Source organism: Chlamydotis macqueenii, chromosome 22 (genome assembly GCF_036417535.1).
Source record: "Chlamydotis macqueenii isolate bChlMac1 chromosome 22, bChlMac1.mat, whole genome shotgun sequence".
Taxonomy (NCBI): domain Eukaryota; kingdom Metazoa; phylum Chordata; class Aves; order Otidiformes; family Otididae; genus Chlamydotis; species Chlamydotis macqueenii.
In genome coordinates, this window is record NC_141577.1 from 376,940 (window position 1) to 447,382 (window position 70,443).

Below are 70,443 nucleotides of genomic sequence, written 5' to 3' on the forward strand. Positions count from 1 at the left end.
ACTGGAAGCTAGCTAGTTTAATTTCATCGATGGACACTTTCTGGTCTAGCTGGTTACAGTGGTTGTTCTTAAGCACTGGATGGCATTAGTAGGGTTGGTATAAAAATACTTCAGAGAAATGCTGCCCTTTTTCCCCACCCCTTCCCTACCTATGAGACCCATGAAGCCAACACAGCAACAGTACAGCAAGGAGCAGTCTGTTTTGCTTAATCCATCATCAGCAAAACTGTCAGCTCAGCTCCAACAGCAAAATCTTTATTACTGGTTATGATGCAAAAGGCAGAAACCACACAGTCTGATTTTTCCAGATACGAGGCCGAGTCTGCAGCAGCGGCAGTTGGAGAAGAAATAATATTGACTTTTCACTGAGCCAATTTGATCTGGAAATTGTTGAGAGCAAATAAATACGGAATCCCACTGTGGCATTTCTGCAGTCACTTTCCAACTGCAACCACTTTTTCTTTTTTTTTTTTTGGAACATCAGTGATTAGTATTTGGCACATGTAAAAAAAGTAGCTATTCCCTGAAGTCACGCACGACTGACCAATTACAGAACTAATACATTTTTCAGAGGTCAGATTAAGAGATGAATAATCCCAGGTCCTTTTAAATTTCCCAATTATTGTGTGTTACTTGATTTTGGTGCAGTTTTCCTCAAAAGGTCAGAGTGCCCACAGTACCCAGCTGCCCACAACAACACACAGCAGTATATCCTAGGCAGTTCTCCAGGTGACCAATGACCTTTTGCAGTAAGCAGTCTGCAATACAGGTGCTCTCTTTTTTTCCTTCTCAGAAAAACAACTGCTTATTGACTCTGTATTTGTCTTTAAAGAGGTAAATCAAACCTAGGAAGTCTGCCACTCTGCTAAGCTGAATACCTGCATGCACACACCAGCTCAGCTCATTGCAGTACTTCTTTTAACAAACTTCTACGTGCCATTTCAACTTCATCCACCTCTTTCTCTTTCCACACTAGTAGGAAACATAGCATTCAGAGCACACCAGTGACTGAGGCAGATACAGCCCCAGCCAGACTCCTTAATCTGCAGACAGCTCCGGTGCAGTAAAGTAGGAGACACCACAGCAGTACGTTTCACACTCTGGACACCATTATTTTTAAAGCAAAAGAAGTCTAGTAGGACTGCATTAGTTAACACTTTCCACACATAACAGCCAAGAAATTACTGACACACCCTCTTATTTGGCTGAAGCATCAAGCAGCTTAGAGGCTGGGTGGGAAAGAGCAGCCGCCTGCTCAGAGTCCTGCTCAGATTGAAGGGTCCTACGAGAAAATAGAAAATTCCAAGTCTCCAGGTTGGGCATAAGCCCCAGTCTTTGATCATACACCAGTTCTTTCTCCTGGCTTTCATCTAGGCTCTGGCAGACAGATGGAGGGGGGGGGGGGGCAGAAACATCAACAAATCCTATCAATATCCATTCTCCCTGTTACATAGGTGCTGACCCGTACAAATGGCCTGAGGTGGGGAAAAAAAACTACCCCAAAAATTTAAGTACCAGGACAGTTTGGAACACATTTGAGCAAATTACAGGGCTTAAAGCTCTGGAAGAAGGAGAGAAAAGCAACTTGCTGCTACTGTACACAACACCTTAAAACAGCCAACAGACCGACCACCTGCCCCAGTGGGCGTCTTTCACATCACATGAAGAGTATTTGCTAACCAAAATGCTGTATCACAACTTGACTTATTTCTTCCTTGCCTTTTTTTTTTACCTACCTGTTTCTTTTTACACAGCATTTGTCTTCTAATCTCTCTTGGTTTGTTTTCTTCATGCCTTTTTGATTCACAAAAAAAAAGGACACACCTTATCTCTTCCACAAGCTGCAGCACCATCCCTTGTTTTGCACATTCAGTCTCCTATCTCAGCATCATATTTGCTTCCCTCTCTCTTTCTGAATAAACAGAAGTGCAGGCACTTTTAATGAATAAGGGCTCCGTTTGAAGAGTAATTAGCTGTCAGCATAAAACTAGTATTTATGGATTCTCATCCTTGAAAAAAAATCTAAGTCTGCTACCCAGCACTGATTATGGCTGTTATAAACAGATGGGGCTGAATTCATGCAACTTGCAATAATCCTACATTTAAAAAATAATTAACTACAAATAAAGGACTGAATGCCGCTAGCTTTCATAAACTTGATTTCAAATTTGATTTGTTTGTACAGAGTGGAAGCTAAGTTATCCATGGCTGTCCTGCTATCCTAGCATACCTTGAAAGCGGGAGTCTGCAGCATGTTCAAGCACACGCTCCGCAACTCCAGGCACATGAGAGGACTGGGTACTGGAATGTTCTGAATACCCTGCAGCTGAGATGCAGAAAGAAAGGTTGGCTCAACCACACCTGGGATCATTAAGAAACCCAGCACCCCTGGGTCTGTTGTGTCTGGTTGCCTGGCAGAGAAGCTGGAATTTTACCAGCTTTTAATGACTGACATCAAGATATCAGGAGGGGAACTTTAAAAAAGTGTTTTTAAAACACAGGTTACAGCAGATGAAAGCCCTCGGTGTGTTACTCTGACTTCCTTCTCTGTTCAACTTGGAGCAGCATCTTTGCTGAATGCCTACACCTCTGTGAGAAAACAAACCCAGGAAATTCATACTCTCCTTAATTAAGTCTGTGAATTTTACTTATTGGTACCTCTTACTAGACCAAAATTCGCTCCAAGTTGGTTATCCATCATAGCAAAAGACACGACAAACACAATTGAATACTACAAAGAATCTGTAGCTCTTGGTTAACTAGGTCATAGATTGCTCTGTGAGGCTGGTGAGGCGGCCCGGCTTTTATGCACAAACTGCGGGCACCAGGCCAAACTCTCCCCTCCGTTACACCCCTGTAACCGCGTCAATGAGCGTACCCAGGCTCAGCAGGGTCTGAGCGAGGGCAGCCTTCAGGTCACTGTTAGTGGGCAACAAGTCCTGAGCCAACTCCACCCAGAGTAAGAAACAAAACGATTTACAGGGAACAGCCAGCCTCACGCCTTCTCCTCCACTTCTGCGAGGGCACATCCCGGCCATCCCTCCATCCCCACAGACCAGCACCAAGTTTCATAATCTACCAGCTTTTGTGTAAAGCGGTGAGGTTTATGCTGATACCCCAGGAGGGAGCCTTTTGCACAACCACAGACATCTCCTGCCAAGCAAGTTTTTTTTGCCTAATAACCAAGCTGAAATTTCTCTTTGCCTAATTTCAGCTCTTTAATTTCCAGTCACACCCTATCAGGCTGCCCTAACATTTCCTCTCTGGTGAGAGGAGGTGTGTGCCAATGCTGACAGGCATGTGCGCCTGCTGACAATTCGCACACGCAAGGCCATGCTGCAGAACAACCCCCACGGAAAGAGAGACGCTCCCCAAATTCCCATCACCTTCCTTGGGAAAAGGAGGGAGAAAGGGGCACAAGGGGCCTGTGCGAGAAATGAGGGCAAGGCTGGGAAAGTGAGGAGTGTGCGAGGAGAGCGAGGGTGAGGAGGAAAAGATGAGGCAGTGAGAGCAGAGGGCTGGCTGAGGGGGCGGACATGGCCCTGTGGGGAGCCGAGGGGGGATGACACAGCCCGGAGGGGAGGGGAGGGGTGAGGGGATGACATGGCCCTGAGGGCTGGTTGAGTGAGATACACGGTCCTGAGGGGAGCTGAGGGGCTGACATGGTCGGGAGGGCAAGGGCAGCACGGGGTCTCCTCACCTCTTTAATCTTCATCCGGCGGGCGCGGGTCTCGGGGTCCTCGCCGGGCCGCCCGCCTCGCACCGGGTGGCGAAGGCTCCGGCGGAACCGCTCGTAGTCGAAACGAAACGGAGCTCGCGTCTCCCGCGCGGGCGGGGGAGCCCCGGTGGCGGGCTCGGTTCGCCGCTCGCCGCCCCGCAGCTGCTGCCGGGAGCCCGGCGCGGTGCGGGCCGGAGGACCGGCCATACGGGCGGCGGTGCGCAGCTTCTCCCGGAGGCGACGGGGTGCGGCGGGGCTGGCGTGCCGGGGCTCGGCGGCGGCGGGCGGGCTGCGCGGCAGGTCGGTGTCGCCGGTGGACGAGGAAGAGGCGGAGGAGGCGGAGGAGGAAGAAGAGGAGGAGGAGGCGGAGGCGGTGGCCCGGCGGGGCAGGAAGAGGCGCTTGAAGCGGGAGGAATCGGGCAGGAGGAAAAGGGCCCCGAAGCAGAGAGTGAGAAGCCCCGAGAGGAAGAGCAGGAACAGGAACTTCTGCGGCAGCCGCAGCCCCAGCGCCGCCGGCCAGCCCGGCATGCCCGGCAGCTTCCGCAGCAGCAACATGGGGCACCGGATCGCGGCTCCGGCTTCTGCGGCGAAAAGCTCAGGGGTGCCCCCCGCCCCTCCACCTTCCCGCAGCACCGGCGCCTTCCGCGGGGACCGCCGGTCGGGGACACGTGGACGGAGAGGCTAGCAGGGCGCGGAGCGGCAATTCAGAGTCCCCTCCTCCGGCATGGAGGAGGCGGCGGCGAGCGCATCCCGCCGGAGTGACACGGCCGGGCTTCTCCCCGCCGGAGCGGCTGCTGTCGGGCTGGCTCAGAGAGCGGTGCCGAGGAAGAGCGATCCTTTCTCTCTAGGCGGTGGGCTCATGCTGCAGCATTTCTGCGAAGAGCAGAGGAGGGGGGGGAAGATAACAGCGCGATCATTAAACACCAAGAAGGATTAACCCGGCGCTATATGTCTATATAAATACATATAGACCCTTTATCCCGGAGGGTCTGCCGCCTCCCCAGCCGCTCCCCCCACACTGGGTCGTTTTCCTTCTCTCAGGACTCGCCATCAGCTCCGCAGCTCCCAGCCCTCACCGTGCCCTACGGCTGCTGGGGCCAAGAGGAGGATCCGCGCCCCGAGCAGGAGCGAGGAAAAGCCCGGGGGGGGGCAGGGTGCCCAGGGAGCAGGGTGCAGGCTGCTCCTCTCCTCACCAGGAGCCGCCTTCGCCCGCAGAGGGACGGAGACCACGGGGCTGCAAGGAAGCCATGCGGAAAGCTCGGCTCGGGCTAAGTTTCTCGAGGAAAAAAAAAACCAAACCAAAACACCTACAGATTTTGCTTTTGCTAAAGACATCCTGGCAAGCTGCCCCTTTCTCCCAAATCTTGCTGTTACTCATTCCCCCTTCCCCATCAGTCCTCTCGTTGGAAGAGGCAGAGCTCAACTTTCAGACCACCAAAGCACGCAGGACCTGTCCCGAACACCCACCTGCGAGCCCCAGATCACCCCTGCTCCTAGCGGCAGCACCGCCGCTGCCCCCCCGAGCCCGCGGGGCGGGCGCTTTCCCTACCCCCAGCCCTGTTTACTCACCCCCTCTGACACATCCAAGCCACCCTGGGCCCCACAATGAGGAGAGAGAGGGGGAAAAAAAAAAAAAACAAAACAAAACTCTTCTCAGCCCTGCCCGCGCATCTCAAAAGCGGGAACCCCTCGCTGCTGTCAGCGCTCACAAGCGGCCGGTAAATGAGGGGGAGGAGGCGGCTGGCTGCCTGCCGCGCTCTGCAGCTGGCAGCTCCTCTCCCCTGCCCACCCAACCATCCAGGAAGGAAACACTCAACTGCACCCAGCTACTCAGAGTCCTCCACTCCCCACCTCCTGCCCGCCCCGCCTTCCTGCCCGCCGCCGCTGCTCACTGCGACAGCGCCGGCAGCCCCCACCCGCCCCTCCGCCCGCCAACGGTCACTCGGGGGGGGGTGGGGGGGGGAAGAGGCGGGAGCGCCGCCAGCCAATCAGCAGACCAGATCCTGCCCGCCGTGACGCTCGCCTCCCTTCCTCAGGGCTGCGCACCGCCCTCGCTCGCTATTGGCTAACTGGTGGAGCTTGCCCTTGCCCCGTTGGCTCTTCCAAACGTCAGGAAAGCCGGAAGACCTGCCCGCTTGTTTACCACACTTGCCCAGCTCGAGCTGGAGGAGCGGCTCGCCCCGCCCCTTTCCTCCAGCCAGCCTTCCATTGGCTGAGCGGATTGCCCCATCCCCGCTGCGATTGGCGGAGGGGGCAGCTACTTTAAATAGGGGCTGAGGGGGCAGGCTGGGCTCAGGGCGGTGTAGGGGCTCGGGCGCGTTGGTTATGTGCTGATTTCGCCTTCGCCTCACCAGTTGTGAGGGCTCCCGAGGGGCGGATTTACCCAACAGTGCCCGAGGTTTGGCGTGTGCCACGGGGTCGAAGCCCCCAGGAGCCGGCTTGTCCCAAGGGCCTGGCAGCTCGTCCCTGAGCAGGAGCAAGGCCTGCAGAGAGGGGCCCAGGACTGGTTTGGGAACCACCTTTCTGCACCCAAAATGGTCCTTCCTGGGTTTTGTGGGCCCAAAATCAACTGCCATGAGGCACGTGTGAATCCCGAATACTTAAATCCTCATCGCACACTTTAAACTTCAACATGTTGTACAAGCGCTAACCAAGTTTGACAGCCACCCTAGCTCTAAGGTAGTGCTGGATTGGGGTGAAGATGGAGAACTGAAATGTTTCTGCTTGTAAATGTAATCAGAAAAAAAAAAAAAACCCACACCAAAATCTTCTGCAGAATTAGCAACAAAAGAGAAAAAAAGGCCACCACCTAAAACCAAAGGCATCTGAAACAGCTCATAAACAGGGCTGGATGAGTGGAGGAGGGCACCAGAGATGGTTTTTGAGTGCTGTGAGCGTGAGATAGAGGAGCTGCAGCAGGAAGAGGCTTACAGGAAAGGGTAAACTGCAGCTATTGATGTGACTAAACTTGGAAGAGCTAAAAGAGAACATTTTGTAGGCTGGAAAGGAGCTGGAGCTACAAGGAAAGAAATAATCTGCTGTTTCCATCTTCCTGCGCTCAGCGTGCTCCTTCTTTGTAAATAACCAACAGCACAGGAAAGAAATACCTGATCTGATTGCTGCATCTAGCAGGAACACATTGCAGGGCCCCACATTTTGAACTATTCAGTTTTGCTGTCATTTTCCTATGAAAAGCACTATAAGCAATAAAAAGCAGGCAGCAGAGCAGCTGTAGGAGCAGGACTGGGGGGAGCTGTTATCAGCCTGGCTATGCCCAAGGCTAGTGATCATCCTACCTTACCCTTCCCTACACCTCCACAACGGCTGCAGGTTTTTGTCTAGTCAAAATAAAGCTGAAAAGTAAGCCTTGTGCCTTTAGCTCTCTGGTGGCTGCTCAGTGGACCTTGAACGTAACCACCCTTGGAGACAAATTTGCATCTTGATTACTTGGTTTTGAAATCTGTCCTTTGAACCGTCCCCTGCGGTTTGCAGGCAGGACCAGTTTAGCCTGCGCAAGAGAGAGGTATGGGCACCATATCCCTGCCACCACGTACAGTTTCCTGCGGAGCAGCTGCTCGAGGAGCACGGAGTGCTCTGCACAGCTGCTCTCCCTTCCCTGCCCTGTAGCTGCATCACAAGGGAGAGGGGAGTAGATCTGCCTGCTCTGTTTTGGCAGGTTGCACCGGAGCCTTGCTGGGCACAGCAGATGCTCCACAGGCTCCTTGGAGCCCAAGGGAGCTCCTTGCAAAGGATTTAGTTTTGTTTCTTTGCATGCCTTCGCAGAGCAGCTCAGGAGAAGGAGGGGAAACCTGGAAGCCAGCTGTCAGCACCATTATTTGGAGCATCAATGTGTTGGGAGGGCTTTTACTGCTGCCTTGCCTTGTGCATTTATCAGTGGTCTCCCAGGGACCAGCATCAGTAAGAAACCATCGCTCCACAAGCTTCCATCATCTGTTCTCCCAACACCTAACACCCTGCCTCAGCCTCGCACTAAAGGGAAAAAAAATCTTTCACCCTCTCGCATCTCCTCTTCCCTGGGGAGAATTCGAGCAACAGGCTGTATTTTGTCTCAGCCTTATTAAAAAAAAAAAAAAAAAACACAAACTAAAAACAAATAACAAAACCAAACAAAACCAAAAACCTCCACTATCATGGTGGTGGTCCCTTGATCTTCTTATAGATGGCCCCAGGACCAAAAAGGTTATGTAGCTCTGCTTTCTAAGAGGATTTGGGGGCATCAAGGAGAATAATAAAATTGACTGCTGAGAACAAACCAAAGGGTTAAAAAAATGGACAGTTCTGAACAAACCAAAAGGCTATGCCTAGCTCTTCATTTTATACAGCAGTGATAGAAAAGTTGAAGGCTTATCTTTTAATTAAGTTAAATTAAGAAATCTTTTTGTTTTGCTTTGTATTTAGCATAACATTGTCTTGAAGGTAAAAGCTTAAAAATTAAAGGTTTTCTAAAATAGGTTAAAATAAGATCTCATTCTTCTCAGACAAGACAAAGCCTTGTCTTCAAGGTAAATGTTTAATTACATTTTTGAAACAATTTAGTCTGTGTAATAATAAGACAGAGAGCCCAGTCTCTGCGTATGACTGCAGTTCCAGACATAAGCCAAATAATTTGAGAAATTGGTGTTGAAGGAGTTAGAAGGCAGAGTGTAATTACAGGAAAGATGGGGGTCCTGCTGCATGACGGTCCTTGTTTTTAGCAGGGCTGGAAGAAATAATTTTGAGAAAATTACTTTTTTTTATGGCCATAAGAAAAATAGAATTTAATATCTACCTTTCTGTGAGGAAGAAAACTAAAGAGTGATAGATAATACTGGAGGCAAAAGAGTTTGGCAAGATAATTACGCTCAAGCCTCCAACCTATCTTTTAAAGTAGGTTTGATTTTTTTTTCCCCCTCTCACTGTAGAAAATGCTCCCATTCTGGCTGCAGGAGTGGCCAGGATGTCTCTCCTGTGCTGGAATAGCACTCCAGTTCCCAGCCAGAAAGCCCTCTGCAACACTCAGAACCACTCAAACCTATGATTTTTAGTTATCACAGCAATGAAAGGCTAGAGCAGGCAGATGGAAGAGTCCTGTATTGTTATTTTTCGTCACTACCTCCCCGGGTCGGGAGTGGGTAATTTGCGCGCCTGCTGCCTTCCTTGGATGTGGTAGCCGTTTCTCAGGCTCCCTCTCCGGAATCGAACCCTGATTCCCCGTCACCCGTGGTCACCATGGTAGGCACAGACAGTACCATCGAAAGTTGATAGGGCAGACATTCGAATGAACAGAAGAAATCTGTCTGGTATTGATTATTTTGAGGGTTTGGAAATACAAGCAGAGGACACTCTGCATTGCTGGCAGACAATTTCTGAGTTAACATAGTTTTGAAAAACAAACAAACAAACAAACAAACCCACTAAAAGCAAGGCCCAGCCTTGAAGTGGGCATTTAAATGCATTCTTAAAACAGGGCAGCCTCAGCACGTAAACCAGACACCTAAGCTTCGTTGATAACTACTACAAAGTATAGATAGTGACAACAAAACCCGGTGAAATTGCCAGCTTTCAAAAGGGAGGGCTCCTTTACCTCTAAAAGAACAAGCACGGCAGTTGACAGAACAAGGTGCCATCTTTCGGCGCACAGTTAGATTTCTGACACTTCACCATGGCATGGAGACTAATTTGTCGCTCAGCTTTCTGAAGCCTGATCTTAGGAGCTGCCGGGTCCCTGGCTGGGAACGGAGGGCTTGCACTGCGCAGGACGGCTACTGGCTCTTCCCATCCCAGGCCCTTCCTCACGCATGACCCAGCGGGGAACGTTTTGGGGAGGACAAAGCTTCAGAGGCATCTTCCCTCTCCGTGCAGTCCCAAGGCTGCTTTTCCTCAGCTGCATGCAGCAAGGTCTGATGTCTACTAAAGGCTGAGATGTGTGTAGGCTGTCAGGCCCGCTGCAGCTACCGTCACTTCATCTGGTTGTGATCAGATAAGGCGAAATCCATACATTTAAACTGGCTGATACAATATGCGAACAACAGCCCTAAACTTTCTCCAACCAGGGCTCATCCACACGCAGTGAGAATGACTGAAACAATCCCCACGACCTGTAATGACTCAGGACAGAAGAAATCTGTCTGGTATTGATTATTTTGAGGGTTTGGAAATACAAGCAGAGGACACAAGGCTCCTGAGAAGCCTAGATAATTAGGAACTTCGTTATCTGCGATGTGGAAGTGGATTGCAGTGTCCCAGTGCAGGCAGTAGCTTGCTTTTAACCTGGAAGAGTGTGCTGTTGCCTTGCGTTACTTAAGGAACAAAGAGCGAAAAGCACGATTGCTGTTAGTGTGTGCTGATGGATTACTGGGATTGGTAGGAGGTATTCTAATAAAACACTAAATTGTAATAATAATGTAACCATGGCAATGTCACCTAGACAGAGTGGATATACAGCCCAGATGACTTCACCCAACAGTCAGCTCACTGCAGCCACAGCCTGGAGTACCAACCTGTGTATGACATGAGAAAATTCACGTATAAAGCCGATGACAAAGGTGTAGAAAGACATATTTAAGGCACAGCTCCTTGGAGCAGCCTTCCGCCTCCTCCAAGTGATCCCATCAGCATCTCTTGACCATCTTGTGCTGCCAAGGAGCAGGTTTGCAGGCTGTGAGTAACCAGAATAGATAAGCTAGTTGTGGATTTTGCCTGATTAATTAATTTAGTTTGTGCTGTGCAGGTATACAATATTCATGTGATAATTTTTGCATGATAAACCTGCAAACTGAGGGTCTGTTAAGCCCCCTCATCTCTCTACCAGTCAAGAGTGAATGGCTGATGCAGAGAAGGCAGCTACCTCACCCTGCTATGAAGCTATTGAAATGCTAGTAGCAGCTACAGCCAAATTCAAAACACAGAAAATAGAATATTTAGCCTCCAAACCTCTGAATCGAGACGCATCATCATGCGCTGATCTGCAGGTTTGACTGCTTTTCTTTTAGCTCCACATTCATACATACAAGATACTAATTATCTGAATTAAGACTCACATTCAGGGATGCATGGAAGCCTCGCTGAGAATTCAAATGGCGGTTCTCTGCTAGCAGGAGAAGGACATTTGCACAATGTAAAACCCACCACCACCTCAGCCAGACTTCCCAGTTTTCTAAGAAAAAGGGAAAAAGCCGTTCGCATCAGAGATCACAATCTGTTCTCTGTCTCTTAAACCAGAATTGAGTAGGAATGAGCTTTCACCAGAGGAGGAATCTTGCTTAATTGTGGTAAAGGTCTATGTCTCAACAATGTTACCTCTTCTGTGCCAGGGAAAACAGAAAACAAGATGAAAAATAGTGCAAAAGCAGAAATGTGGCATAAGGTGCACGGAAGAAAGAGCAGAAACAGTTCTAGTTTGTTATTTTCTTGTAACACCAGGTGACTAATACAGCAGGCTGCTCAAGCTTTTTCTCGTTAAAATCGGCATCATCAGAATGACTGTATTCCGTTTTCCCTTCCTTAAGCGAGATAAGAGCTGCAAGAATGCAATGAATTTGCTGTTGTGAATGTAGAACGACATCCTATTTTAGATGGCTTCACAAAATAGATCCCAAGTGGAAAACGTCTAAGAGTAATTTTCAGAAAAAAAGGGTTGATTTGTCAGAAAATGCAGTTCAGGCTAACCAGAACCTTAGACAAATCGGTGATGAACTTGGTGAGTAGCTTTGTCTAAGAAAAGTGAAACAAAAACAGGTCTTGACAAACAGAAGCATTAAGAAAACCTAACAATCTTAAACCTAACTTAAATATTTGGTTTTTGTAAAAAAAAAAAAAAAAAAAAAAGTATCTGGAATCAATCCAAAAAGCAATTTATATAAGAGGTGGTGGTCCCAGCAGCATCCTGGCGAATGAATTATCCTCTGTCTCTAGCTGAAACAGTTTTTTATCTCAGGATGTTTGGTGCAGGAAGGCCAGCCCTGCTTTTCAGGTAAAATCTGGCTATTCAAATTTTCCTAATAAGTCTGCGGTCGTCTGAACTATTTGAAAAGAAACTGGGAGGTTGGGAGGGCTTTCACTGCTGCCCTGCCTCATGCATTTACCAGTGGTCCCCCAGGGACCAACACCAGTAAGAGACCATTGCTCCATGGGCTTCCATCATCCCTTCTCCCAACACCTAACACCCCATCTTCCATGGGTGGGGACCAAGCACAGCTCAAAACCATGCCAAGGGACCCTCTTTAACAAAACTCAGGAATTTTCCAGCCACAGAAGGAGCCCACCAGAATGATGCCTTTGGAAATCGCCAGGCTTCTGGGTAGTCACTGAAGTCTGGTTTAGTCATTAAAGGAAAAGAATCTCCCAAAATATGAATTCCCATTTATTTGACAACCGTCTGCGTAGTCCATTGTCAATCCCGAATCCAGAGACATCCTTCTGTGTCTGCAGCAGTCTCTGCTTTCCCCAGATGTGATAATTCCTGCTCTCCTTGAAGTGTTGGGCTAGGTTTGCTCTGAGAACATTGAAACAAATGCTTTTTCACAAAAATCTTCTTTCATCATATAAATAGATCCTGCTGCTTTTTAGTAGTGGATTTCAAGGCAAGCCAGGAAATAATGACCAATATCTTCAAATGCTGGGAAGATTATTCATTGTGTGGGAGCACAGGAGGAGAAGCCTTTCTGTTCATCCTATTCATTGTCCACAGACTAGAAGGAAAAAAAAAAAAAATTTATATATATTTTTTTTTTTTTCTTTTGGTTCTGCTCTATGTTTTGGCCAAAGGTGAAACAGTCATACATTCAGTTACCTACCTCAGAACTCTTATGGTTTATGTCAGCCCCACGAGCACCGGTCTGCTTCGGACCCGCTGCCTGAACTGTCACTTCTGTTAATAATTATGCTGTGGTGTTAGCGATTTCAGCAGGGCTTTGGCAGTTTTCAGCTCTGGTGCTGAGTCTGAAGAGGGTCATGCCCAAAGGGGATAGTTTCAGATGAGCATTAGCATGTGAATTCTTCTGGGCTAATAGATAAGTGCTCAGTAATTTAGGACAGTGATCTCCAACATGTGGTTAGCAGACTCTTGGGGTTAATACACTGCTCTGTAGCAATCTATTAAAAAATTATGAAAAAAACCCAAGCTCATACAAACCATATGGAAATATACACAGAGGACATTTGTTTTGAGGACACCATAAATCAAAGACTAAAACTCACCAGTTTATGGAGGTTGCAAAGAAACTTATTCTGTGATTATCAAAATAGCTGTTACAGGACAAGTAGTCTTGTTTTTTTTTCCAGCAACAGATAACAGTGCAAGAAGCCTTTGGGTCCAATTATTAACTAGAGTTTTTAGACTTAATGGCAAGTGATAACTCCATGAGCCATGGAGGTCCTCTGGCTGTTTGTCTACAGATAGGATAAGTTACTGTCCAGCATCGCTGTCTTTAGATTGGATTTTCTCTGACACTGTGTAGGGAATCCTTGAGAAACTCATTGGATCAAACCTTCAACCCCTCTCAATCATTTTCCTGCCCTACTGAAGTGATGTAGAGAGACCCTGAATCTGCTGCAGAGACACTCCCCTGTGCATGGTGAGCGAGAAGCCTGCGCCATTACAGCACAAGCACCTTCCTAAGGCAAACAGATCCATCTTACAGCGGGAAAAATATTTTCCTAATTCCCTTGGTGCCAAGCTCATTTCCCTCAAACTTTAACGCTTTTGAACTAGGCCATTATGAGCCAGGCCAAGAGAAATAAAGACACCTTAGAGCATTTGAATGGGCTAATGTAAATATTTCCATTACAGGGAAAAAGCAATGCTTCCAAGGAGTTAAGAGTCATTTAAACTGTGTGCGGCAATGAAAATTCCAGCTTATAGCACTGTATATTGGCCATCCTCAGGTGACCGCTAAGGCTCTGTTAAAACAATTTGTCAACTGTGCAGTAACTTACGCTGGAGGGTGAAGTAGGTCAGTAGATGCCCTTCAGGCATTATATTGAGATTAATACACAGGTTCCAGAGTATTTTGTTGGCACTACTCAGATGATACCAGCCTCTTTCTGTAGTGATCTGAAGCTGCCAGGTTGTTGATTGAGATAAATGCAATGGTTTGCATGGATCCTGGTGCCTGATGGGTGAAGTCCCTCCCCAGGGAATTTCAAGGTAAGCAGAATTTAAACCTCTTTCAAAGAGGTCAATAGTACACAGGAAAAAAAGAAAATAAAATATAAGGTTAATGGGGCAGATGTTCCAGCAGCTAAATATATTTCTATTCCCTGTAGAGAACAGTAAAAGTTGTCGAAGCACTTTGCTGTGCATTGCTCTGCCAAATTACAGAATTACCCTTTTCCCTATCCAGACATTAACCAATACAGGGAAATAGAGACACTGTGGAGCTCACATTTCCAGAGTGGAAGTTCCTGTGTCAGATCATTAGTATCCAGACAAGAAATATGAGTTAAGATTTCAAATGATCAGGGGAAGTCATAAGCGAAAGCCGTAAAAGAACAAGAATCTGCACTTTGCAGACATGCTAGTGTGGCAGTCCTAGTTTGCAGGTGTTGTTTTTTTTTTCCTCTGAAAGGCAGGATCGTAACTTTTTTTTTTTTAAATCAGCTTTTCCCCTGAGTGCGAATGTCTTCCTGTATGTCCAAATCCACCTCAGATGGTTGCCTTCTTTCTGCTGTGCACTGCACCAGGCTTCCTGGTAAACACTGAAGTACGGAGAGGCCTCAGCATAGCCCAGAATAACTTTGAAGTCACCTTCAGGGTGAATTTAATCTGTCCCAACCTGAGAAACAGGTCACTCCTAGTATCGCTCAGATGACTCACTGTCTACGCTGTATTTATACGGGACCCTGGGGAGGTCTACGCCAAACTGTTGACATTTTGCCATTATAATTCTGGGGAGCAGAGATATCCCACCTAACTTGTGATGTACGCATGCAGAACACATCCTGTGACACAGACGCAGCTTGGAGATGCCTCATTGCCCTGGCATTAGAACGGCAATTGTACTCCTCTGACAGAGGAGCTCGATTTTCCAGTATCAGCCACTTCCTGACTACAGGGCTTCACTGGTGCAAATGTGCCAGCAAAGGCTGTGCCGTAGGAAGGACCCTGCTGTGTACTGGTGGGAGAGACCGGGGTTTGATCCTCCAGTTTGCTACTGGCTTCAGAAATGTCCTCCTCAGCTGCCTGTCAATTTTTCCTGAGTCAGTACCAAATAAAACAATTTTCTGTGTGGAAGCCCTATGAAGCAGGAAAATGCTTTTCCTTACCTGCTGTCTCCGGGTGGTCCCAGCCCAGACTGGTCGTCCCATCATTCTTCATCTAAGAGATCCCGTGGGATGACAGATCTCCTGCTTGGACCCATAGTTCCAGTTACATTTCAGGGGACGTTTGTCTTTCCTTTTCCTACCTTAAGCTTGTACATAGGGCAATGCCTAATCCACACAAAGGAACAAGAAAAAAAATATCTTCCTTCAGTCCTTGTCCAGGCTCAACAGATCCTCTTCAAGGACCCTAACAAACCTTGTGCAGCTTGGTGCTTTCTCCCTCTCCCAGTACACGTCTGTGTGAGCCAGCGTGCAGCTGGCAGGAGTGCCCAGAAGAGGGGAAGGAAAGCAGTTATATTTCTGTGCCTATAGCTGTTGTATGTTAGCAAGCATTTTTAAATACAGGTCTCTTATGGGCTGCACCAGCCATGCACGCTGCATACAAATTAAAAAAAAAAAAAAACCAAAACTCTGACCAGGTGGCCAGGCTGTAAAATAGAAAATAAAAACTGGAGAAAATAACAAATACAGGGTTATAAAAATACCTGCTAGGTGTCAGAAGTGTGAGGTAGGGGAGAAATCAAGTAGATATGGGGGAAGGGAGAGGTGAGGAAATTAATGTTTCAGGGCAGTGTCCTCCCGTCCCTGCTTCAGAAAGGAAACAAACCCCAAAGACTTCTTAGTCAAGACATGAAGCGCATGAGCTGTGGGGACATCGTGTCCTCATGCTGCTGATGTTCTCCCAGGTTTTGTGGCCAGAGACACTCGGGACAGGCTGAGCTTCCTTGGAGCACAAGCCCACGGACTGGAAATGGCCTATGAGATATGGAGTTAATCAGCACAGCCAGTGCTGAGGCCACATACTTTCAGGTACCTTTGTAGGATTTTGCTGGTGCTGTAGGAGGTTGCAATTGCAAGTCCATCACTCAGAAGAGGCTCATTCAATGCTGTTTAACTAAAGCTGGCAGAAGCAGTGTAAGGGGAGAAGCATTGACAACACGAGGGCAGGACCACACCTGCACTCCCTTCAAGTAGAATGAGAAGATCAGCTTGCCACCATCAAACCCAATCTGCTCATCACGGACTGGAGAGGAGGTGACAAGAGGGATCATATTGTCAGCTGAGGATGCAGAGGTGGCATGGGGACATACAAAGGACCTCCGGGACTGAAGAGTCTGCTCCCTGCTCTCAGAGTAGTCACATCACAAACTCTCCTTCCTTATCACAGAGACCAGCTGCTCCGCAGGCATCCCATCAATTGCAGCTTGTTGCAAAATGCATGGGTGGGTGCCTTCCAAAGCTCTGCGGTGCTCTGGGCTAGCGCACAGCCGATCTCACATGGCCACTGCAGTTGCAGGCATCAGGCATCAGCATCCAGAGCTCCCCACGGGCTTTCGGTTAGCCAGATGAAACCCAAACGTCTCATCTCCTGAGTTTTGCTCTGAGGAAGCAATACTTTTAAACTTGCTTGCAGCTGTCTCTCTCATCTGCTGCTGCTGTGTCAGGTAGGAAATAAAGAAATGTAATTTTGAGCTCAGCAGTATTGCACCTCCTTATGCAATCTGGTTAACGAGATGAGGGAACACTTGTAACAGAAGAGATCTGCTCTAGCCTGTGCTGGCTCCGTCTTACCCTGGTCTCGAGAGACCGTGGTCTTGTTTTGAGGACATAAAAAGCAGAACTGGAAAGGCACATAGCATCAAGGGCAGGGGGAGGCACCTATGAATTACAGCCAACATGCTAGCCAGGTTTCTCCTGTCATAGTTGTGAAATGACTTGTGTGCTCATACCTGTCTGAAGTCCTTAAATAACTTCACCAGAAGCTTCTTCCATTCTCCCATCACATTCCACAGACTTGAGTCAGGTCAGCTCAATATCAAAATGGGAAATCACAAAGGAGCAAGTCATCTCCATTCTGACAATCTTGACTTGTACAACACCGGCCATCCACTGGATCACAATGTTTTAACCAACAAGAAAAACCAAGGTCCACCCTCCTGTCACCCTTAAAAGCAAAGGTCCTTCCCTCCCAGCACCGACCATTTTCAGATACAGACAACCCCTTTTTGCTAGTTAGCTCCAAGATGCTGCCCAGTCCCATCACATTACTGGCAAAACACTGATGGATGCATCAAAGCCTCAGACACAGCACTGAGGATCCACTCTGGCCCGTTTTGAGAAGCAAATCCCAGGCAGCACAGCACAGCCCCATCTCCCTGCCCACAGACTGGGTGACAAATACTCCCAAACACCTCGGGCCGTGGCTTCTGGGATTTATTTAATGACTCTGGGAGGTGAGAAGGTGGGTTCAGGGAAGCTGTGCGTCAAAAAGCTTCACCTGGGGATCAGGGAAACCTTACTGCGAGCGCTGACACCCTGCAGCTGGGAGAGAGGTGAGGCTGCAGAGTGACAGCTTTTACTTGCTGCCTGCCATCAAAGGTCAGGGCCCAGAGTTTCCCTACGATCTGGTGTGCTCAACATAAAGTAAATATTTCTGACTGCAGCTGGACCTGTGGCTTTCATAAAGCCATGCGAAAGCCAGCTGGGTTGTCTTCTGGCTCATGCATCAACCACAAAATTATAGGTTCCTCTTATAGACTCTTTATTAAAAGGTGATTTCTCAGGAGCCACAAGAAAGGTGATTTTCAAATGTGAGCCGGATCCACAGGTCTGACAAATGTTTTTTTGCATCACTCTCAGTCCTCTTTAACCACCCACCTTCGCTCACTCTGACTTTTTTTAGTCGCCTATGAAACCAAGTTGATCTGAAAGTCAGTGACAGCTGATACACCTGGCTCCTGCGATGGCGTTTGCTGGCATCACCCGATGACAACCGCATTCAACACCTGCAAGCCCTCTTCTCGGACCCCCCTCTTTTTCCACCGATGCAGAGCTTCCCCCGCTCTTCCTTACAAATAAATAAAACCAGCCAAAGGACTCCAACACATTTTCTTGGTTTTTAACATTCTCACTATTGGGCTGGCCTCGATGAACCACAACCACTTCTCTGCACATCAGCTCTTACTCTGCAAAGGTTAAGTGATAAATAATATTTTATATTTTTAAAGGCTGCCTTGTTCCACTGTAATTTGCATGTTCTGCTCTGCAAATATATCCTCCTTGAATTGCAGCCACCACTGGGGGAAAATGCAGGGAATGATGACCCAGGAAGGTACCACAGGGCAGTGGGAAACAAAGGACATAAAAAGCAAATCTCAGCTATTGCTGAACATGATAAGATCCCAGATACACACAGGCTTCGTTTAAGATCTTGTTACTCTGTACAAGTGCACTTATTAAGCCTTTGTTCTTAACTTGAGCTCTCCAAGAGAGCCTGCAAACATGGTTTACTACCATAATTTCAGTTATAACATAATAATACATGGGCTTAGAGAAAGGCTATCAGCTGCTGCATTTTTGTATATAAAATCTTTCTGGCTGAGCAATTTCGACCTACTATTGATCCAGATGACGCATATGATTCCTATAATTAAGATCGGAGGGAAAAAAAAGTCTGTTTTTTCCAGCATGTTTATTTCTGACATTTGACAGTGCTGTGTGTATCTGTAGGGCTTTTTTCATGATAAGGTGAAGGAATTTTTCAAGAGTGGAAAAGTGTAACTGGTTCAAACCAAAAGTCACCATGGAGGCTCAGATGTAGGGACAGAGGCTGAAAAATATCTGGGCATTTTCCTACCAGTCACCTTTTAAATGTCGAGCAGCTGATGAAGTTGTTTTCTGGGGATGACAACCAGGAATTCTGAAAGAATAAAATATAAATAAGACTGACTCCAGCTTGTAATCTAACAAGCAAGTTCCCGATGCTGCAGGCTGAGCCGTCTTCCCCTTCCCCTTCCCTCTCATTCAAGACAGAATTCACATCAGCTGAACCTGCTGGAAATTCTCCAGTTTCACACGGGATAACCAGGAGGCACCGACTCAGATGAGAAAGATGCCTGTGAAGCAAGGATTGCAAGAGCAAGCCTGAAACCCTCCTTCTCTGGGTAATGAAGCATGCTGGCAGTTATTAGGTTTAGATCTTTCTGTAGGCAGGATATTGATGGAGAAAGTGCTGTGTATACAGTTGTTTATTTGCAAAAAAGGGTAAAAAAAAAATTCTATTAAAATCCTGCACCTCTGGGACTGTCTTTGAAAGGCATGTGATGTGACTTTAGGAGAGAAGTGATCAGCCTGCAATAATTTAGATGTTCCTGTTGCTACGGATACTTCCTTTTTTTTTTTTAAGTAAGTGAAGCATACCATTATAATTTAAATTTCCAGTAACAAAAAAAGGTAGCATATTACAAGTAATAAAAAATGCCAGAGACATAACTGTTTTATTCCTTACTGTCAGTTTTACGTGTGCTGTGACAGTATACAGAAGTGATAAAATTGCCATGTCTGAGGAGATCTAGTACTTTTACACATTTTATTACATTAATTAGACCTGGGGCTCATACATACAAGTGTGTGATACAGGCAAGAGCCAAGTGACAGGCCTGGTGCTGGGATGTCACCTTAAAATTCCACCAAGCAGGGGAAGGGAGCGGAGCTGTAGCTAAAACAAGACCTGACAAGCAGCAGGTTTGGGGGCTGTTACAGCAAGATTCAGGTCAGGAGAAGGAAAAAACAAAGGTATAAGCCAAATAACTGCCTGCAAAGTATCATCATCAAGGCTTTTAAGCAAAAACTTTGCCTGGAGTGGGGTTACCATCCATGGGATTATTAACAGCCCAGACAGAAACTGCCACTGTGGTTTGCAGAGAGAGCACTGGGGAAACTCCGCCCTGAGACTGTTTTCCTCTTCCACAGAGGCCAGAGGTTTTGCTGAGGAAGAAATCACTGATGGCAATGGCTGGAAAGGTGAAAAAAAAAAAAACAACAACCCTTGGAGGCAGAGAGTGAGTGATCTGGACCCAGGTTAGCAGACTGGCTGGTTTGAAAGGAGGGAAAGAAGAATCCCCTGAGCATCACCCCGTCTGCCTGGAAAGACGATGGCTCGATGATGCCCTGGGCACGTGTTTGCTTCTGCTTGCCCGAAACAGAAACTGTGATGGCAAAAGTTCGGGGCAGACAAGGTGCCTGGGGAATAAACTGAAAGACAAGGAAGGCAGCATGGTTTTTTGGCATCTAAATTCTGCTTTTCTCGCATCATGGTTCAAAAGAACTGTATCAGGGAAGAGAAAGGAGCAGAATTACCCTCGCACCGTAGCCTGAAGCAGATGGCTGTTTTATTTCAGCCGTGACTGGTAACCTTGTTCCTACCCCATTACCTCGGCCAGGACAGGAGTCTTGGCCTGAGTCTGTGGGCTTTAAAGCCAAGCTTTTAAAAAAATCTCTATTTTTTTCCCCCCTCGCTTATCTTTTCCAAGCTGCAAGTAGCAACTGGGTGAGTGATAAATCACAGGAGTCAGCAAGGATTTTAGAGCCAAAACTTGATAGGGTTGATGTTTCACAACCTGCCTTTCCTGATATTTTCTTTTGCAGGGAGAGAAGCAACCCCATGGCCCTGACGCGGGAACAGTGCCGTTGGCGATGATCATGCCTGGCTCCTGGAAGGAAAAGTAAAGTAGAAAGCTGGAAGGTGGCACGGTCCCTGCCTGCGAGCGCAGCCAGCATCGCTTCTCCTGGCGCTCCCGTGCTGGGTTTGCTGGCGCGACCCAGCTCCTGCGACTCCCAACAGCTTCCAAAGAGCTCCTCAGATCCCACTGCAGGGAATAAGGAGTGAGCACTCAACTGCAAAGTCACGTCTCTGCTCACAGCTGAGGCTGACAGCTTTCCGGCAGGTTAACGCCCCGGGAGAGGCTCGGCACTGCCAAAGGTGAGCGGTGCCAGCCAGGTGCTGGGCAGGATGGAGAGCACTGGGCTCTGGCTCCCTGCGCCCGGCTGCAGGCCAGCAGCGGCTGACGGCAACGCGTGGCCCCGATAGCAGGGTGCTAATCTGCTTCCTGGGCAGAGCAGGGGGTCCCTTCGGCTCTGCCGGCCCGGGGAGCCGCTGTGCTGGGAGGTGCTCCGGGGCCAGGAGGGAGAAGCGATCGCTGCTGACAAAGCTCAGAGCCCAGCGGAGAAGGGACTAAATGCACGTCCAGCCTGAGAGGCCTGTGACAGTAAATTAACCAGCATTTGGTCGCTAATTACCTCCTACCTGCTTATTCACTGCATAACTGCCTCCGATCTTCCTGCGCCTCCTCCCTCTGCTTTCCAGCTCCAGCTCTCTGGCCCCATTTCCACTCCCATCTCTGAAGACTTCCTCTTCCTGCAGCTTTTAATGACTTGACATCCCTTCTTTTTGTGAAGCCAATATTTCTTCTCTGAGCCAAGAACCAGCTGGAGATGTTTGCTTTTAGCAGGGAAGAAAAATAACAACCAACCCTCATCAACCCACGACGCTCTCTCCCATTATCCTTCCCCTGGGCATTAGAGGAGAGGTGCTAAATAAATGAAGTAATGCAATATTAAGACTCCCTCTGTCATAAGCGGTATCCCGCTCACTCCTGACAAATTGCTCACAGTCAGATGCTGGCTCGCTGCTAAAAGGACTTTTCGAGCCGAGGGCTGGCAGCAGAGGCCCCACTCGCTCGTGTCTTGTTTGCGCTGGGTAATTTCATTGGCTTCTGGCCCCGTGGCCGCTGATGTGGGCTCCCAGGTCCCCTCCGTGCTGCAGATGGGGAAAGGCTCTGGGTCGTCCCAAACCCACGTTGCATCTTGCTTGGTTCTGGGTGTCCAAAGGGGCTTGTGCTGCCTCCGCAGAGGAGCTGCTCCAAAACTTACTTTATTTTTTGCCACAGAGCAGGGGCACAACACGGGTACCTTCCACCCCAAGTCACCACCGACGTGATGAATCGAGGTGCCAGGTTTCAGGGAGAGGTGGACCAGTCAGTCAGCAGGGTTTCCTCTGAACAGGGGGGTGTAAAAAAAGTTAACTTTTTGACAAGTTTATGGATTTTTTGGCACTGAAATTGCTGCTTTTTCAGGAGGAGATATTTTCATGCACAGAAGGAATTTGGCAGAATAACCCCACAGCCCTCGTTGTTCGTGCAGATGGAGGGTGGCCGCGTTGGCATGTGGCTCCGCAGCTCCCTGCGATGGAAACTTTGACAAAAGCCATTTGCTACCGCTGCATCGCTGCTCCAGCCTCCCACTGCAATATTGTCTCCTGCCAATAAGTACTGCAAACCCTGGAAGAAGTTCAAAAGCAGAGGCAGACACACGCTTGCAAAATACCCTTTCAGTGCTGTTTGCTGACCCGTGGCAAGCTCCTCTTGAGCAAGCCCCTGCCCTGGGTCCCAGCAAGGCTGGCGATGAGGCTTTCCGCAAACATTGCCTTTGCCCAGCATTTTTTCTGGTTCAGTTTCTCTCGGCTTTGACAGGGATGAATCTCATCAGGGTCTGGCAGTTTGCTGTTGCCATTGCAAGCGGCCGTCACGCAATGCTAACATGTAAGAGCAGAGGAGAGCAGCGCTCAGCCAACACCTCCCTCCATCCCCAGCCAAAATGCATTTCTCCTTCTCCATGAGGATATTTATTTCTTCTTGCTTCAGAGCACAGAAAGCTGCGCAGAGCAGCCCATAGCTCCCGGCACCTGGGGCTGGCTCTAAAAAACATAATATAGCATTCAGGTGTTCAGATGAAATGTTGCTCTCTTTATTTGTACTTTAAAAAAGAATGATCTGGGTAACGACAGCCCTACAGCTCTCGCTGTGGCTTTGCATGAATTTACAAACTCTCCTGGTGCTCCAAGGAGAGAAGTTCAGAGCTGCGCTGAGCGCCGTGGTCCTTACCAGCTCAGCGCTTCCCCCAGTTAGCCAGTTTGTAACCTCAGAGCTGGATTTGGCCTCTGCTCACACAGCACAACTGACCATCGCTCAAGAGCATTCATTGGACAGAGAGGAAACAGCACTGCATTGGAAACCTCACGTCTGCACGTAAACCCGGCCTGAACTTGGCAGCAGCAGGCTGGGTTCATTGTGGCAGTTTTGGAGGGTGCATCAAATGAGTTTAACGAGTTACAGCATCAGCAGTAAAAGAAATCAGCTCTGGAACTACGTGGTTTGCACCAGCTGCAGGTTTTGTTTCTTTAGGAGATGCTTTGGAGAGGGAGGTTTCCTTTACAGACACCGTGCCAACGCAGGGTGACAGACCAGCCCTTCCCAGGGAGGAAAACGGGCAGCAAAGCCGCACCACGTCCCCCGGCTCACAGCAGGCAGCTGCCTTTTCGTGACACAGCCCCGTGTCACCACGGTGAGCCCCTTCCTCCTGCCCTGCCAAGCACGCAGACGCAGCCAGCAACATGGGTGAAGGAAATGGATGCTGGAAGTTTCTTAACTGGCACTTAAAAAAAGGTCACATCGAAATGGAAAGATCAATTTGTTCCTCAGCATCGCCACCAGTTATGCATGAAGGCGCAGACTGTTGGTACTCTGTACTTATAATCTGAGACGCCTCCTCCACTGGAATAGACACCTTAAACAGAAAAACTTCTATTGAATTTGTTTTGTTAGTTTAACACTGCAGGAAGAGAGCAAAGTCCCTTTGCTCTCCCTGCAGCCCAGCTCTGATGCCCCAAAGGGAGCACGGTGCTACTCGCAGGTTAAATCTGTTTGTCAGCACCCCCACATGAACATCTCCCTCTGCTTCCCAGACTGGTGTTGGCAGCGAGGTTAGCTGGTAGCTGCGGGAGCCTGCTCGCTCCAAGCTCACAGCCAGCAAAGGCCAGGATTGCAGGGGGAGAACGAGGACACAGGGCAGCACTGGGATCTCTGGGCTGTTTTTAAAAGGCAGCTCCACAAATTAAACTCCCCCCAAGGGAGAAGCACTTTGTATGGCAACACAGAAACTATCAGTTAAGTGATTTTGGGTTTTGATACTATCAGCATTACATTTACCCATAGAGGAGCCCAAAGCACCAACCTCCCTCTTCTCATCCGTTGTCACACCCTTACCTGGAGGCCGATCCAGTGATGCGGGGGCTCCGGCAGGGACGGATTTACCCAGCCACAGTCACCTCCAAGGCGGCCCTTGCGCATCCCTCTGTGCATCCTGCGCGGCCACACCCAGTCCCAGAAGCATTTCCTGGAGGCAGGACGGCGGGCTGGTGTCTACCTGCAGCCATCTTCCCACCTGGATGGCCCTGGAGACTCTTCTGACAGACACAAACCTCCCGCGGATGTTTCTGATCGCTTACTGCTATGCATCAAGGGAAAGAGCAAACTCAACCAGTTAGAAATACAAATCCATGTTAAAAGGACCACGGTAAAATAAAGTCACCCAGCACAGACACTCCAAAAAATGGTAGAAGTTTTATTTTCCTCAGTACAGATATTCTTTACAGCAGGTTTTCTTAAAAAACTATATACACACATATATTGTGCATTTCAGTATATGCTCCTAGGGTCTCTAGAAAAGGAGAAAGATCAACATACAGAGAAATCCTCACGGTCCATCCCTGCAGCCCAAGCTCTTTCCTAGGAAGATCACCACTCCCTAGGGTCAGGAGAAGGCGCTTGCTACAAACACTTCTGTGCATTTGTGGTGTTGCTGATGCAGTAAGTTCATATCTCTACCGTGTGCCTCTGTAGCACGGACAAACTTTGAATAATTCCTTCAATTGTGACACTGATGCTACGCATAAGATCAAATAAGTCATGGGCACAGTAGTTTCAAGATGTAAAATTGCTTTAAACACAGTTTTGCAGGATAAACAGAGCACACATTTTATTAAGAGACATGATGAGTCAGCTTCACAAGTCCTCGACACCTTATCACAACACCACTTTAGGGGGAAAAAAAAACCCAACAAATCTAAGTTAGAGTCACTCAGCTGTTTCCTAATAAATTCTTACAGCTGACAAAGAGGTTTTTCTTTTATTTTTCTGCAACCAGTTTTAAGAGAGTTATAAAGAGCTATCTGGGGAATGAATTAGTGTTTCAAAACCAAGTTACAAATCTATAAAACAGATTAGTATACTTCACATAAGGCCACAAACACTGCAAACTGTCAGTGCGACTATTTAGGATCATTAAACTTAATCTTTTAATTAGCATAAGCTTTATACCTCCATTACTTATTTCCAGTTCCAGAACAGATGAAGACAGCTTCCCAAGCCTCACGCGAGACGTGGCTGACGAGGGGAAGAGGATCGGAGTGCCGCTGGAAGAGCCACCTCTTGCTAACTGAACATCCAGGTATTGGCCTTGCCTAATCAAATTCCATCTGAGTCTGCTGAGTGAGCACCAACCAAATGGTGTTGAGACCAAAGGCATGCCCAGCCAAATCCACTTAGCAGAGCTGAGAATACAGATCTATTGCGCTACTGGGCTCGCCCAAAGTGCAACTTTTAACACATTTTAACAAAAATTGTTACTCCTCAGTGGTTTTGTTTTTAGAGCCAACAGGAGCATTAGTATTTCGAGTCGTGTCAGAAATGGTGCACGTGAGTAGTCAGTTTTGAAACAGACCTGCAGCATTGCCGGGTTGGGTTGTTTGGGATTAATAGCTTCTGAAGAGAAGTTACAGGCACTGCTTACCTTGACAATTCGGACCATTGCTTTCAGTTCAAGTTTTAAAGTGCAAAACTTCATAGAGTCTTTGGGTAAATAAGTGTCAATTCCCATAAGAAGCTGGCAAAGAAACAGCCAGAACCCGCAGGGGTGGCTGACAACTGTGAGAGCATCGCAGACATTCACAACAAAAGCAAGATCTCTGCTACCTCTTTGATTTTAACACTGTTAGCAGCTGCTGCAAATCTCCTCCCCTCCGCCTAGGCAGGTGATGTCTTGTTCAAGAAACAGTGGATTAGTAACAGTTGTGCTTGCAATTGCATCTGCAGACCTTTGTCTAGAAAAGTATATACAGAGAGACTTTGGTGTTGTATAGTCTTTTTTTCAGAGAGGAACAGGCACTGCTGAAGGTTCTTCCATGGTATATTGCCACCTAATACTGTAGATGCTCTAGACACCTTCCAATAATATATGTAAACTGTAACGGCTATGAATAAATATGTTCAAGAGCATCTTGTGGTTTAGATAAAAGGAAGGTACAAAAATCTGCATCAGATTTCTAAAGCTTTGGTCTAAACTGTGCTGTAACATCATCTGACTCAGTGAAGAGCCCTCAGAAGAGTCCCTTGCATACAGCACCCGGAACAGCGTGATTCAGTCCACAGACTTTTAGTGGTTATTCTCGTCAGCTCTTAGATGCATTTGACCTCAAAACATGAACAGATCATCTTTCTCGCCTGTGTTGGAATCTATTTTGTTCCAGTCTACAGGTGAGAGCGTTTCTGCACTCTGGATATCTTGAGCCGTCAGTCCCGTGTCGAGGACATGAGGGTTTGTTCTTGACTGAGCCAGTCTAAGAGGGGAGAAAAACAGAAAGTAAGAACACAAATCCGTGCAGTTTATAGCCTGGATGCTTGATGCATCCTTAATGCTGAACCCTAGCTGCAGTTCCACATTTAAAAATCCTCCAACGGAATGAAATAATGCAGTAAAGGGAGAGCTGGCGCATAACATTTGCAGCTCGCTCAAGTTTGTTGCAGCTTTGCTGCCGGTTATCCTAACATTTCCCCTACAGGCATCCAGGGAATTTGCAGTCTGGACATCCTGTATATTAATGGTCTGGCAAACGGTGCTGTTTTCCTCCCCCTGAGCTGTTGCTGGCGGGTGCATCCTTAGCTGGGACCTTATCTCAGAGTAAAGGCTCCGCTGACCAAAGGAGCAGCCTCATCGCAATGACTTGGTTTTCACGGTGGTGTGTCTGGACACGCAGCGTGTGCCGTGGCTCGCTGCCCGCCTCACTCCCTGGCCCAAGCATTTTACTCTTTGGGTCAAGACCCAGCAGGACTCGGATGATGTGTAATAGCCCGCAGGATCAGCTTTAAGGGGTCTTCATCTCAGCCCATCCCAGATGTTTCACAAAACCTAACAAGCCCCAGTTTGTTGTGTTATTAAATACCTCTGTGAAAATGTAACATGGCAGCATGAACTCTCCCAGGGCCACAGGTTAACTCAAATATTTGATGTTTCATGCAGGGGAGGCATGGTGTTGAGTAAGCCTCAGATTAAACTAGCCACACACATGTTTTTTAATAAAGAAGAAAAATGTCTGGCGATGATGCTGTGGCAGGAACGCTTTCAGAAGCATCCGCCTCAGTGGATGAGCAGTCCAAAGACTGAGTCACCAGAAGGCCAAGGGTGATGCAACAGCTCAGCATCCAGCAATGCAAAACAAAAGACCACAACCAGCAACATCTGCTTAATTAAGCAGGGCAAGGAACTGAGGTGAGGAAAATGGGCGACATTAAGACATAAATTCAAGTAGCCCCTTTATCAAACACAACTTGGGGCAGGGCTACCGTGGAAGGGGAAGCTGTAAGTCACTCCTGAGAGTCAAACAAGACACGAAGGTCTGTTTCCTTAGGGCTGAGCATGCAGTTTTTGCACTGCTGCAAACTCCGGTGGAGGCGAGCAGCTCTCGGGGAGGTGATGGCGCTGGGCTCAGCCCTGCTACTGCCCGACTCCCTCTTTCAGCACCTCCCAGCCGGAGGAGGCGGCCTGCCTGCTCTCTGCTGCCTGTAGCATCTGCACCCAAGGCAGCTTTTTGCCCAAACTGAGGCCTCTGCAGCTCGCGCTGCCAGGGCTGCTTCGCACACCGATCTGGACCTGCGTATGCTAAAGCATCCCTGTCACCCCGCAGGGCTCTGCCCGCATGAGGACAGACAGGAAAACTCACCTGGAAGGAAATGGATTTGTTTAACATTGCTGGATTGCTCGGCGTGCGCGTGTGGGGAAGCTCTTAATTTGGATTGGAAGGGGAACTAAGCCACATGAAGTTATGGCCACGAACTCTGAATGTGCTTGGGTGGACGAATTCAAAACTGGTGCATCAGAGTCACCCTAATGCAACTGCGCCGCAACAGGGACCGGTGGAGCAGGGAGGCTGCCCTCAGGAGTTGCTGTCAGTTTGGGGACAGACGGGAACGAGGTCCCAGGGTTAGTCCAAACCTCAAGGAGGAGCGAGGAAGGGTAAAATCCCCTGTGCCAGAAGCTGGGACCAGCATCGCCGCGACTGGCAGGACAGCTGGGAACAGGCAGCTTCAAACCGCACCAGCAAGCAGGAGCGGACGCCAACTGCTTGGGGAATTAAATTCCCTATCGCATACAGCCTCGCTCCATCCTTAAAAGGTTGTCAAAATATTTGGCTTATCAGCCAGCCTCAAAGCCTATCTTTCAATTAACAGCTGAGGCACTGATGGGGCAGCTGCCTAGGTCAGATCGCAGCAGCTGATTAGATTAGAAGCATTATTAAAAGCCAGTCACTAGTCAAGTCTCCTGGGCTGGTCCCCGGTGGCGTGAATTTGTAAAGGAAGTTATTAGAATTACCTTGAAAATGCCTCGTCGAGACCATCATCCATTTCCTTTGTTAAAGAGATAAAAAGAGAGAGAAGTAGTTGCTAAAAGAATGCACAGAAGTGTATTTACAGATCCGGCTCCGCTCTTGAGCATGGCAGACAAATATATATATCTCTCTATGGACTTCTGAGTGCCTAAAGCCACGCTCCTCTCCGCAACCTGCCTCCTTGGGCAGGTTTTATCTCAGTCTCTGCACCAGCCCCAGGGTAAGAGGCGTCACTCTGGGTGGTCCAGGCTTCCTGAGAGCAGACCCCAGGGCTCAGGTCAGGGATGCCATGCTCCCCTCGCAGGCCAGGGACGGGGCAGGGGCTCAGCCCTTTCCCACCATGTCCAAACTATGCCCTGCTGCCAGCATGGGCTGGATCCGGCCCATCAGCTGGACTACATCCCCCTTGGGGTTAATCACAGCCCTCAGGCTCTTCCAGCTCCTGCCACCAGGCCGGCACACGCTGCGGGTTCCTGCTAAGAGGGGGGACCAGACAGAGCTCGACAAGATGCTCCAGGCATCCCCCCAGGGCTTTTCTGCATCAGGAACAAGGAACGCTGCTCTGGAGCAGCACAGGGGGAACCTGCCCCACCTGGAAGCAGCTGTGGGATCCTTTATCTCTGATCTGCTCCTAAGGTTTCCCAGGGAAAGCATCTGAGCTGCCTAGGGGAGAAAGGTTTCCCATGCAGCAAGATGGGCTCTGCGCGAGGGCTTTGCTATGGACAGACTTGACTCTTCCCAAAATCTTGCAATACGCTTACAGACTTAATGTAATATGTAAAGTATGAAAACTCTGGAAGAAGGGAGGGATTGGAGACTGTTGATAAGCCTCCAGGATTTGATATGACTTAGAGTTGATCTCCAAGTTTAACCTGAAAAGCCGCAGGCTCAGATCTAGCAGACTCAAGAAACAGGCTCCAGGCAAAGGCCTTTATCATTCAATTCTCCAAAATTTAGCAGATGGCGAGTTTCCAGAGAGAGCACAGGGCGGGGACGAGGTCCCAGGCCAAGTGGGGCTTCAAAGATCAGCCCCAGCCTGGTTGGTGATGGAACACTTGGGCATGGAGGAGGCTCCCCGACGGCTGCACACCCAGACATGTGGTCGTTACTTTTCTATTAGTGGTCCATGAAACAATCAAGCCAGATGACTGAGGACATTTTAGAGAAGCCATCCATGCTCACACAAGCCAGATACAGCCACAAACAAGAAGGAGGGAAAAATAAGAGTAATAACGAACATAAATATAACCTGGCTTTAGTGAACAGTAAACAAAAGCCATCAACATAATGATTTTTCCCCTGAACGGAGCAGTTAGGTGGTCTCTCAATTAAGTGACAAACCACTGAGAACTGCTGCTCAAGAATAAGTAATATTCAATTATCTGACAGCAGCATTTCTCAGAGTGCCTCGCAATCTCGTTCATTTATTTACAGAGCCTAAAAAGAGCAGCAGAGACTGGAACACTAATCGATCATTTTGAGAAGGACATCAAAACCCCGCTCGCTCGGGCACCTCTGAAGCCCTGCATGAATGGCTTAGCTGTCCCAGAGCTCCCGGGGGCGCTTACCCAAGAAAAAGCCCTGTGATGCGACCTGGAGCACATGAAATGGAGGTGGCATTGCTCCCCACCCAAAGCTCAGCAGACGCTGCGGTGTCCCGGGTGCACACTTACCCACACCACGTTGTTATTTACAGAGGAGCTGGGCCCAAACACGCTGTTATCCAAGTGTGGGGAGTTCGCGCTGCCGGTCAGGGGCGATTTGGCAGGATCTTCTAAATCCAGCAAGTTCCCCGTGGCTGCTGCTGTGAACAGAGCGGAGAGGGAATGAGGCAGGGGAGGGGAAAAGAGAGATGACACAAAACCAAGCTTTTTGCAGTAATCACTTCCCCTTAAAAGGGAGATCAAAGAGTTGCATCCAGTTCTTTCAGAATGGCCCCACTTTTAGCACGGAGGAGCTGCGTTCACGCCAGTGGGGGCTGTGGTTTCAGCATGAATAATTCATGATCCTCAGATCGAGCACCCGAGACCCCCTCAACAGGGACACAGGGGAGGATTGGCCGGCTCATCCCTCCAGTAGCCATCAGGGAAGGCTCCTGGGTACCTGCTTACGTTCAGGGTGAGTCAGGATCAGCCTCGAGCAAAGCTGAGACATCCCCACCCCAGGGTGACATCCTCAGCTCAGCCCACGGCATCGGGTCAGCACCTCGCAAAGATGCACCATTATTTTATAGGACTGAGGGAAAGTCCTGCATGAGGTGAAGAACAGTTAACAGCGGGGGGCTGGTGGTGCACCGCAGGCTGGGTTGCTTCAGGGAAATCTCAAGTCCTCCCCATCACCCTGCAGAAAGGGCAGATGCAGAAGTGCCCCAGCTGCGGAGCATCCCTCAGGCAGATGCTGGAGCCCATTCCTACACCCGTGGCAGCCCCAGGCCTCATTTGTCCCAACGTGCCACTGCTTGTGACAGATTCCTCCAGTCCTAGGCCTTCACATGAAGAAACGAGAGGCGCCAGCCTGGCAGGAAGCCCAGTTTAATGCTATTTTCCTCCATGCCAAATCCTCTTATCGCCACGGCCAGCATGGAAGAGAGATTAGCCTTTTGTCTCACTTCTCCCTGGCTACACGTCTTGCGTTTCAGAGGCAGCACAGGACCCATGGCCAGGCACTGAATTAAGAGAGGATTTACTATTTAATTGCTTTATTTTCACACCTCTCTTTCCTTAGGGGAGCTGGAGGCAGAGTGGCACCTGGACATCCATCTCCTTCAGCTGATGGGACGGCAAGTCTTTCGGGTCTAAGAGAAACCCAAAATCAAACTTGGGATGTGTGCATCCACGCCAAGCGTATAAGGACATTATGGCCAATATGCCTCAGGCAGAAGTAAACAGATCTGGGGTGGCAGGAGCTGTGTACGAGGGGCTGCAGGAGATATTTAAGGAGGAGATGGAAGGACCTGGCAGGTGGCCACTGTGTCCCAGGTACTCTGCTGAGGGCAACATCTCTGTTACGACCAAAGTGGTGCTCCTCACTGGTCTTCAAAGCCCTCCCAGGAGCTTGCTCTGTTCAGGGCAAACCCTGCAGACCTCAGATTGTTCCCCGCCCTGGAGTATGCAGCTAAGCTCTGCTGGTAGTGACTTACATGCATCAGGACAGGCAAGGGTGTCTGAGCTGGGGCTGCTCATCCCTTCTCCTTCCAAGATGGACCTTTCCCGCTTTTCCTTCTCTGCAAAAGAAGGACACTCCATCACTGCTCACGGAGCACCTCCCCACAAGCCTTTTGGGAGGAGGGACAGAGGGGTACAGCTAGGACGAGTCACCGAGCACCGAGTCTCCTCTCCCCACAGCAGCCCAGGCTCTGGGTGTGCTTTATAATCTCATGGAAGGTGAAAGCATAAATCCTGACAGCGGCAGGGCTGAGATACCACAGACAAGCACCAGGTCCCTTCACATCCTCCTTGCGAGACAAGCGCAGCCAAAATACGGCTGGATTTACAAGGCTGTCAAGAGAAACCTGGAAGATGCCTTAAATCACACCAGAAGTTGGACCAGCCTTAACAGCAGCCTGGAAATTTGGAGGATGAGGGGAAAAGGCACTCAAAAGCTGGAAAAAACCCAAAGTCATCCCTTGAACTTTCACAGCAAGAGCGGGAAGAGGGAAAAAAGACTCACCTTCCTTAGCTGCTTGCCAGAACTCAAATGCGATTTTGAAGGCCTGGGCTACGGTGAGGGTGACGGCTTGTGCCTGGAAAGACAGCGGTGAGGCAGGAGGTTAACTGAGAGGTCCTCATGTAGATTTAAAGCATTTGGAGGGTTTGCTTTGCAGATTCATGTTAACCTGGATCCAACCAGTCCTCTGCTCTGCGCCTGGCTGGGGAGGAGTAATCAAATATTGATGGAAGCAGAGACTTGCTCTGTGTAGGACACGCAGCTCGTTGTAGACACGTCTTTAAGTGTAACAGGAAGACGGAGGAGATGGGGACAGAACTGTCACAGCCTTTGCGCTGACAGTTGGGGAGAAATGAGCCGCTCCTGACCACGCGGCTCTTCATGCACCCCAGGCCTAAGCACGATCTAAACAAGCACAAAGTGCTGCACGGGCCCAGGCTCATCCTCACAGCTTCCCGAGGGATGTGGCACCCCACTCCAGGGCTGGGCTGCGTGGTACCCACCACACACCTACCACAGAGCATCACCCGCCAGAAGAACCAGCATCTCAAAGGGAATCAGTGCCTAGGCCGAGCCCTGGACCACGCTGCTGTCGGCCACGCCAGAGCCGGGGCAGGATGTGCAGAGCTGCGGTCCATCTCTCCCCAGCACTGTGCACAATCACATGCGCGAGGATGCTCCGAGAGCAACAGATGATGGTGTAAAACACCACGAATTTGCAGCTCTCTCCAACAGGGAGCAAGCTTGGAGGCAGGACGAGGGAGACTCATCTTTCCTTGACTCCAAGCCAAGCTGGGGTCTTGCTGGCTTAGACGAAAGGCGTGGGTTTGTTTTGCAACAGCCAGGGCTGCAGCAGGAGCTGCACCTTCCCCTTCAGTCCCTCCATTCCTTCCCAAGCTGAGAGCCCGAGTAGCATTAAAAAAAAAACCCATCACCTTAACCAGCCCGCGTTGCTGGAGATGTACAAACAGTGACACAAATGCCAGTTTCATTAGGAAAAGGCAGAGCTCACGAGCAGTTTAAGTGCAAGGAGATAACGAGTAACACTCCGCAAGGCTGGCGCACCGCAGGGGCCTTGAGGCATGAGTTTGTTTTACAAAGTTGCAAACTAAACAAAACCCAGATCCGGATCCGTAACCCACAGCCCCGGGTAGCCGGGAGGATGGGGACATGGGGGGAGCGCAGAGGGAGCACAGGTGTCCCCCAGAAACTGGGCACTCCTGCGCAGAGGGGCGAGGAGACCCAGCAAACCCATTGGTGCCAATTAAGCCTCGCAAAGCAGGAGAGCTCATTTGAATGTGGGAGCTATTTACATCTTTTATGGAAGTGCAAACGCTTTATGGCAAAAACTTAAATATGGTAATTAAGTATGAAACTCCTCACAGCTGTTTACAATTTAAACTGTCACATCTGAATCAAGTTTAATAGACCCAGCTACCGTTGAGAATTACCCATGAACTAAAAATACAGACTAATTATATGCCCGTGACTGGTGGCTGTGCATACACTGAGGGACCCTGCCCTGGGGCAGGGAGGGTTCCTGGTCTGGGAACAGGGCATCATCTTACCAGCACGACGTTTGTACGTTTTAAAGACAGGAGGAAAAAAAATATTTCCAGTTATTGCCACAAAAAAGCCTTGGAGAACTTTATTTGGAGGGAGACACACTGAGCTGATGTACCACTGAGATAATTCTTTTAGCATTGGAGAGATTTAAATTTTAATTTGCAGAGCGAGGCTTATCATCGCCATGCAAGGATGGGAGCACAAGCCACGGAAAGGAGAGACAACTTGTAGCTTCCATTATTCTCTCCCCAGAAAAAAAAAACAAACCACCGAGCCAGGAGAAGCACAGAATATTAACAGAGCTGCGGTGGCCGCGCTCCGGGCACAGGGATGCTCGTATGGACCCAGGAATTGCACTGAGTGGGAACGGCTCTCTGGAGGTTTTTTCCCTGTGGATCTGGGATATCACGCTTTCTGCTCAGGCCCCACAACAGGCACCAGGGAAAGAGTTTCTGGGAGCAGAGGGATCTGACCTGCCCTTCCTCTCCCCTAAAACCCTTTCCAGCTGCAGCGAGGGGGCCTGGCTCCACCGGCAAGACCCCCACGGTTCTCCTTGCCCCACTTGCAGCCGATGCCCAGTGACCCACTTCTCTCCTCGCCAGCTCATCAGTGCTGAGTCCCTGCCCATCCCAATGCACAGAATCAGCAGGAAAAAAAAATCCCATGAGCGGGTTCAAGGCAAGAGCCAGAGACTGCTCTCCAAACGCAGGTCTCTGCTCCAAGACTCATCCTCGGCACGCAGCAGGGGCTTCCGCATTGCTCCTGTGGGGAGGACACGGTCCTGTCTGCAAAAAGGTCGCTAAAAATTGGATGGGGAGCTTCAATGGCAAGAAACAGAAGGAAGCCAGGGTGGCGAGCCCAGAACCGCTGGCTAAATGCCTCCCATCATCAAGGCCACCCCTGGGCACCTCACTACCTCCCCACCTGCCAAAGCCTCTCCGCACACCAGGCTCAGACCAGGTGCTGTGCCCGGGGAAGCGGATGCTGAGCAGGGAAGAGTCCCAGCAGCCGGGACGGCAGCAGGGTTTCAGTTCCCAGTGCAAGGCCAGGTCCTCTCACACCTGCGCCAGACCTTGGTGCAGAAAGGCTTTTACCTGCCAAGATGACGGGCTGAGTCCAGCCCGGAGTTATGCCTGCTCGAGAGCAACGGCCAGGCGCTGGGCAGCACTGCCAGGATTAACTGCCTGCGGGCTGGCGGCGATGGCAGCGGGAGGGCGGGTGCTCACCCACAGCCGTTCACTGGTGCAGGGTTTCCCCTCGCTCTAACTACAGGCAGAGCTGTCATCTCACCAGCACAGCCCCTCGCTGCTTCCTCCTCCTACAGCCACATCCCCATTTCTTCCTCTGGACTGACCATTTTCCGTTTGGTACAGAGGAAGGCATGGCACTCCAGGTTCTCATTGAGCTGGTTCTGGGCAATGTAGGCAAACACTTTATCGTGGATCTTGTCTGCCGTGCAGTAGGATATCCTGAAAGACAGAAGGAAACGTCTTGTCCGGGGCACTGTGTGCAAGGGAGATCAAGCAACCACTCCCTCTGACCTGCCAGCAAGTGCCTACCCCAGGGCTTCCAGCTCTGGGGCCAAGCAGGGAAGGCAGAGGGAGCGTGGGAGCATGACCAGGCTTTGGTGGAGCTCCTTCCGAAGCAGAGGAGTCGATGCCACTGGCCTGAGTGCAAGAGAAGCCCAGAGCAACTCCTGCAGCCACGACGTGAACCACGTGCGTCACACACAGAGGCAGGAAAGAAGAGAAAAATGTTTCATCTTGTGTGAAAGGAGAGGTTACAGAAGGTAAAGAGCCTGCAGTGTGCCAGCCTGGGACTACACCTGACAAATGCTCTGCCTTCAGAAGAGAGACTCCAGAACATTTTCCTTGGAGAATAAGCTCACAAGGAGAGAGAAGGACTTGTTCTCAGCCTACAATTTAATCTCGAGGCTCAAACCAGGGAAGGAAATTGATGAAGGGGCACCAAAGAAAAGCTGTCGGGAAGGCTAGAATTTGAGCTTCAAGATCCACAGTAGCAGATGGACGGGATGCTCCGAGACCCCTGAGCCCACAGGACACAGGGAAGGAGGCTCAGCATCCCCAGTGGAGCATCCCCAGGATGGCTGTGCCTCTCCCTGCCCCTGAGCAGGGCAGGGCTGACTCCAAAATGCCAAACAAAGCTCTGGAAGAGCAACAGGATGACCTGTTTGGGAAGACCAGACTGTGACCGAGGACTCAGCTCCCTTCTGCAGGGCAGCAAGTCCCTCAGCATCGGCCATCACCATCTCCCTTGGGTCCCTGCATGCCAGGAGCTGCAGGACCGAGTGTCTCGTCTGAAGCCGGCGAGCACTGACCGGAGCAGCCCCGGAGGTTTAGCGCAAGGCGGCAGGCGCTAGCCTCTCCCCTGGGCACGCGATAGATCAAACAGGAAAGAGAAAACCCAAGGAAAAAGTGCGACACTTCAGACAAAGTTTTCCCATGGCCCCATGATGCCCTTTCAGCTTCTGCTCTCGCTGCCCCCGAGAGTTTGGAGGGAGGGGACTGGAAGGTCCCAGTTCCCAGCAGATGCTGGGACTTAAAAAGACCCACATTCAAAATTTATTTACACTGTATTAATTTCTCCTTACGTGTGAGGAAGCCTCTGCACAACAGCCTGTATTTTGCTTTCCAGAACTGAGCCGTGCTCTGGATTAAAGAGGCTCTTGGAACTTCACTTCTTTCTCCCATTTGTTCCCAAAACAGCGTGGCCAGTCTTAATAATTGTGACAAAGCCACTGAAGGTCATTTGCGCAGGCGCATGGCCCCTCCAGCAACCCCCAGCACTCAATGTGATATCTGATGGCCATTAATTTCCAGGGAAAGGATAACTCTCACCTGCCTCTGAAGTGAGCCAGTTTTCAACCGAAGGCCCTGGCAGAGGCACGTCCAGTGACAGGGGCTGCATTTTAGCCGCAGCCACCTCGTCCTGCCCAAACACCTGTTCTGGGGCGAGAGCTCAGAGCTGGCATCTCTCCGGTGAGTAAAAAAGCCAAAGAGAAGACAGTAGAGGTGTTAGAGGAAAGCCCTGGGACCGCCACTGGTGGAGCACGCTCACAGAGCGGGGAGATGACCCCCCCATGCACACAGACACCAGCTTTCGCCATGATCCCCACAGCGGAGCAGCATCAGTCCCTGCGTCAACAGCCTATTTTAGGATGTGCTGACTTCTGCCAGCTGAATCGAGGGGATGCTCGTACACAAGCACTGACCAGGAGGAATGGCTTTATCGCCAGCTGTTAAAGCATCTGGGCAGAATTTAAGGCAGCATCTAAAATCCCCAGCCCCACAGCTCTGCCTGCTTTTACATCAGCGTGGCGATCCCGATTTTGGCATAACTACACTCACAGGCGCTTCGCCCTGCTCTGCTCTTTAGCAGCAGGTTTATCTCCTGGGGAGGGCTGGGGCTTAGCACTGGTGGCTGTGCGTGACTGCTTAGTTTGAACTGGAGAAAAGCAAGTGGGTTAGTAATTCTGGTTAGAGAGTGTGCCTCAACGCAGTGCTCCCCATCCCACGTTTAGCAAAGGGGGACAGAGCAGCAGATGAGCAACAGAAGCAGAGTCTGAGGGATGCAGAGGGAGAAAGGATGGAGAAGATGGAAAGGGCCTGTGCCTGCCTTCAGCCTCTTTGGAAGAAATACTTACCAAAGCCTGAGGAGCGGATACTGGATAATCCATCCTCGCCCTCCCCAAACTGGTACTGGGTCTCAACAGCTGTCCCAGCCCAGCTCTTCTCAGAGCTATGTAAATGTATCAGAGGTGCTGCCGGCGAGGGCAGCCCCAGCTCTGGTGTCCCTCACCCCCTTGAAGATGCTCTGACCGTCCTCTGCATTCCACTCTTGCCATCCCTCTGGATGCTTTGGCAGCAAAGCCACGCACGGCTGTGAAGTGCTTGGCTGTGGATCTGTAGTCTGCACACAGGACACCTCCAGGCTCACATCTTTCCTTACCCCTGGCAGGACACTTGTTGCACCAGACATAAATTCACCCTAAATTTAGCAACCACCCTTTCCGTTGCTTTCCATCGAGACGTGACAGCCAGCAAAATGTCAGCTCAGTCCAGGTGGAGATCGGAATAGGCGAGCAGCCTCAGAGCACACACCCACTGAAGCGCATCCCGTAACCCACCTGTATATGGAGATGTTCTCAATCAGCTCATTCGTTCCGCTATCGTTTAACACGATCCCTCTGGGTGAGACTTTCAGAGTCACTTTCTGCAGTTTCTTTCCACTTGCTTTTGCCTTTGGAAGGAAAAGAGGGAGAGAAAAGTTACAGGCTTTTAATACCGACACATCCAAAGGCCCATGAGCAGAGCAGACTCCAGATACACGCGGCCTAACAGGCACAGTAACAGCACTTGTTCGTACTACAGACTGAATTTACTACCAGGTGTGATAAGGCACTCATTAAAACTTTTCCTTCCCCGAAGCAGTGATTTTTGCTGGTATTAAAGACACAAGGACCCTTCACTCCACACGAAGGTACTTCCAGCCCAGCACCTCCGCAGGGATTTCCCCGCAGCCATCAGCACAGAGCAGCGGCTGCTCCAGCTGAGCCATGTGAGCGTGTGGTGAAACCCTGGGGAGTTTTGTCCTTGGGGCCAGCGCCAGAGCAGAGAGGGACACCAGCACGAACAAGAGAGGACGGTCCTGCGGGACATGAGCGCCCCAGCAGCTGGCTTTGAGCTGAGCTTCCAAACCTCGCTCGAGTGGCGAAGCAGCCCCACACCAAGGTCGGGACACTAGTTTAAAAAGTAACTAGACTTTGAAGTGCCACTTTCTCTTATTTACTAGTCTTGTGCTTTCAGCCTTCAAGTTACATTCAGCTCACTTCCCAGCTTCTCTCTAAAAAAAACCCCAAAACCCACAGCTAGCTAGTTACAGACTGCAGACCTGGGTCCTCGGCCCTGCTCTGTGGAGACCTCACTTGGGCCATGTCCAGACCGGCGGTCGGTCCTGCCCCTCTGAGGCTGGCCTCAGCCCTGGGGCTTCTGTTTAAAGGCTCTGTCCTCCGTCACAGCAGACACGAAGGGCTCTGCCAGTGGCTCCCGCTTCATGCAAGTGCTCCCCTCCCATCCAGCTCAGCACGTGCTGGGAAAGGATTACGCAGCGCAGTTCGCCACCCCACTGAGCTTTATGACGGTTAACTGTACAACTGGGTCTTTGCCTCATTCAGTTTTATAAGGGCTTAAAGAAGCGTTCATTTTACTTGGAGCCCGGCGAGCAGGGGCTCCAGGGAGACCTGGTGCTAGAGGATGGCTGAAAATCGGTCCCTCTTGCAGCAGGGGTTACAGCAGGATGGTGGCTGTATTGGCTGGGAATCGGAGCAAGCTGTCCTGCTCTCTTCTCTTAACCCTCCAAACCCTGGGAAGGAAAAGCCAGAACTGCATGCCAGCTCTTGGTCATCCACTGGCGGCACTCTCCTCTGCCTCGAACGTGGAGAGATGCCTCTGGGCAAGGCTGATTTCACCAGGTCAGAGGCTTCTTCCACGCCCGGGGTCACCCAAGCTTATCAAGGGAAGCCAGAGCTCAGACACGTAACACCAGCTTTCTGCAGCCCGCCCCATCTGCGGGCCAGGGCTGGTCCCAAGGGCCTCCCAGTGCCGCTGTCTGCCTTTCCAACTACACCACCAGACGCCTGCTCACCCCTGGACGGGCTGGACCTGCAATCCTGACACCCCCCAGCCTGCAGACGGAAAGCACTGCCTCCAAACCTGCAACTTTTGAAACCCTCCCCCGTGACAGACTCGTTTGAGCAGCAGGAGACAGGGCTCTGCTCCAGCACAGACACTCACGGTGGCGACGATCCTTTTGACGGCAGCTGCGGAGAGCTCCTCTCCCTTGGGCTGCTCCACCAGTGTCATGCCCATGTACTTGAGGCTGAAGAGCATCCCCTCCAGCAGCGTCTCACGAGTATCGGTCCAGTTCTCTGGGAGCTCTAGAGACACAACAAAGAGGCTCTTGGATTCCCAAATGCAGAAGCTCTGACGGAGGGTTTGGGTACAAGCAGGGTGTTGGTTTAGCTACTGCCTGCACCCCCGTGCCCGAGTGGCTGCCACGGCTCTTGTGAGGTGCTGGGGGAAGGAGATGGGGCAGAGACAAGAACAACCCCCCAAAACATTTCCCACGAGCCACAGCAAATGGTAGCAACCCTTGAAGATCCATCAGTTTAATTGTGAGTGCCCAGGCCTGCACCACAACCAAGGGGATCCCGAGCATCCGCCCCAGCCAGGCGCAGGGGAGGGCACGACAATAACCTCTTGCCGTGCTAACCGTCACCTACCCACCGGAGGCTAAGAGGGGATTTGCTGCTACCTAAGCCCACGCACGGCTGCAGGGATTCAGGCGATGTGCTGTAACTTGCCAAATCAGTCACCAGCAGCCCTGAGGAGCCCATCGCAGCGGAGCAGCTTCACCGGGGAGGGGAGAGGTCTCTGCCCTCCCCTGAGATCACCAAGGAGGCCACCAGCCTCTTCCCTTACATTCTGGGGGGTGGGAAGGAGGGTCCTAAATACAGGGGTAAGTGTGGGACCAAACTGGAAGTCAGGTGGGTATTTCTAAGCCTGAAATTGCACCACAGGATCCAATCTCCAGACGTGGAGCTGGTATCCCAGGATCTGCCGCTCTCGTGTTTAAGGAAGGTCTTACTTTCAGCAGGAAGCAACAAACCACAGCCGTCCAGAGGTGCCCCACAGCCCTGGGGAGCGACGGGGCCTCCAGGAGAGGAGTCTCTGCTGCAGACAAAACACGTCCCTGACGGCCTCGCTGTCTCGTACTCAGCCTCCTTCGGCTGCGTCCAAGCAGTGGGGCCAAACTCAGCTCCCTGCAAACCCACGGTGCCAGGGCCACAGGGAGTCGAGGCGCACCCCCCGGGGTCACCCCTGTGACTCAGCCTCCCGGCGAAGGCGAGACGGAAGATAAGCCATAAACCCCGGCACCACTCCCAGCGCCGGGTGTGGGTGCCCAGCAGTGAGCCACCCCGGCCAGCCCAGCACTGGCTAAGGTCGCAGTGACGGAAACCGGGTGGGAGCGGTCCCCGCGCGAGACGAGTTTGCAGGAAGGCAGGGGCTCTGTGCCTGAAACACAGCAGCGGGTCCCAGCCCTGAAGAGGGAAAGGAAAAACCACGGGCAAGTAGGATGCTGCGTTTACGTCGCGTCCCAGCTAGAAACAGAGGGTGCCAGCAACAAGCCTGGATCTCTCAAAAGCTGCTGCTGTGCTCCCACCCTCGGCAGCCAAAGCCGGGCGACCACGCTGGGCGGAGGGCGGTTTGCAGGTGACGGATGGGCAGCTGCCTGCCCCACGCTCCCTGCCTCGCTAGCGCAGCACGGCACACGAGCCCTGGTTCCGTAACCTGTGCAGGGCAGCTCAGGGCCTCACCAAGGACGACAGGGACCCCCTGAGCACCCCACACTGCCTGGGACAACACCGGCTGCAGCGAGGCCCCAGGCACCCGCAGTTTGCCCTGGCCAGGGACGGAAACAGGGGTGGTTCAAGCGCAGCCACTGAAGTGCTTTCAGAAAGGAAGAAGCATCTGAGGCAGCGGAGGCCGATGCTCCTCCACACATCCTCTTCTTCACCCTTCACCACCACCTCACCCACCCTCCCGTTAATGCAAACGATCACACCCATGCCTGGCATACGTCCGTCCCGTGGGGCGACAGCAATGCCCCCCCAGCCAGCGAAGGGCGGGGGTGGTCGGCAAGGTCACTCCGCAGCACACTCACGCCAAGGTCCAAGGGCCGCTGCGTCTCGGGGGCCTCTCTGCTGGATACGTCCCGTGAGGCCACGCTGGGGCAGCCCCCCACGTCTGTGGTGCAGCCCCCCAAGCCCCAGGGTCGCCCTCCAGCCAACTGCCCCTTTGCGTCCCACAGCCGCTGGGCCTTAATCCCAGCGAAACAATGTAATGATGCCGGGTCAATCTCATCAAATTAGTTAAAATCGAGAGGTTTGATCCTACCTGCGAGCGGCAAGGGCGGCAGGCAGGGCGAGGCACCCTCCCGCTGCCCACCCCACACTCGGGGGTCTGTGGCAGGGGTCAGCCCGGCTGGGCCCCACTTCCCCGGCCTGGCAGGGGATGGCACGATGGAGCTGGTGGTGGGATGGGGCCAGAAACCACTCGCTGGGCTCCAGCCCTGGCCTAGGGGATGGGGACAGCCCCCCACCCACCCACCCACCCATCCCACTGCTGCTGGGGGAAAGGGTGCGGGGGGAAGGTGGATGCCATGGGGGGGAGCAAAGCGAGGGGCAGAAAGGAGGGATGAAAAAAAGAGGTGTAAGAGTGGGGGTGACGCAGAAAGGAGGTTCGGGGGGGGCGCAGAAAAAAGGGGGAGAGGGAACGAGGTAAGGCAGAGTGAAAAGGTGGCGCAGGAAGAAGCTCAAGGAGGGAGAAAAGCGGGTGCAAGAGGGGTGGGAAGCGAGATGGAAGCGGGAAGGAAGAAGAGGGGGGTGCAGGACAAGGGGGGTGCCGGGGGGGTGCGGGCGGGGCGCTGCGGGGGGGAAGCGGGGCGGCGGGGCTCACTCTTGTGTCGGCCGCCGGCCCAGGAGGGTTTGTGGACGCTGGGGCTCCGCAGCAGGGCTCGACCCGCCGACTTCAGCGCGTCCATCCCGCCGCCGCCCGCCCCGCTCCCAGCCCCGCCGCAAACTTTTCCTGCGGCGCCAGCGCTGACCGCGTCCGGGGGGCGGGGCCCGCGCGCACACGCGGCGCCGTGACGCCTTGGGCCACGCCCCCGCCCCGCGCCGGCGGGGCCCGGGGGTGCCGTTCCGTGTCTGTCGGGGCGGGGGGGCCTGGGGGGGGGGACAGGGTCCGCAGAAAGCTGCCGGCCCCCACCCGAGGCGCAGGGATCTCCCTACTGGAGACCTGGGCACTCCGCCCCCCCCCCGGGGTCCCCAGGGCCACCCTACAAACACTTGCAGAGGAGGGTGGGGGGCAGCACACAGCAGCGCCACGGGGGTCCCACACAGTTTTTGGGCAGGAGCCCCTTCCCAGGGCTCCACGACAGCACGAGCCCAATGGCGACTCAGGCGACACCAAAAAAAGTGGCGCTTGCCGCAAGAGGGGTTGGGTTGCCCCCACCCCGGGAGGAGAAAACGCGCTGTGATATTTTAAGATCGTGTTTGGGAGGGGTTTGCCCGAGCACGCGCCACCTCCCCGTGTCACCGCGGCCGGCAACGTGCTTTTAATGCAGCCTGAACATAACTGTACGGAAGATTAAGACCCTCAAAGGCTTTCCAAAATTACAGGGATAATAACAAGAAGGTTAAATCCCATATTTAGGATTTGTAGAATAATGCCTTACAAAGCCTATTATTCACAGAAACTTATGTGTAATTGAAAATCCCTTTTTAGTTAAATTTTAACATTCCCCTCTCACATTCATAGCTGGGAGCCAACACGCAGGAGTCACCAAGCCAAACAGCTGGGCAGCAGGATGGCAGCGGCCGGTTCCCCTCCACAGGACACAAACGGGTGCTGGAAGGCTCAGGCAGAATCTCTTTCGAAAAGCCCAGCCTAAGACAGGACGGTGCCACTGGTACGTCTCCATTTAGCGCCTGGCCAGGGACGGTGACTGAAACTCAAAAGAAGAAAAGAAGAAACTTCCCCCAAGGGCTGACCACACCAGCGCGGCTCTCTAAGGGCAGCAGCACACAAATGCCAAAAAACCCTGACAGATCGCTGTGTCAGGAACAAATTTAAGTGTAAACATAGATCCATCCCTGTGCAGAAACTCACTTAAGTATCTGCTCAGACCTAACTGGAGTCCGAGGTTTTAAGCGCAAGCTCAAATGTTTCACTAAATTGTTGGTGAAGCTCAGCTCCCACCCAGCAGCCTGTGTTTTACCAGAGGGCTTCCCGCTTGCCAATATCTGATGAGTTAAGGCAGACACCTTTGCAATTAATTCATTGATAAACTAGCCTAAGAAAGCCACCTGGCAGGTATCGGACACATCTGAGATTTATTTTCCTATTTCTGTATTTTGCATCACCACTGGCTAAATACATCACACCGTGCTCCGGTTCACTTGAGCGGCAGCTTCTGCCCTTGTGCGCTGCTCTGCTGCTTCCTTCGTGTCGTCTCCTCTGTGGCAATTTCACAGGGCAGTTACTGGCCACGATCCCGACAGGGAAAGATCCGCAGTGTTCCTGCTGCTGCGATCCTCCCCTGCTCCTGCACCGACCTTTTCAGCTCACGGCGCACAGGGATGCGTTCCTGTTCCTCTGGTTGTTACTGCAGAGGGTGCAGGACCCAGCTTCGGCGCTGCCTTCCCAGGCTGAGTTTTCCTGCTGAATCCCAGCGCTGGCATCGATGTTTGCCCCTCGCTTTGTGGACTGTGCTGTCTCAGATGGGTGTTGCATTGTGAGAGCTGCAGAATGTATTTCTTCAAGTGTCACCACTCAAGTTGGAGAGTGAAGGACCATGACAGCAGCCCAGGAGAGAGGAGTCCTCGACTCAAGATCTCAAACGTGGCTGTGCCATCCAAGCCAGCCTCCCTGAAAGTCATAATTTGAGTTTAAAATATCCCTGTAATGGTAAAAAGCTGTGAGTGTCATGTCCCCTCAGGGAGGCAGAGCATCAGGCAGCTCAAAATCACAGCTCTGCACCCATCTACCTGCCCCCGTGCTGGGCAGCCCAGGCGTTCCCCCCGCAGGAGGAGCCCGGGGCAGATGGATCCCACAGGCCAGGCAGCTGAAGTCCAACCTATTTATGTCTGAGTGGGGAATGTGGCACAGCAGCAATTTTTTCAACACCTTCTTGCTTTCTAGCTAGCTGCAAGCACCGCATGGGTAACCTCCCCAGCCCGACCGTGCTCAGCCGATCACTGCCCATCCATCTCCCCGCTAATCGCCGTCTCTCCTGACAAGCCACAGGCTCTTTCCACACATACTCCCTCAAGGTTATTTTCAGCTTGGCAGCGTCACCGAAACACACAAGTTTGCATCTCTGGTATTGCAGCAACATGGCTGCTCCTCTTTGCGGTTTCTAACATCCAGAGTCATCTCTTCTGTCCAGGAAATGCAAAGGAATTCTTGCCACAGTGTTTGCATCTACCAACGACAATTAAATAAATGCAGCTTTTCAGTGAAACTTCTGCATTTTTTTTTTGCAATGCTGACATGTTTTCCCAGCTGGTGGGGCCACAGCCAAGCAAGCCGTCCCCAATTTCTTTGGAACAATCTTTACAGCGCACGTGCAGCCCCCGACGTAAGTTCAGTGACGGTCATTATGCTTTACTGCAAGGGTGGGCGTTCGTTTGCTCCCTGCTTCGATTAATCAAGTCAGCAAAGCCGTGCCGTCCCTCCCAGCCAGGGACAGTCCATGCTTTGAGGCTTTACTCGTTTACTTTACTGTCTTCATATTTAGAGCAAAGTGCATTTATAGCAAATTAGCATATCGGGGGCTCGTTAAAAGGTGATCACTAATGGAAATCTGAGCTCCTTCCACTCTGTCAAATCCACCTGAGGTTTGCCTCCTGATAAATTGGCATCTTTGCTGAGGAGGCCTGCGCCTAACCGTCTCTGTGATAAAAGACCAATTGCTGACATTTGCTGCTGTTTTCCCCTCCTTCAACATTTCATTACGGAGAAAATATCACCAGCAGCTACAAATGTGCTCTCATTGATGTTTGCTGGCCACAACGTTGCCGGTTGCCCTGATGAAGCGAGTAGCTGGCAAGAGTGACGTACCCCGTCTCCAGGATGACAGAACTCCCCCGAGTCCTCCCACGGCCACGCAGCGTCTCAGGGCTTCGCAGAAAAGGCTGAGCCGTTCCCCGCTAGCTCCCCCGCTCAGAAATCACCTTAACTCACCCCATCGCCATGAGGCTGAGCTGTGACCAGCCCAGACCTCAGATCATCACTTTAGTCTGTCAGTAAAACTCCTAATTTATCGGCGTGCTTAGGGCTTAAATTACCACAGTCATTAACACTTTGCTAACGAGTCAGTTAACATGCTTTGGGATCTGTGGAGAAAGGGCATTATAAATATGCATAATATCAAACATTGCAGAAATAAGTATGCGACTGTACTGGTATTCAGCCAGGAGCTGCTGTTGATTGCAGCGTATGCACTCCGCTTGGTCACGGGGGATCGGTCACAGCAGTCGCGGTGTCACGCGTGCCATCGGCTCTCCAGCTGCCGATGCGACCACGTCACGCGTGCCTTCGATGCCAGGATGCCCGGGATCAGCGCCGGCTGGAAAGCAGCACCAGGCTGGAAATGAGAAACGAAGCCTGATGTGAAACTCATTTTAACGGCAGCCAAACGGGTGCTGTTAGACACAGGGTGGGGCTGCATTTCTATCCTGAAGTTTTTGCCACCCAAAAGTAAGGTTTTTAAGCATTCTTAAGAAGCCTGGAGCTGCATCCAGGCCAGAACCGAGAGCCCCGTCTTTCAGAGTGAGGGACGTTTGATTTGTCCCTCGCAGATCCCTGGTCTGGCTTGTGCTGCTCCTCGCCCTGCTCTGCGCAAGCCGGCACAGACCCAGCGAGCAAAGCCCCAGCTGCTCCCACCTCCCTCACAGCCCCTCACAGAGCAGAGGGGGCAGGTGGGCTCACCCCCAGTCATGCCAAATTAACACACTAATTACCATCCCCGCTGCTAGCACGATCCTCGCTTGCTCCCCCCAAAACACCATGACCTGAATTTTCTGGTTTTTTGCAGCCTCCTTTGTTCCGCGCTCTGGAGCTATTCTCACATCTCCGTAGCCCAGCTGCCTCGCCAGCATCACCAACAGAATCGGGCTGACGGCTCTGCACGCTGAACTGCGCCTGCTGACGGCAAACAGGCCCAGGGCGACGAGCAGCAGCAACTTAATTGCAATCAAGGCCTGTCAGGGTGCTGGATCAGGGAAATGGAGCTGTGTTTGAGGAGGGTGCAGAGATGGGACTGCCAGAGCCGCTCCAGCACGCGCAGCGCCGGCACAGCATCTTGCTTTCAGGGATGCTCAGTGCCAGACATGACAGAGGATGGTTCAGAAAATCTCCTAATCTCTAGTAATTAGAGGCTGGCTTAAAACTTAAAGCATAAGACTTAATGTCTCTTACCAAATTGTGTATGTTAATTAGCCCAGCTCTGCAGACTCTTGGGTACTAAGAAGTAAGTCTCACTCTTTTTTTTAAACTCTGCACGCTTTTTGGTCTGAACAATGTCCTGTCTTCAAAAACCTGACGAGAAGGAGCTCTCACGCTTTGCCCTGACAGCAAATTGTAAATGAGGCAGGGGCTCATGAGAAAAGCAGCCTCTCTCCCTGCTCTGCTGCTGGTGGAGGCAGTAGGTGTCTTGTACGCCCCATCACCGAGACATACCCCCCTTCTTTGGCAGGAAGAAAGGCTCTCGTGACCGGGGACAAAGCCGAGCTGGGGAGCTGAGCGTGGTGGGAGGGATGAGGGATGGAAAATCCACATAAGTATCACTGTTGTCCAGGGAAACTGCAAGCTGCGCTTGTTCCCAGTGGGTTTGTTCCCCTGCAGACTCGCTTTTCTTCCCCGTGCAAACACGTGTATGCACACCCAGCACATCATTCCCCACTTCCTTCAGGTGACACAGCACAGCCCTGGCTGCTGGGCTGGGCGGCAGGAGCTGAGCGTGCCCTCGGACACTGGGGAGCCATCCTGACCAGTGGGGAGCAGCCATCCCAGGAAACATTTCCAGCTCCATCTCACGGGTGGCTGTGCGCAGTCTCAGGGTGGTCGCTTCCTGCCTATGCAGCCACAGTTCCAGGGTCCCATCTGCTCCCTCACATTGCGCTCTCCCAGGGGACAGCCCCGCGTGAGCTCCCTGGGTTTTCAGCAGGCAGCAGCTGCAGTGTCAGGGGACTGCATGCAGCCCCACTGAGGGCAGCTGGGCGCTGGGCAAGGAGAGCACCGCAGACGCTGGTCCCCAGCTGCAGCCTGCCCAGGCGCAGCAGGCTGGTTTGGGATCACGGTGTTTGGGATAAGCCCCTGTCATGTGTGTGGGCCACCAGCAAGCAGGGCAGAAGGGGCCACCCAGCTTCCAGCACCAGCTGCAGCCCATCTGACCACTGCAGATGTTGATCTGCTGCAAAGATCAGAGCTGGTATTAAGTGCTCAGAGACTTTGGCTCAAAAAACATTGAGCAGAAGCAGCGTCCGTAGCCACCGCAGAAAGATTTGCCTCACTTTTGCTGCCTGGGAGTTAGATGTTTGGTTGGAGCTAATTATCTGCTCTCCCTCTGTAGTTCAGGAGAAAGTGTCATCTCCAGAGGGTGAACCAAACCTTGGAGGAGACGAACGCTCCTCAGAGGGCTCTGTCTTCTCCTGTTAACTTTGCACCCAGGTCAGGCACTAAGCCTACATCACATTTCGCTTGTCAACCAGAGCAAGAAGCTCCCAGCTCTCCATGCAGCTGGGAGCCTCCTCCTGCTTTCTGTTCTCCGCAGTTTGTTTGGCCAAAGTGATTTGCCAAATGTGCCTCTAATTCATGAATAGTTTAGTTCCCCAGGAAATGTCTTATTTCATGGTGAATTTATTATTCACCGAAAAGATTGCTCAGCTTTAATGCAGGTGGAGAGGAAATGTTATTCCTCTCGTGACTTCTCCAGTGGCTTCACCAAGTTCAAAGCTTTTAGGAGGCTAAACCATGAGGTACAAGTTCTCCTGGCATACGCCAAGGATGTAGCTGAGAGTCAACGTTATCTCATGTTGATTTTAATTAACTTTCCTACTGTAAGGACAGTGTGACCAGGTGTTCTTTGAGGAGTTTAGTCACTTATTCGGGTTAATTCTGCTTTTTACCACAAGGAATCCAGTCCTCATCTTGTGTTAAGCTGGATTAGTTTTACTGATAGTGCTGGAGCTCTCAGATTGACACCAGCATAACTTAGTTATATAATACAGCAAAGATAAAAATACATCAGGGTAAAATATCAACTGTTAGAAGAAATAACCAGAGCGCCCACACATTTAATGCACACTGAAGAAACAGGGAGAGCAATCACGGAACTGTAATGCACAGTGTCCTGGGGCATCTTTATCAGAGGGTATCAAAGCACTTTACAAATCATTACTTATTTAAGCCTTGTCACATGCTGGTCACAGAAGAGAACAATGCTGGAAGCAGGGCATGAACCTGGGAAGCCTCAGCAGAAACAAGGAAATTTTTAAACTAAAGAGCTTTCCAATGGGAAATGCTGTTTCACCACGACTGAAACATTTTGCTGGAGCATATTATTGTCAAGAAAGTGTTTGACAGAACAATTTCAAAGCAATTCAGCATCAAAATGGGATCTAGTGCAGTCAATATGTGGGAGAGGGGTTGGAGGTTTTATTTCAGTACAAGGTTTTACTATGTCGTGTACATCCCACGTAAATAGTTGTGGCTAAATGTTTTTTTCAGTCTGGCTAGTTGTGTGTTTCTGAGCCTAACTGTTCAGAGTATTTGTCTCCATAACCTGGGGGAAGTTGCTATGAATTTTAAACCCAATTTGACAAAATAAACATACTTTGCAATCTCAGGATGCTTCTTACAGCTTCAGCAGGTGCTCCTTCCTAAACCCTTCTCAAAGACCCCTGCATAACTGACTGCACTTCTCTGTACACCGAGCGGGAAAGATTACTCCTTCCTATGAAGACTCCAGAGTTTCATTCAGTTAAAACTGAGATCCTCTTTCCAAGATCCTGCATCCATGTGCTGACAATTGGATCCCTTAAACTGCTGGTTTTGAGACTCTGATCCAATACCCTGACCTCTTCAAAGACAAGGGGTCTGCAGAGGAAGAGGGGAGAAGGGATCACGCATAAAATGCAGCAGGGCTTTCCTGGAAAACAGACCCCATCAGTCAAGATTTGCTTGTGCTCTGTACCAAATGTAAACCATGCTGCCTGCTTCTCATCCTGGGAGGGCCTTTGCTTCTCATTCCCTGACATGGTTGTGGCTTCTGCTTGCCAGGACTACAGTTCAGCTCTGTCTATCCCCCTGCCAAAGAAAAAGCCCAGCACTCCCATCGACCCTACCTGCACTGGGGAGAGCATCCCAGGGTGGTCTCCCAGGCCAGTGCTCGCTCTTCAGCCCAAGAGAGTTTTGTGAGCTCAAAGGCTGCACAGCATGACTTGGGTTCTCACTGGCATGCGGCAGCAGACTAAAATCAGGCACCCGGAGCTGCCACCGCACACAGCCCTGCCCCTCTGCCAGGCACTGCCACCCCAGCAAACCCATTGCATCTCCTTGTGCAACAGCTCCTGCTCTGCCATCAATGAAATGTCCCTGCCTGCCGGGTCACATCTGTCAGCAGGACAGGGGCACACGACAGCCTGATTTTAATCCACCAGCACATGTCTGCTGGGGATCTCGGTGAGGCCAACACAAATCAGCGTGGTTCCCTGGAAGGGGAGGTGACACTGCGCTGATTTACAGCAGCTGAAAGCATCTCTCTTCCCTGGTCTTGCCAGGTGGTGAAACTCAGCACAATCAGCAGCGAGGCTCATCATCGCCTCGCCACAGAAACAGCCTTTGTGATTGTTTGATTAAAGACAGAAAGGGCTCAGCAGAGAGGGAGGATGGAAGACAGGGGATATGTTTCCAGCTTTGACCCTCACCTGCAAGGTGATCTTGGTCACTTGAACTGCTTGTTTTGCTTCTGCCTGTCGAGCCTGTGGTAACAAATGCACTGGGAGCAGGTTTCCGGGTTGGACTGAGCCAAAACATCGAACAAGTCTGCAAATGCAATGAAGGCTCACTCAGGTTTTCAGTGACTTTTGGGAGAAAGACAAAGACAACAGTAATTTCAGAACGTTTTTTTCTTAGGCCTACTTAAGCTTTTTAAACCTATTAAATTATTAACCGTGAACAAAACAAAAAAATCTATTTTGAGATAACACTTTGAACTGCCCAGCCTAAAAAAAAAGGATCAAAAAGCCATCCAGGCACTGAAATTTCCCCATCCTTTCCAGCTGAAACCTTTCCTCTTGTTTGACCCAGATGATGAAGGATGTTTGCAGGTCCATTCCAGACTGCCCACGCTCTACTCCTGCAAAGGCTGACTGTTGCTGTTAGGGTCATGCTTCTTGGAATTAACCATTAAGGCTTGGCACCCTGATGATGGGGCCACGTGTCTTAGGGAGGTGAACACACCCTGCACCCATGCAGATGTGTTTTTGTGATTTGAAAGAGTTGAATATCGTGAGTTGAAAAACAGCGATGAATTTGTGTCTTGGGAATGGTTTAGATACATACCCCCCTGCACATATACACTCCCATACATACAACCCTCCACAACTGCACTGGGTCCAGCACCCTTCCCTTTCAGAGGCAAATCTTCCTCTAGAAAACAGCCCAGTTGCTGAGATGAGGAGTTTTTAGGAAAGAGCCTGCAAAATCCATCCCTTGATTTTTATGTATTTCCTTTGAAAAAGGTTTTATCCTCTTCCCATTCCCTAAAGCAAGCTCCTGGCAGATTCTATTCCCCTCATCTCACATCCTTTGCTGGTGTGGCAGCCCTGAGCAACATTTCTCCGTCAGATTAGAACAGACATGGATAAGGGAATTTATAACACCAATGGCAAGGGAGTTAATTTGAACTGTGTGAAAAGCCACGGCCTCATGAAATGTTACCACTTAGCTCAATTTAATGTGTTCTTAATTATAACCATTTTTCAGTTTTTCTTTAAGAAAACTCTGTGTTGCCTTTTGTCTCTGCCCAGCAGTGCTGTCTCTGCTCTCTCTCCTGTTACACTACCGCATTTAAGATGCTCTTTCCCTCTCCCCAAGTCTTTTTTTGCAGGTCCCTTCTTTCCCAGCTGCTTCCACTCAGCCAGCTTCAATAGCTCCAGCACTTCATCATCAGTTCCAGATTTTGCTATTGCTGGTGTTGCTTTACGTTCAGGTTGTACCAGAATATCAAATTTAAGGTGCAGACAGGTACAAAACCATCGAGGGCGTGTAGACGTAAAACAACAGATGGGCAATGCCTTGCTGCTCTGCTTGGGCAGATTTTGAAGCTAATAATAATTGTAAACATCTCCCTCTGTCTTGTTTAATCCTTATAATCTCCTTACCCTCTAGTCCTGACTGTTGTTTTCTTTGTTTGAGGAGATGGTTCTTGTAGCAGGGACATTTCTGGCAGACCTGTATGCGCTGCGCATTGCCTTTGGTGAGGTGCACCCAACCATCCAGATGAAGAATTCACCAAGGATTTCTTTCCCAACAAAACATCCTTCATCCTTCCCATGAAGAAGGGGCAGGCAGGGCTGTAGCAGTTTGAAAGATGTCAGCAAGTTAAAAAAAGAAATAAACATTTCATGATGAGTACATCCAGAGAACAGGGGTCTCATTTTACTCCCAGTTTTGCTCTGGATGTGCTTTGTAGCTTTTGGAGTGGCCAGTCCTTACAAGCCTTGTTGTTTTTACACACAGCCCCTGGGGTTATGTTATCAGATTACAAGTCTTCCCTTCCATTAAAACATGAGGTTTCTAGATTTTTGTGGTTGAAAATATGAAGAACAGAAGTTAAAAAACCCAGACAGCAAGTAGAGAAATCTCACTTTTTTTTTTTTTTTTTTTTTTTTTAAATCTTTCGACTCAGGGGAGGAGCTGGCTCTGGTTTTCGAGCTTTTATTAGTAATACTGGAATCTGGTCACGTGCTGATGAGCTTGGCCCTCCCAAGGCTGAGTGCTCGGGTCTCAGCTGGCCGCAGAGGGAAGGGCAGCACTGACCACTCTAAAAGTCACTGAATCCTTTCCTGGAAAACAGTCTTGGCCTTGGTTAGTTTCTTTTTTTTTTCCCACTGTTGCAAAGAAAAATAATTTTCTCATTTTAAAGTGGTTTGAGATCCCTGTGTGAGAGGTGCAGCACCCAGCGGCGATAATGAGCCCGATTCTCTCTGCCCTCACCTGCAAGCAGAGCTGGTGACGGGAGGCAGCGCCACAGACGCGGCTGACAGCAGGTCCATCCACTCTCTATCGAGCGCAGCGCTACGGGGAGCAGCTTGACCAAAAGAGGTTCTTCATCCTGGGAGACGAGATCATACCTAATTACTGGAGGATGAAGTTGGATAAATTTGACTCAGAATAGATTAGGGTTTTTTTTTTGTTGTGTTTTTTTGTTTGTTTGTTTGTTTGTTTGTTTTAAAGAATGAGGATAATTGGCCATTGGAACAATTTATCAAGGATTGAGTTCCCTCTAGCAGTGGGAAAACTTTAAGCTAAGCCTGCATGCCTTGCTGAAAGGGAGAATTAATCCAGACAAGTCCTGTGGATTCTTCTATTCAGGTATTCATAGGGGCAATCCCAGCCTTCCCCTCTGACCTTTTATTCACTAAACTGGCTGCACGCTGGGTTCCAGGTTGTTCATGGCAGGTGCACCTGATAAATCAGTTTGTGCTGAACCCAGCTTCCGTTTCCCATGGCTGCTGGTTTCCTGACCATACAGCAGAGCTACACATCCGCCGTGCCCCTAAACTGCTCCTCCGGAGGCTGCTGGTACCTGCATCCTCTTTACCCGCTGTGCCTCGGGTAGCGCTGATTCAAACTGACGTGATGCTGAACGTCAGTCTGCTCTCGTTTACACTGGATCTATGACATTTCTTTGGAAATCTATCTGCTTTGAACCGGGCTAGGAGGTATAACAAACCAGAACACGGGCATTGATAATTCCATGTTAATAACTTAAAAGAAGAAAGATAACTGTCCTTGAGCAAAGACAGAAGATGTTAGAATAACGATCTCCCCAGGGCAGGGATTATCATCTTTCTCATGAGTAACTTTGGCACAGAGGAGCGGCCCGCAAGCTGCCTGGCCTGAGCCAACCTCTGCCATCACAAGCGATGCAGCGAGGCTCTGGGTCCTCTCCTCCACCACTGAGACCGACAGGAGCTTTACTAACCCCAAGGGAAGCCAGACTGGTCCCCGCTGCTGCTTCCAGCTCTGCCACCACACTCAGACAGCAGCCACCCTGCGTGAGTCCTGTCGCGGGGCTAACCGCGGCTCCCTGCAGCCCTGGGGGATCTGCCACCCTGGGACAGGGCCTGGAGACCCCAGCCCCCAGGGACTGCCCCTCCCCAAAAGGTCCCTTCCTGCCTCTCCTGCGGGGGAGGGAGGATCTCCCACACTGTCAGCACTCGGGCAGTGAATGCACCTGTTAAGCCCTGTTGCTATTTATGGTGCTGTTTCCAGGACAGATAATAATAATATTATCATGCGACAAGTGTGTGATCACCCCAACAGCAAACATGAGGTTTGATTTGTGGCTTTAATTTGAGACTGGCTAGTGCCACATGCTGGCTCTTCACATTATGTCATTCTCAGGCTGCCCAGCTCAGATGTTTGGGGACGCAGCAGAGCGTGTGAGACCAGGGATGAACTAGTGTGCACCCTTCGCCCCGCCGGTCCGATCCCTCACTGACCGGCACAGGTCCCTTCTGCTGCCTCTCTTCTGGGAAGTCCCTCCACCAGCCTCAGTTCAATTGTGTGGTTCCTGATCCACCAAAAGCAGATTATTTCTGCTGCACCATCCGCAAAAGCTGTCTATGTATTTACAAAAGTCCATTATTTCCTGTTACAAGCTCCAGCTCCCCTTTCCCACCCCCCTCCCCAGTCCCAGCTTTTCTACCACATCTGAGCAGAAAAATAAAAGAACAAAGAGCAGTTACCCAGAAAACAAAACCAGGTGAAATTCAAGGTGAGGCAGGGAAATGTCAGTCCCATAGCAACAAGAGGTTTCAGTTAATCACATGTAAATTGGGATGCAATGTAATGCTGGAAATACATTTGGCAGGGTGCTGAATACCTGGCTTAGAGGCTCCAGTTGGAGAGAAGCGGTGCACGAGCTGTGCCCTGGCTCTCCTCTCTCTCTGGCCACCAGCCCTGGGTTGCAGGCGGGCACTGGCTGCCCTCCCGCCCCGAAATACGTGGCCACACCAGGTGCTGCTTCTGGTTAGAGAGCAGAGCTGCCTGGTCTGTCCCTGAAGTGAAAGGGGCAACATGGCATCTAACTCGGGAATGAAAAAAAATACTTGCATGCCATATCCTCAGGGATGAGGGGGTTGTTCTGAGGAAGAAGTACGCAGGCACTGTCTGTGCCAGCACGTCTGCCCCAACAGCTCCTGTATCCAGCAGCTGGTTTCACCCCTGCCTGTCAGAGCAATGAGGTCCCAAAGATATTCAGGTCCTACGGGTTTCACGCACTCCCTTGAAGGTCGGGGAATTCACTTCTTCTCAGATGCTAGAGCTGGAAAGGAACAAGCCCTGGGGAACCAGTTCGTCAGCTGGAGCAGGACATGGGCATTTGCCCCACCAGCTACAGTGGCAAAAGTGCCAAGCCCCGGCCACACCCTGGTGCCCCCAAACAGTGGAGAAACCCCCAAAGCCATGCAGCTGTGCTAGGAGATTTCCCCGCTGACACCTGGGAGGAGGTGCAGGGTCTGGCTGACAGAAACCCAGCAAGCTTTCCATCCAGGGGGAGCTCCTTTTACTGGTGCAGCATGGAAACCAAAGCATGCACCACTGTCTCAGGGGAAAATATCTCTCCTGGTCATTCAGCATTCTGAGGAAGCCAGGGCTGCGCAGCAGGCGATAGGAGTGCTTGACTCCCCTTTCCTAAAGTTCCACAGCATTTGGTTGTTTCTAAATGTGGCATCTCCACTTGCCGGGAGCTGTGGGTCAGGCAGCGCATCTCCCTCCAGGCTGTAAGCCCCTCCAACCTGCCTGCTTGGGAAAGTATAATAAAATATTGATTTTTCTCAGCACATTCCTGTCCCCTAGACATTTAGCAGCTCACTCTTCCCACAGTCAACGGCAAAGCAGATGCCCCTACTCCTGAGCAAATCCTTCTGGGTGAATGGAAGTGCAGGGACAGGTAGGCTTGGCAAACACAAGAGCAGGAAGGGCTTTGAAATATGTAGGTCTGGGTGTTTTAACTTTAATGAGGAAAGAAATATAGCAGCCAAGAAGCTTGCAGGGGCACTGGACAGTTGGTGTGTTTGCAGGAGGATGCAGTATCCACAGAGCAGAAAAATACCTCACCTGCTTGAAAATGGGACCGGACGAAGTGGTGCTATTCTGGCACATCAACTCCTGTCCACAGTCTTTGCGGTAACGCTGCTTGCACCCACTGCCAAATTGCTGCTCTGAGCCGGGCCACGGGTACCACTGGCTCTGACAGCTGCGAGTTAGCCCCAGTTGCAAGAGGACTTCTTCAAGTTCTCAGCAATGAACAGTGAGGGAAGGGGTTGTACAGCCCCCTCCTGCCAGAGCCAGCCCCAAATGAGGGCACTGGGGTCACCGCTGACATCCAGCATATGAGCAGTTCCTTGGAGCGATGCTTCTCCAGCCTCTCTTGCCACATCAGGAGTGACCGTATCCCCCTCTTCATGGTTCCCCAGCGCATCTGACATCCACTTGTAGTGCGCTGAAGAGACGTGTCCTGGCCCGCCAGCCGCCAGCACAGCAGGTATCTCCTGGACTGTAGCTCCTGCTCTAGCCCCTGGGTGTTTCTGCCTTCCACAGAATCGTCCTCAGTCAGCACGTAAATTGGCTAAGAAGTCAGCCTAATCCTTTTGGAAGAACCTAGCTTTACTACAAACCTTTGCTGGCATGCAAAGCAGCCGTGCCCAAGCTGTCCTTGCAGCGGGGTGCCAGAGTCTCACTGGCTTGTAGGTCCTGATGCAGGCTCTTCTCCTCCACATCCTGTGGTCCTGCTACTGGTGAACAGCAACAGTATCTCCCCGGGGAATTTTTGAGCATCCTACAATGGGGAGATAAAGGGAGAGGAGAATGGAAGTATTGCTGCAAAACAGTCTCAGGAAAAAGAGGTCAAAGCACCTGCAAATGAGACAACACATGGCTTTGCTTCCTTTCTCAGCCCTGCAAACTGCTGTGTAAGAACTGCCTTCTTTGTTTGGAAACGCTACTGTAAAATGGGTCCCAACGGTGTTTTGAAAGCTTGTGGCTTGGCTATGAGCAGGAGCATCAACAGAGATTGCTGGGATTCCCAGATGGACGGAAAACATGTTTATTTCTGCCAAGGCATTTTCTGCATGCTCTCTGCATTAATCTTGTAGGAAGTGGCAGCGAGACAAGAGAGGAGCACGTTCAGGGGGGCCTGGCAAAGCCACAGTGTGGTGTTTCTTCCTGCTCCAGCCCCACTCCTCTGCTGTGCAGCTTTTAATCTGCAAATTCTCTGATGCTGTTGCCAAAAGGGAAACCCAAAATTCATGGCCAAGAGGATGAGTTGCAGCGGCAGAGAAGTTGTTTCATATTTGACTGCACCAAGCAGCTGTGCCAGGTTCTGAGCTTTTTCCCCTTGCTGCACTGGAGGCTCGTACGTACTTCCGTGCTGCCTGGAGGAGCAGAGAGAGTTGTCCTGGCAGAGGGGCTCGGCACCCAGCCCTCTCCCGGCATGTGCTGATGGTCAGTGCCGAAAGCAGGACCAGGGCACGCAGCACAGTCCAGGATGGCTGGGACTAGGCAGAGGAGGATGGGGGCAACTCCCAAGAGGGGCACCGTCAGGGAGTAAGAGCTTGTTCAGACCCTTTTTAGCAGCCACTTCAGCTGCTTACCAGTGCTTACCAGCTGTGGTTTTAGCAGCTGGTTCTACCTGGCTGGGCAGGACAACTCCCTGTACATCTGCTGCCACTTGAAACTCCTCTGGAAACATCCCCCCTCAGTTGCTTTGGAGATTTAGCACACAATTTGAAGGAGGAGAGAGGATGCGAGCCAGTGATGGGGTAGGGACCAAACGGCTGTCCTTGATACTGGTTTCTAGCTGCCTGCAGCACTGCAGGCATGCTGCAGAAGGAGTATGGAGACACAGAGCCTGCCCCAAAAGGCTCTCAGTCTAATCCTTATATGTGATCATGACTAATAAAGTGATGAAGAAAATAAGTTAAAAAGATGACGAAAGACCAAAGGAGACACCAGTAACCCTGCCGACTTGCTCAGCTCTGATGCAAGCTCCTTTTGACAATTCCATTTCCATGTGATGCTAATTACTGTGTTGATGGTATTGAGTGGCGAGACAGAAGGGCACTACAAGAAAGGGACACTGATAGGGGAAGGTGGCAGCAATAGCACTTCTCGCCCAGAGAGATGCCAAACTGCATCAAGGGAGCACTGAAAAGGAGCCAGATCTGGGGTGCAGTGTGGCAGGGAACAGTAACGTTGGATGACAGCTCAGAAAGGGAATGATAATGAATGTGATAGTCGTTTGAAACGGAGGCTGATCTTGCACAGGCAAGAGGCAATTAACCAGGAGAGGGTTTCAGATCCAGGCTGGCATGGATGTCTCTCTGCTGTCAGTCTGTTAAAAGCCTGCAGCTGGGCATTCGCACTTCTCTACTCAAATCTGGTGCTCCCAACTGAGCACAGTCACCACACAGTGGTCAGCGACCAAACCCACGCCTCTGACACGCCAGAAGAGCGTCAAGGGGCTTGTCCTTAATCAGGTGAAAGCCACTGAAGGGTTAAAGTCACTCCACTGTGCCTCAAGCGCCATTGCTCACTGCAACATGCATAACAGTGCCTTCCCTGAAAACAGGGTCACCAACGCGCTCATTTTCACTTATTCCGTATTTAAAACACAGCTTCTCAATCAAAGAGATGCTATTACCCACAAAGCAGCTTAAATTGTCCCTTAGATTTAAATGCAGCCTGTTGCATAAAACATCTTTTTATCAATTTCACTTAGGGCTGACAAGCGCTTCCCCGCGCACATCCTTTTAATAACATCAGCGCGCTTCACAGAGCCCTTAAGTGCATTCCTCTGGGAAGCAAAGACCCTTAAGGGCACCTTTTGTCATTGTTTGTTTTTCTCCAGTTGCTGAAGAGGGACTGTGCTGAGGAGCGCTGGGCTCCTATCGCATCACCTCGCATTTTGGGAACAGTGCTCTGCACGCAGTTTCCGGGAGGTGAGTCGAGGGTGCCAGGCTAGAAGAAACATCCTCAGCTGCTGCGCAGGGCATGAGAAAGGATATTTTGCTTCTCCTGCAGCCCACCATTGGCCCAGTGAGAAATCCACATTTGGTGTGTGTCTGATATGAGCAAGCAGAAATTTAGAGCATTGACATGGCAAGGACAGACCTTCCACCCCAAAAATGCTCTCAGCATCAGCAAGCCTGACACGGGGACTAACCGCTACAGCCCCAGTTGCCCATTCTTGGCAAAGGAGCATCAAATCCCCCTGCCCTGTGCTCCAGTCACTGTGGCTCTGCAAGTGCTGTGTTACTTATCAGACATCGAACGATGTGCTCTTTCACAGAGCGAGAGGCACCAAGTTTTGAGGTAGGAATCATTTGGGAATCAGTCGAGTGTGGCACTCAGCACTTCAAGAGGCATCACAGGGAGAAATAAGACTAATTTTATCAAATTTTATAGGGAGAACAGGAGAAGCAGCATTACCTTGTGGTTAGCATGCTGGTCTGGCATTTGGGGAGCTTTGGTTTATTTTGGCTTCTGCAGATGGGCTCGATGAATGACAATTGGCCAAAATGTTGGTCCTCCGTGTTTTAGCTTCTCCATCTGCCAAATGAAGAGAGCAAGACAAACGAACTGATGAAGAGTGCTGCACAAGAGAGAGATTACGTGGTTAATTAACAATGGCGAGAGTTCAAGGTACAGACTTTCACGACATTTTCTCTCAGGCTACGGCTCTCTCCTTGCTGCATGCTGGAGGGCTGGGGCAGGAGCAAACCCAAAACCTTTCGCTGCCAGCAGCTTGGTGCTGGAGCTGGCTTCTCACACAGCTTGTCCATCCGTGCACCGAACTCAGCCTGGCTTTGTGAGCAGGCTTGATCACAGCATCACAGGCACTGCCAGTGACCGAGGACCAGACAGAAAAGGGATTGACTACTCAGGCTGTTAAAAACTGCGTGCTGCTGGCACTGCAAACTCGTATGGCATCCGGACATTGAGTTGGACTTGTCAGCAGCTGCTGTACATTAAGGTTGGAGATGGAAGGGATAGGAAATACAGGAACCTTTTTAAAACTCAAATGAAAGGAGGCTTTTTTAAAAAGAAAAAAAAAACAACCAAACAAACACAAAACACACAAATCTCATTAGTTTTTTAAAAAAAATCCATCAGAAATGTACTGGAAAATCTGTATTGCCTGCTGTTTAGTTAAATGGCTCCCATCTTGTCATTAGCTGCTAGAACTTGGTTTATTGGAAGAACTGTGCATCTGTAGAACAATCACTTTCATATTAATGCCCACAGGCTCCCTGCCAGGCAGCTGTCCTCTCCATCCATTTTTGACCATCTGTGTCCCCTTTGATGCTTTGGGGCTTTTTTTCTCCCTTTCCTGAGCTTCAGGCTGACATTTGCTCTCTAGGATTAGGAGGTCGTCATCTTCATCACTCTAGAAGAAGGGGTTTCACACCAGAGCCTCCAAGCCCAGCTGCCAAAGCATTAAAATTGCCTGTGGAGGGATGCTGGGAGCTTTTAAGTCTCACTGCGGTTCATGGGATGTGCCAGGCAGAGACCAAACAACCAAGAACACCGAGACACTCAGCTGTGAAGTCCACTTACCACATGCTCCAGCCTGTGTGCCAGGGACTCCTTGAAACCATCCTGCTAATTGCCCAGCCACTGATGCAAATGAAATGTGTTCACAGCTCAATTCCAGCAAGCAGTGTCAGAGCTCTTTTGGGTGGGGGCTGAGGGTTGGCAGGGCCAAATCTTTGAGAAATCAATTTTCTATTCTTTTTTTCCTTTACAAAAGTAATTTCAAAGTCTCTGTGCCTCTTCCTCTGCTTTCCGGCATAGCCAACGCCGCCTGCCATCCTCCTCTTTAAATCAGCACCCCTGTTATCCTTGCAGAGGTGCAGAGTCAACACAGCAGGAGCATAAAACAGACAGATTTGGGTTAGCACCAGCTACAGTGGCTAAGTGGACTGACGGATGCTTTTAATAACTGCAAATGCTATTCTTGGTGCTGATGATTTAGCAGTTATCATAAGATACAGGGGGAATTAAAATGAATCTAAGGAGAGTACTTACTTTTCATCTATGCCCGCCTGCTGCCTGCTGGTTTGGCTCTGGCTCACACTGTTATTGCAGGGAGATATCACTGCCTTTCAGCAAAGAATCAAAATCCACAATCGCTTGATTTAACAGCTGGAATATTGCAGTCTTCCTTCTGCACGTGGTCATCCCAAGAAAGACATTGCAAGGTTTATGTTTTGATTTTTGTTTTGGCCTAGAATAAAACCTCATCACCTCAGAGGCAAACGACACAAAACTAAGACTGAGCTAGCCAAAGTAATTAGTTACTTGGTTAAAATACATTTTTTAGTAACTCTATTGGAGTATGTGTGAATTTCTCAAGCACACAGTGGATTGCAGTGTTCCTTTTTAGTCCAAGATTTCAAGGCCAATCATGAATGATGGGATAGCCCATCTCCTGGTGTGAAAAACAGAGGGACACAATTCCCTGTGTAAGCATGAACTACCTGAGAGACAGAGTCCCAGCTCCTCGACTGTGATCCTAGCCTTCCTAGATGAAACTTGCTGCCCTCAGTGTTAGCCATGTGGGTCTCATAAAGATCCTCCAAGGAAGCAGAAATCCTTGCACTGAAAAGTTTCAGAGAGCAGAGACACTGGCTCTTAGAAATCTATGAAATTTTAACTTTTCTTCCCCACCAGTTCTGAACAGCATGAGTTCAGTAAATCTATTTCTACTTATGCCCTGAGCACTGCAGAAGTATCCGTAAGGACCTTGTCTTGTGTCGGTGGCTAACAGCACAGGTTTATAAGCATGCATTGTACTACAGCAAAGACTACCCAAAAAATGAGCAGGGGCCACAGAATCAAGAAATCTGGCAATTGCAAGAGTACAAATGTGAAGTGAGAGACTAACTGCAGGATCAAAAGACACACAGCTCTGAAGGCAGAAATAGTTCATGTTACAGGACAAGCACAACCAGAATAGGGCAAACGTTGCATCTCTGCGATTAACACCTGTAAGTCTGCAGGACACCAGCTTGTAGGTGACCGCATTTCAGCGGCTCAGTAAATCCATCAGCCAATGCCCATCGGCGGGACCACAGCAGCTGCCCGAGCCCACAGCGACTCGTTTGCACGGTAACACACGCAGGTGGAGCGGGGCAGGGACCGCACCACGGCTCAGCAGAGGCGGAACCCGCCTGCCATCGGCTTGGCGAGCAGAGGACACCACACAACCAGTTACATGTTACTGCCTTCAAATGCACGCCTGCAGATGGGACTAGCTGAGGGCAGACAAGTCAAGACTTGGCTACAAATGATTATATTCCTTTAGATTTGCCAGTGCTGGCTACATGCATTAAAACTACAAGTTCCTGGGGCAAGTCAGGCAGCAAAAGGTTTATGAAAAAGCAGGTTAAAAGGTCACCTTTTTGCTTTGCATACATGACTGAAAGGGGCAGGGAGAACCAAGCTTCCAGGCACTTACTATTATAGTTTTTCCTTGCTCTCCCATAATTTGAATTTTCGCATTCATTAAATCAGTATTATCAATTCTCAACATCACTGCTTGCCTCATTTCCTCTCTCATACAATATCTCAATTTATTCCATTCAAATCCTCAGAGAGAGCTTCCTGTGTCCCTCTTCTAACCCTTTTCAATGTTTAACTCTTCTCCTGGTACAGCCCAAACCTCCCAAGGAGCAGGGGTCACAAGACTAGCTGCCCTGTGGGTCCCCAGCCCTTACATCTCTGGATGGAGAAGGAACAGCCTGCTCCCCTGATGTCCAGCCTGCGCTTTCCTTTCCCTCCTGGGTCAGCTTCTCCACCTGCAGCCCCCTGTGCCCTTTCCCCATGGCTCAGGCACGAGGTTGATTTCTCAGCTGTAATAAAGGGGAGTCAAGTTTTGCACAGCCTACGGACACAGCCCCATCTCCCCCTCCACTGGGATATTTTGCCATTGTCTATTTTGAAAGAGAAGAGAAATTGTGTTTTGAACACTGAAAGCATCTTAAAAAAATAAGGTGACATTGTCGCTGCTGGTGCTTCCATGGCAACCTGCCTTTGTTTCTCAGAGCTGTTTCATAATAATTAATACACCACTTCCATTCACGTGGCCCTTGTTCAGAGTGCACGGCACAGCCTCCACTGGGACTTTATGGGTCGCATGAAATATTTATACCAAAGAATCAGAAGAAAGAACTTTTCTGGTACGTTCTGGCCACTGGGACAAGGCAGTGACACACAGACATCTGATCCCCCCCTTGCTGGCCCAGCTAGCAGGAGCACATTTGCTGAGGGTAGCTGGGCAGAGCCCGTAATGACATCCCTCCCACGCAAGCCCCGGCCCTGTTGATCACACCAGGATGGAACAAGGCAGGGCTTGTTACACAGCCACAGCAACGAATCCAGGACTCTCCTCTTCATGCACTGGCAAACGCAAGCTGCCCTACCTTGCCACGCTGTGCTGACGTGTTTAAACATGGCCAAAAGAGAGGGGATTCAGGGAACTGCACCAGAAAAATCCTCAGGCACAGAGAACTTGCAGATCTTGCATTCCCTCCCTGCTGCAGGCGCCGGGGGAGCGTTCAGCTCCATGTGGGAGGGCGCGGGCGAGAAGCAGATCAAAGATGTGGTCGCCTGCCATAGCGGTAATAAAGACAAAACTGCGCACGGAGCCTGCAGACGTACTGCCTCTGGGCTGTGGTCCTGCCAGACCCCGCATGCGAAGAAGCGGGCTCTCAGGTGACCGAACCCAGGTAGGGATTGACAAAGAAAATTCAGGTGCTGCAAGCTGTGGCTAGGAAAGATTTGGTAGGTGCTACTACACAGTCTTAGCTCTAGCAGGAAGCCAAGGGAGTTTCCTGCTCCAGCAACTCCAGCCTTTCAAGAGATACATAAAACGGAGTGGTTGGACCCAATATAGCTATCAAACATCCAACGGCAGTTTCACAGGAGGAGGAGCATGAGCCCCAGGGTCCTGGCTGAACCCCAATTTAGATAATTATGTTCTGCCAACCTTCATTCTTTCTGCAGTTTCAACTAGATACAGGATTTGGAGGCTTTTCTCAGACAAGATGTATTTCTGGCCTTTTTTCCTGCTGATTATACTTTAAAAAAAACCCAGATCCCAAAACCTACCAAGCCGTCATGTGCAGCCTGGCCCATACTCCACCAACATCAGTCTGAGAAGAAATGAGAGGCTCTCCCACGGACAGCTTACAAATACTGACCTACTCCACGGCTAAAATACTGACATCCTTCACCCGACACCATAGAGATGCACAAGCGTCAGACACTTCCTGAAGAGCCTGGCATTGCAGACGTGCAAGCCAAGAACTCTGCTCTCCCTTGTTGACCTTTCTTCTGCTGAGTGAAATGCTCAAATGGGGCACATTAAGTGATCAACAGCAAGCATAAATTAGGGTAGTGAAATGGAGAGACCTCTTGCTGGAGCTGTGCCTCGATATCATTTAAACAGGCTTGAGAGGCTTAATTGTAGGCTCTGGCAGAGTACACACAGGCTGCTTCACCCCACGCTCGTGTAGTCACAGATATGAGCAGGAACTTCCCCAGCTCCTGGCGTCCCACAGTCATTCACTGCCTCGCAGAGCTGGTGTAACTGAAACATTCCCATGTCCCTGTGAATTATAGCGAAAAGAGGACGGATAAATCTCAATTGGCTGGATATAGAAAACCCCTGAAGTCCCAGACAGCGTGTGTTTGTTTTTGCGCTGCTGCGGCTCCTTGTTTTCTAGCTGCTGTAGCTCCTGTTGTCAGAATCTGTCAGGAGATTTCTCTGTATTTCACTAAGATGGGAGCACGTGCAGCTTGGATTCTGCTCAATCCCCTTTCATGAGCTAATTTGAAGCTGCAAAACAAGGAGCCAAAATCCCAGGAGACAGAAGCTGTTCCTTTGAGCCTGCCTGTGAACATCTAAGCAGTTAATGAAGAGATCCCCCAAGTGGCAACAATTGCATGGACAGTCCATGAAGTCTAAGAGCTTGCCTATATTAAAAGGTCAGAATTATTTCAGTTCTCTCCCACCTGATGATTTCTCATGATCCTTTAGCAGACTGACAGGGCTTCTTCTGGTGCTGCGTGTCACAGGAGACATCTCAGAAGTCCTCATCCTCTTCCTCCGGGAACAGTGCTTTTATAGCAGTCACTTCCCAGGTTCTTGTCTGAAAGACAAAGCAGCAGGTTGGTTTTATTTCTTCATGTCAGCAACCACCCTTTCCAACTCTGATTTTATGTGCTGACTGCCTTCCTTAGTATAAAGAACGTTCTTACATTGTCTCCCTTGTTCATTCGAGGTATAGCTGCTGAAGAGCATTTGTCTTCTCCCTCTCTTTTTGTTATTGACTGTTCACCTCTGGCAGACATTCACCTCTTGATATTCCCCCTCTTACTGTGCTTCCTTTTGCAAAACACACTAATTTCAACCCGCTAGTGAAACAATGAGCGTCTATGGGGACTTGCAATATTATTAATGCCTAAAACCCAGTAGCTAAATGCAATGTTTTACTCAAAGAGGGTTTTGTTTTGTTTTAAATTGTAAAGTTAAACATCCATTCTCCTAACAACTACAGAACTTGGCAGCACTATGACAACGCCCTTCCTACAAGGCTCTCGAGGGTTTTTCTCAAGGTTGTATGTTACCATTCTCATTTTAAATTGGAAAACCGTCAAAGCACAGACAGGTTAAATGCTTTGCCCAAAACCACAAAGGGAATGAGTGGCAGGGCTGGGAAAAACGGAGGTCTCTTTCCACTCTTAGTACTACCAACCATCATTTCAGAAAAATAAAAATGTTAAGCCAGATTCTTCATGTCCTTTCCAATTAATTTTCAGTAGAAGAAAATAGTCAAAGCACAGGATTCAGTATTGAAACACTGTCACAGGCTCTGGCTAGTCTGCAGGTAACTTGCCCCATGACATCGGATCAAGAAGGCTCAGCAGCATGCCTTAGACCTAAAATTAATAGAGATCATTCTTCAGCTGGAGCAATGGGATGCCCACCTCTTTGGGGGAGGATACCTGCTGGTGCCATTCAATTCAATTACACCTGAAGATCATATACAGGCAACTGCATGCCAAGGTTTCGGGATGACACCCTCCACCACTATGGCTGCACAGCAGGATGAGGTTTTGCAGCACAGATTATCGGTAGACGCTTCCGATTACACGTCATTTCAGCACAGATTATGGGCATAAAAACATAGGATCTGCTCATTTCCCTTGCATATCTGCTATGCGTAATTTAGCTGTCGGGAAACTGCAAAACACTTTGGGCTGCAAAACACTACAAACCACCCTCCGCCTGAGGCGCATTTGCAGGTAGGAATACAGAATAAGGTGCCCATGCCTCATCCTAGGAAGCACGGTAACAGATGTAATCGCTCCCACTGAATTAAAAAGGGTGACCTTCTGGGTTACAGCTGTCCTGTGACAAAACAGCTCTTCCTCCAAGCTCACTGTTTGTGAATAGAGAGCACCAGTGTGTATCAGGATGAGAAAGTAATTGTGAAAGCACACAATTACAATCTGCTATTACAGATACAGGTTTTCTACTCAGGCTTACAGATGACCTTCTCTAATCAAACATTAACTTTGCAGCAAACAATCATTAGGGAGCATTTGCAGGCTTTAATAATTAACGCTTTTATTAATCCACTGACTCTACTTCAAGCAACAGGTCTCTCCAAAATTAATTCCGTTGCCATTTAGAGGAGAAAGAAATGAATACATTTCAAGGCAGAGAAGGAAGAAGGTATTTAGATTCCACTGCACCTTCTAAAGGTACTGGATCTGCTCCTAGAACTGTAATTATGCGACTTGTTAACTGAACTGCCAAACATACGGCTAAGTAATTTTCAAAGCTTGGGCTTTGAGAAATAGAATTACTGGCAGCCGTGCGATCCAAAATCCAGTCAAGAAAGACGGCAAACTTTCAACAGGCTGAAACTCCATCAGCTGCTTATTGGCGGCAAAAAGCAAGGGAGATGAAGAAAGAGGTGCAGCTAAGCAAATTAACTCCTTTAGAGTAAGGGACCTGCTCCTCTAAAGAGCCAAGCAATGAGTGGAGGGAGACGTACATCTTCAGAGCTGTACTGCACAGAAAGCTCAGCTGGGAGGGAATAACTTTTACCTGCCAAGCAAGATACCTCAGCTCGGTGATTGCTTTGGCTTGTGGGACTTTGCAGATGTGCTGAGAGCCTCAGGAATTTTAAAAGGTCAAAAAAAAAGCAACAGGGACCCCAAAGCATGCCGTTGCTCAGTTGCCAGTGATGATTTCAAATCTCTGACCAATAGCTCTTTTAAGTGCTATCGCAGAACAAATAGAAGTTGCTGTTTCACAAGCTCGCTAGAGAGTCAACCAGATCAGATACACAACCTGGGAAGAACCCAACAGTATTTCCTACCTTTACTTCTTTTGCCTCCTTGGATCACCATCTATTTAAGAGCAGGGCAGGCACACGGCCAGCGCAACTGAAATACAAAGAAATTGCCAAGCAAAATCAGCTAAGGGGAATCAATAAGTGTTGGTTAATGTAACTACAATTAAATATGCAACACTGAAAAAAAAGAAAAAGAAAAAAAAAAGAGGAAGTGTGGAGAAAATCCTGCTGTTTAATCCTTCTCCCTTCTATGTCTTCCCATTGTCTTCCAGATTCTATGGGGCAAGAAGCTCACCATTTTTCAGTTAACCCCCCCCTTTTTGCAGGAAGTCACAGCAACAGGGCTGGGAGCAGAACCTAGTCTTGCTCAGGGCTTTGCAGAGCTCTGCTTGACCACCAGATAATGCTCCCTTTTGAGTGGTTTGGTGCATGTGGGATAACTGAACAGGCTCCCTCTGCAGTGAATAACTCTTGCCTTTGTGTTTGAATACTTGAGGAGCGTTTTGACTTTCTAAGTATTGCTGCCATTTAGAAACACAGCATGAGAATCAGACCGTTAATGCATTACTTCACGCCATAAAATGTAGTAAAACTCGTGGTTTCAATTCCTTCAGCTTCTCCCCTGTCAATGCCTAAGTGGGGGTCCTGCTGGTCTCCACCACATTACTACATTCCCCTCCTTTTTTTTTTGCTAGCTATGGTAAATCAGAAACAAATTAAAAAGAGAGGGGACAGAAGATATCAGCCTCTTGTTAAAAATATGCATATATTTAAGTTTTCCTTTTATTCTTACTAAAGTTTTGCAGCCGTGGGCAAGACAAGACACAGGAGGAAGCCAAACACATCTGCTAGAGAAATTCCTACCTGTAAACTATTACATGCACCCTCTGCATTCCTGTATGTCTGAGCCCACTGAAGTCCCCTTCCAAAATATTGAACACTTTAATAATGCTCTAAACTTTTAAAACAGCAATAAACATGGAGTGAGCTTTAAAATAATTCCCTGAGAAGCCAAGAAACAAAAATCTCATTTTACAGATGGGTAAGCAAGTGGAGAGAAGTTAAACGACTTCCTCCAGGATGTATATTTATCATGAGGAAGATGGTATTAAAGTTACAATGAACCTGGTTTCTTGGCATCATTCAAAAGTGGCCGTGACCCCCTAAAGCCCAATATGCAAAATTAAGTTTTTGTAGAAAATCAAAGCGATTTGGTGCTTCAAAAGCAAAGCATAAATGGCAAGACTACTGCCCGAGAAGGAATGTTAATTTGTTGTCAGCCAAGCTTTTTTGTTTTAACAAGTACAACCTGGTTTGTTTTAAATGGGCTTTAACACAGAGCAGCTGTACGAACACACTAACTTGCAGTATCTGCTGTCCTGTGGATTTGGGTCTCCTGATTAACTCTAAAGCCTAAGAGGAATCGACCTCTACGCAGAGCTCTTCCTGCAACAGCTAACGGTCTCCCCCTCCTCTACTCAATGTCCTGTTTTCTCAAAGGCTGTAGAAGCTTGTATATCCTTAGCAGTACTGATTTGCTGCCAATTTGAATTGAATTTAGCAAACTGATTTAAAAATTAACCTGAAGTAGACAGACAGACACCTAGCCATTTTTATTTCCATATGAAGACCAGGTAAAAGAGATTAAGAAATATACTTTCAAATTTCTGGATTAGATCCACAAAAAATATGAGTATCAGGCTTTATATCAATCTGCACCTGTAAGGCATCGTTACTGGCACTCAAAAAAAAAAAAAAAGATATGACCTCTAACATAAAGAGGTTTTTTTTTAATGTAGTGTCAAAACGTAAGTGAATGATACTCAATCAAATTCAGCAAATTCAAACAGGCATCTGGAAAAAATGTGTCCTTGCAAAACATTACAGGGGTCATTTGCACCTGGTAAGCCAGCACTGATGGAAAGTGCCTTAAGGTCTCACTTCACAGCAAGCGGGTTTGGAAAGTTGTGCTAGTGATATGTAAACACGCCATTACGAAAGGGCAGGTCCAGTTTTATATTCTGCACTCACATCCATATACTGACTTCCTGGAGCAGCGGACATGAATCTCTAGATGTAGCAGCAGTTTAAGCCTGAATTGCTAGGTCTTATTCAAGTTGCCGGCTCTGCCAAGGGCTTGAACCTGCTGAAAGACACACAGTAAGATGAGTTTTGCAAAGAGCTCGGCTTCCATCTGGGCACCAGAACACGTGCTGACCTCCTCTGCAAACCCGGCCCCAGCACAGCCGCCTTCGAGGCGGCCGAGGAGGGGAAGCAAACCCAGCATACTTGCATCTTGCTAGCCAGGCTGTAAAACGAGAATGCTGCTGTGCTGGTGGTTTGATTGATTTCTCCCTCTTCTTCTGCAAGTCCACTCAGGCTCTGAGCACTTGAGGGCAAAAAGCCTCCTCCGTTGTCTGTATACATGTAACACAAGGCACAAGTGCTCTGAGCTTGGTCCAGACTTGTGAGCGCTACTTATAGATTACTAATGTAGGTAATAAAAAAGGAGCTACAAATAATTAAATGGAAGGGAGGAAAAAAGGGAAAGCAAGTTCATTCCACAATCCTCATCTTCTTCAAAGAATAACCTCCCACCCAGGGGCCCGCTCCGTCCTGCTGCACAGCTGCATGGCAGTGCACGCCGTACAGGGAGCGAGACTCAGCGCAGGAGCCAGCGTGGAGAATGGCATTTAAATTATGAAGCCAAAGGAATGAGCTAATGAAGGTCAACTCCACAACAACAGGGTTAATAGGATATCCTGCAGCATTGGGGTGGTTTCTCCCTGTCTCCTGTTAAAGTTTGGTATAAAGTGTTAACTTATCTAAAGCTAAAAAGAGTATTTGTGAACAGAGTATTTTTAAGATAGTGACTTTTGATGCTGAGCATCTTTACTATAAATTGAACTTTAACAAGAAGAATTATTCTCAACAGAAATCTAAACCAGTTCCTCCACACAAGTCAAGATACATTCTACACAAATAGAGCAGAGCTTCAGCAACTTGGTTTTAGCCCTAACAAGTCAGATACCAGATCATAAACTAGACTTTGGTCCAGGACTAAATGCCTTTCAGCTGCATTTCTAAACAATACCTTTCTTTTATGGGAGGTGACAATTCTACATTTTCAGGTAGCAAAGACACAATGGCTTGTAGGATATCACTAGTACCACAGATCTTTGAAAGGTACTTAGGCTGTAATATATTAGTGTTCCTGAGGGAGGAGAGTTACTGGCAAGCAGCAGCTGAAGCAGGCAGACATCCAGTAAAGGCAGCGCAGCCGGTCAGTACCATCGCCACGGGCAGAAAACGGGTGAAACACTGTAGGTGTGTACACTGTGCAAAGTTTCCTGTATTTGCATCAAACTTCAGGCAAGGATCTACATTGCTTCGGTTTCTGCAACAGAAAGCAAAGCCTTCTTTCTTCCCTTTCTTTGAATCTCTATACAGTCTCACATGGAGAGAGCGTTTGCACATTGATTATACTTTTATTATCACACAAATCCATGTATTTCTGAGCTCTCT

At 49.8% G+C, this 70,443-nt stretch overlaps 2 protein-coding genes across 7 annotated transcripts in view; both read right to left on the reverse strand.

Annotated features, from left to right (window-relative positions):
- The window catches only part of MAN1C1 (mannosidase alpha class 1C member 1), a 68,453-nt gene extending 62,899 nt beyond the window's left edge, over positions 1-5,554 (reverse strand). Inside the window, exons 1-2 of the mRNA XM_086764925.1 lie at positions 5,288-5,554; positions 3,701-4,591 (exon numbers count right to left, since the gene is read on the reverse strand). Coding sequence (XP_086621051.1) covers positions 3,701-4,273 — 573 coding nt within the window. The 5' untranslated portion in view covers positions 4,274-4,591; positions 5,288-5,554. The remainder of the gene's footprint in view (positions 1-3,700; positions 4,592-5,287) is intronic.
- Positions 5,555-12,059: 6,505 nt separating this feature from the next.
- LDLRAP1 (low density lipoprotein receptor adaptor protein 1) lies at positions 12,060-42,284 on the reverse strand. 6 transcript variants are annotated; one of them, XR_015260900.1, is made up of 15 exons: positions 42,149-42,284; positions 39,425-39,567; positions 37,759-37,871; positions 34,966-35,080; positions 32,049-32,121; positions 31,519-31,602; positions 30,053-30,183; positions 28,364-28,398; positions 25,036-26,333; positions 23,923-24,166; positions 21,126-22,574; positions 18,685-18,740; positions 13,655-15,148; positions 12,514-12,658; positions 12,060-12,408 (listed from the first exon to the last, which is right to left on the reverse strand). XR_015260900.1 is itself a non-coding variant. In XM_086764819.1 (9 exons), the coding sequence occupies exons 1-9, from the start codon at positions 42,231-42,233 to the stop codon at positions 26,189-26,191; spliced, it is 921 nt and encodes a 306-aa protein (XP_086620945.1). In that variant the 5' UTR covers positions 42,234-42,284; the 3' UTR covers positions 24,261-26,188. The 6 variants fall into 6 exon arrangements, 3 of the variants coding, with proteins under 3 accessions (XP_086620945.1, XP_086620944.1, XP_086620946.1); XR_015260898.1 differs by having other exon boundaries at positions 12,514-12,811; XR_015260899.1 differs by lacking the exon at positions 21,126-22,574 and having other exon boundaries at positions 12,514-12,811.
- Positions 42,285-70,443: the final 28,159 nt, after the last annotated feature.

Bases quoted from the DNA above. Each gene is read 5' to 3' on its own strand.
- LDLRAP1 (XM_086764818.1), bottom strand. From the start codon at position 42,233: ATGGACGCGCTGAAGTCGGCGGGTCGAGCCCTGCTGCGGAGCCCCAGC. The intron at 37,872-39,424 runs GTGAGTGTCTGT...TTCCTTCCAAAG, and splicing joins TCAAAAGGATCGTCGCCACC to GCAAAAGCAAGTGGAAAGAA. The intron at 28,399-30,052 runs GTAAGTGTGCAC...TCTTTAACAAAG, and splicing joins TAAATAACAACGTGGTGTGG to GAAATGGATGATGGTCTCGA.